This window comes from Delphinus delphis, chromosome 13, assembly GCF_949987515.2.
Source record: "Delphinus delphis chromosome 13, mDelDel1.2, whole genome shotgun sequence".
Taxonomy (NCBI): domain Eukaryota; kingdom Metazoa; phylum Chordata; class Mammalia; order Artiodactyla; family Delphinidae; genus Delphinus; species Delphinus delphis.
In genome coordinates this window covers 77777760-77849848 of record NC_082695.1, presented here as the reverse complement: position 1 = coordinate 77849848, position 72089 = coordinate 77777760, and positions in this window count along the sequence as shown.

Below are 72089 nucleotides of genomic sequence, written 5' to 3'. Positions count from 1 at the left end.
AGTTACATGTCGCCTCAATTCGGTGGTGAGACAGAGAGACACAGCCTAGTGTATCGCATCACGCTCTGTATTAAAATGGCTGGGAAAAATCACTTAATATCTCCAGGCCTCAATTTCTTTTCTGCAAAATTGGTACTTGGTCTAACAAGTTACAACATCCCTTTTAGCCCTACGATTTTATATTATAGTTTTTTTTCAAGTATCCATTTTTGAAAACGACCTATGCTAAATATTTCACTTACAGGAAGTTATTCTTGGCACTGATAGTTGAATGCACCTTTTGAGACATAGTAGCTATTTTAAAATGCTCTCTACTCCTTGCTTCATCATTATTCATAGCCCCTCTGTAGTTGGAGGGTCAAAGATAATGTCTAAAGCTGTTATTTTCCCTTAACCTGAGAGGAAATATGCCATATTCTCATTTAACATGGAGTAAATGGTTATAAAATAAAAGGTCATAATGCCAGTTTCAAGGACAGATCCCCTACTTTCATTTTCCTTTGAAAGTTAGAGCTGTCATATTTGTCACAAATACCCTTTGCTTTATTTTCTTGTGTTATTTTCCTCAAATACGTTCTCTGTCACACCATTTCTTTGAATGTATTGTCATAACAGTTATGAACAGATGAATCAAAATACATAAGATAAATTCCATATATGTTTACATATTAATCACTTTGAAATTACTCAAGAAGGAAGTAAAGATGAAAAAGCAGTGGGAGTTTTTTCTTTCTACAGTGTTTTAACATTAAAAGTATGGGATGCTATATGAAATATGTATCTAATATTAGCCCAGTAGTGCTATGCAAAATAAAATGGTCAACAAAGAATCTAGATAATCTAAAAGCCACTATAATAGAAAATTAAATCAATATTTTAAAGTGTCCCTTAGAATGAAAATAATAATCTGTAAAATCACAATCTACATTATGTTTAGTGTAATATTACATTCATAAGTGTAAATTAACCACACAGAGGGGCCTCAGAAAACATGGCCATAGCTAGACGAGCCCTATCGTCCATGAGCAGCAAAATTCATCTCTGTTTTACTTCATCCAGGTAGAAACATTTTATCATGATCCCAAGAATAGAAAAACTCTTTGATATTCATCTAATTTTGCCTGTTGTTTTCAACTATGAATGAAATTTTGAATATTTATTTGAACAACTGAAAATGCATGGTATTTCTGTTTTTGAAGAGCCCCCAAAAGTTCATTCTAAAACTACACTGAATAATATGTATTATCATTTTATCATATTCATTCAGAGTTACGTTCAAAAATTATTTTTAAACTATTAATTTTCTACAAGGGTCAGGATTAATAATTCATGTAGTTTTTCAACTTTGTGATTTTCATGTGGTTTTACTTGTACTTATATAACTATTATGTTTCTTTTCCATTGTAAAGTTTCTATATTGTGGAATGGAAAAATAGTTAAAAATTAAAATAATACATATGTCAACAACATTTTACTTAAACAAAATGTATTATTTATTCCTTTGGTAAATCATTAAACCATATATATAAAATGAACGAAACAAATAATCTTTAATTCATAGTCTACCTTGTTCTTTAGGATATTTTCTCCCCTACCACTCAGGTGCCATGTTTTTGTTAAGAGTTATCAGTGATGAGATGTCAAGTGACAACACTTGACTTATTGTGGAATCCAGAGGAAAAAAATTGCTTCTTCAATTTTGAGGAGGTTATGGTTAAAAATTGCTGCTAAAAGACAACTGAAGTAACAGTGAGCAACATGTGTTGATTGTATTATTATCTGATTTCTCTAGAATGAACTTATCCCAAGATCATCAACATGGGGATGTCATATATAATTATGGGAATTTTGGCCTCTAAGATATTTAGCTTATAACCTCAAATATGTTACCCAAAATCCATTTGACTCAGCAGTATATTAAAGAAAGAAAATACTCTCATTCATTTCTCAGATACCAAGTGCTACATACCAAGAAAACACAGATGAATAATATAGTGTTTATTCTAAAGGCATACAGTCTGGTGGGAGACTGAGCCTATCAAACACTCTTATTCTGTGTAATAAGCTTGTCCAAGAGTAGAGGGAATTACACAGACCCTTGAGGAATGGGGCAGGCGGGCAGTCAAGAGTGTGTGACACCTAAATATTTTGGTAAAGAAGAGTTAAATGGAGCAGAGCAATGCTTCCACCATAAACAACTAGAAAATTTGGGTAAAATAGAAAGATCATGTCCAAGGTATCAGAGAAGTACTGAAACCAGGATAATTAGAGATGGCAATATTCTAGAGAGAAAAGACCTTCTGAAAACTGAGCTTTCACAGAAGTGTTTTCCCTGAGGGGGTTTGCTGATAGGCTGAAAATGTTAGCTGTGCCCCCAGAGTGGTCTGCTGAGAGGAGAAAAATTAACAGAGCTTTTGGTGGTCCCATGGGACTGGGAAGAGGAAATGGAAACATGATGGCTCCTAAATGTATAGATTCCCTCTCTAAAGTTGCATGGAGGATGAGGAGGCTGAAAAGGCTCAACAGAAAGCCTCTGTAAAGCAGAACAGAGCAAGTCTAGCCTTGTTGAGGAGATAATGGCTTGCTTGGTTCAACATCCAGTAAACCGTCTTGGAGACAACGCCAAGTGCTCACCTGAAAACACCAAGAGGACTGGGGCCAATGGGAGGGCAAACCAGAGGTAAAACTATACATTGCCCAAACTGCAAGCCAGCAGTCCATAAAATCCAAAACCAAGGGAACAAAAGAGATGATTGAAACAGAGCCAGAGACAGTCCTACAGATAGTTAGCAGAAGAAAACATTAAAAGAACTAGGATCAAACTGTTAAAACAAATGAAGAGGTTGAGAAGGTAAAGTCGTGATGAATTATACCAGAATACGGAAATACATAAAAGGAATATAATGAAAATCTACAGCTGAAAAAATAAAAGTTTTAAAATTAAGAAAGACAGATTTAGCAACGGATTAGACACAGCAGAACACAGGATTAGTGGTCTGAATACATGTCATTAGAAGATAAACACACTGAAGAAAAGAAAGTAAAGAGGATGGAAAATACAGAAAAGAGAAATGTCAGACACAGAGGAAATTGTAGCATACCTACAATTTCTGTTCCAGGTGGAAATTTGCAATAGAAAGGGGAAGAAAATGATATTTAAAGAGATAATGGCAGAGAAATTCCAAAAAATAAGAAAGATATTGTGAAAGGGGTCTCCAGAGTTGGTCTCCAAAAGAACTATACATCATTATATTCATGCCCTGTGTTGCCCTCCTTTATTAAATATGGACCAGAACTGTACCTTTCCTTAAGCAAGAGAATGTGACAATAGGGTCACTGTGCCAGCATCAGGTTTGAGCCTTAAAATGGTGTCTTCTTCTTTTGAGTTCTTAGGATCCCTGACCCACCACATAGGAATTCCAGCTACCCTGCTGGAAAGAGGCCCTGAAGGCCAGGACACCATAGGCAAATGATGGTTTTACAGAGAAGCGCCAAGTCACCTCATATATGAGGGAAGAAATCATTTTGGACAGTCCAACTGGACTGGAGTATTCTAGCATCCAAATGACTCCATACCCAGCCACCATCTGAAGATAATGACATAATAAGAAAATCTGGGCAAGACTCACTAAAGAAATCCCCAGCTGTAATCAATCAACCCACACAGACATGAGCTAATGTGGTCATTAATTTAAGCCACTACATTTTAGAGTGGTTTGGGAAGTAGCAACAGACAGAACAAATATCAACCTATAGATCAAGAAGCTGATTGAGCCCAAAACAGCACAAAGAAAGTCACATTTGGGACTGTCTTAGTAAAACTGCTTAAAAACAAAGGAAAGGAGTTAAAATCGTCATCCAGAGAGGGGGCTCAAATTAGTTACGAGAAGCAACACAGTATCAAAAAATAATAATAAAAACAAAACCTAGAAGCCAGAAGTCAATACGTTATCATTTTTAAAGTGCTGAAGAAAATAATCTCTAACCTAAATTTATATACAGTTGACTCTTGAACAATGCGGGGGTTAGGCGTCCCGACCCCCTACACACACAAAAATCCACACATAATTTTACAGTCAGCTCTCCACACCTGTGGTTCCACATCTATGGATTCAACTGACTGTGGTTCATGTAGTACTGTAGCATGTATTTCTTGAAAAAAATCCAGGTATAAGTGAACCCATACCATTCAAACTCATGTTGTTCAAGGGTCAACTGTACTCAACGAACATATACTTCAAAAATAAAAGTAAAATAAAAAGTTTACAGAGAAATTCAAAGAGAATTTCTAGCCAGCATACCTGAATTACAAGAAAGTGAATATTGTGTGTTTAAAACAACAATAATGCTCTTCTATGAAGACCCAAATATATGGAGAGCAAAAGTGGCTGAAACAGCATGAATGGAGGAAAGGGAGCAAATGGAGTTAAATGTTCTACAGTTCTTCCTTTACTGGGAAAATTATAAAAGGGATATTATTGTTCAAGGGTAGTTAATCAAGTATTCATAAAGTATTTATATTTTAATCTGCATGAAAAACACTAAGGACTCGTAAAATAATGTGTAATTAATACTAGAGAGAAAATATAGACTATAAAATGTCTAATATGAAAGGAATAGGAAAGGAGAGAAGTAAACATGAACTAGAGGGTCAACGAGAAAATAAATAATAGTAATATAAACCTGAATATATCAGGAATTACTTTAAATATAACTAGGCTAAAAATAATCATAAGACTAGCATTGTCAAACTGAATTAAACAACAGCAAAAACAAAATCTATATATGGCTCACAAGAAGCACAGTAAAGTTAAAAACAAAAGCATGAAATAAGATCTGTCATGAAAACAATAACCAAAAGAAAGCTGTTATTGTTGTATTTTTATCAGCCAACTTAGGTGCTAATGAAGAAATATTACTCTGTTTCCTCATAATTTATCTTAAAAATACATAAAGCAAAATTGAGAACTGAATGAAAGACAAATCCATAAATATAGTGGGATTTTAACATTCCCCTCAAAGAGCTGAGAGAAATAGCAGCCACACACATACAAACACACACAAGAAGAACACAGAAGCAATAAACAGCACAGTTAACACACATGAACTAATTGACATATATAGAACACTGCACACAACAAAGCCAGAATATATTTTAAGTGCACCTGTAACATTAAAAAATTTGACCATTTATTTGCTAAGCTATAGAGGAAGTCTCAATAAATCTCAAAACATTGATATAGTTCAGAGTACTTTTCCTAGATCCATAATAAAAGATATCTAGGAAATTCCCAATTATTTGGAAAGTACACTGCATACTACTGAATAACTCATGGATAAAAGAAGAAATCACCACAGAAATCAGAATTATAGTGTGGTTATGACATATCAAAGTTCATGAAATTCTAAATTGTTCAGAGAGAAATACAAAGCATGTAATACATATAAACACATATCTGTATATATGAAGACCTGAAAATGCCTGATAAATTTGGAGGCTTTTATAATGATTCATGATTGAATCTTTATCTCAAGAAGCTGGATTTTAAAAAAGCATATCAAGTTAACAGAAATTAGAAAAGAGGAATAAATAAAAAGAAGAACAGCTATTAGTGAAATAGAAAACACAAACACAACAGAGAACATTGACCTAGGCCAAACTTGATTGTTTGAAAATATTAATAAAATTGATAACCCCCTAGCAAGACTAATCACTAAAAGAAGAAAGAAAACACACATTACTAATAACAAGAAAAACATCATTACTTAGATACCCTAGTGTGATAAGGCAATAAATAAACAAATAAACCAAATAAATAATCAGATACCAGACAACAATGAGAATAAACTGTACGCCAAGATAATAAATTTCACAGGTACACTTTAGAGTAAAAGAAAGCAGACACAGAATGAATACTGTATGATTCATTTATATCAAGTATGAAAGCAGGCAAAACTAATTTATGCTGTCAGAAGGGAATGAATAGTCTTTAACCTCTGTGGTTTAATTAGCAGGAGGCATCTTTGGTTAGTGTAGTGGGGAGAGAGTTCCTGGGCACTTGTATTTTTTGTGATTTGATCTGAATACTAGGTACATGAATGTGCTCACTCTGTAAAAATTAATTGAGATGTACCCATAATTTTTGCACTTTTTTTGTATGCATGCTAAACTTTAAATATCTACACTAAAAACAATGAAAAGTGTTGAGAAGGCATATATCCTGTAGGTAGATATTAGATACCTAAAAGCATGTCAATGCAAGAAATTTCAGAGTTCTTAAGTATTTAACTTCTTTTTCTCTAGCTAAGGTACATAGGGTATTTCTTTGCAAGATTTCATACTGTGTTTGAGAGAATAACCAATTTTTTTCTTCTGAGAGATGAACTTTTCTCTTTTCCCATTTCAGGATGTTTATTGACTCAGAATCTGTATGTCTACCCGTAGGGATCAAGGATGGGGGGAGCATTACCTGCAGCTCTTTGGGTCGTTGGTTTCTCAAAAATGATTCATGATTGCAATTACGCTAGGAACCTAAAGAAAGATTGAAGAATTTCTCTCAATGATTAATATAAATAAATAAATAGATACATACTATATAAATAAACCAACAGATGAACAGACCAATAAATAACTAAGCCTTCTTTAAGGATGAATGGGAGGAGAAGTGAGAGCGATGTGGTAGTTTCCTGTTAGGGCCAGACATGAAGGGTCCACAGTGGAAAGAGTGATGATATTCTCATTACATAAATAAAACTTTTATCACTTGGTTGGATGTCCTATTTCTGAGAACCACCACAGGATTTCAGTGATGGAATTTTCAACTTGGTTTAATATCACATCAATAAAATTGTTCTCATTATCTCATGGATTATCTAGGATACAAGAATAGAAGCAAATTTAATATTGACAGGTCTTTGGATCAAGTGATGGCTAAGTGATCTCACAGTATATTACATATAGGTAGCAATGGAGAAAGGCAATGGCAAAATGGTGGCATACAAATAGGATGGTTGTCCAGATTTAGATGAATCATTATCTCACCTTGGTCACTGCTGGCAGAATCACCTTGTATTGTACATGGTAACTGAATTATAGCCCCACCCCCAAATACATCTATCAGATCACATTAATACTGCAAACCTTATTTTGATTGGTTTGGTATTTTTATTTTGCTTATACTTAATGTACCTGTGGACTGGTTTTAAAGTTGCATAAGCACTATAAGCATAGAGACTTCATTACAATTTTATGTTTGTAAATGTATTAATTTAAAATTTTAATATAAACTATACTTTATTAAAAATAAAATCTTCTTTAAACCTTTCAGTGGGAAACCATATTTTAAAATGTACTCATATGATCTGTTCAGTTTAATCTCGGTAATTTTCATGGCAATATCTCATATTTGGAAGTAAATACCCTGTTTCAGCATATTAAGAAAACTAATGTAGAATAATCTTTTAGTTCTATGAAGGGTAAGTGTCAAGACACTTAGTAAATTTACCACTAGATTACAAAAAATTAATTACATGACAAGAGCTTGTCTTATAATACTACAATTTAAGAAGCACATTGTAACTATTAATAAAAATAAAGTCCCAAACTTATTAAGAGAGAAAAAAATTGTTTTAACCTAATTGTACAATTACTAGCAGGTGACCCAAATTTCTGTGACTATTAGGGACACAGTATATCTTTATTAAATCTACTTAAATAAGCAATAAAGTTGCATAACATTTTCACCTGTAAAATAGAAATTATGTTTGAGATCAGTCAGGATACATATACCAATCCAATATCCTATAGATATATCTCATACAAGGCTTTGAAGAGTTTTTTAAAAAATAAATCTCTTGGCTTCAGTTTTACATTGTGTTTTTAAAATTTATTTATTTATTATTTTTGGCTGCATTGGGTCTTCACTGCTGTGCGTGGGCTTTCTCTAGTTGCAGTGACCGGGGGCTACTCTTCGTCGCGGTGTGCGGGCTTCTCATTGCGGTGGCTTCTCTTGCTGCAGAGCACGGGCTCTAGGCATGCAGGCTCAGTAGTTGTGGCTCACGGGCTTAGTTGCTCCGTGGCATGTGGGATCTTCCAGGACCAGGGCTTGAATCCATGTCCCCTGCATTGGCAGGCGGATTCTTAACCACTGCACTACCAGGGAAGCCTGGCTTTGAAGATTTAATCTTGGAAAAATATACTGCATGCTTTACTCTATGTTTGTGTGTGTGTGTGTGTGTGTGTGTGTGTGTTTTAATTGTTGAGAGTAAGCCAAAAATTCACATAAATGAATGTGAATAATGCACAGCAATTAGTAGTTAAAGGGCAGCCAGTGGATGAGTTTGTGTGCACTGGAACTAGAAAGCCCTATGGGCCATATTTCATTGCGCCAAAGTAGATTTAAATTGTGAGAAGCAAATGTTCAAGGACAGTCCTAAAATTTGCCGTTCTACACTTAGCATCTAATTTGTGTAAGCTTAATAAGATAAAAGTGCATGCTTCAGAAGGATACATCAATAAATTAAGCAAATCTGTGTTAACAATTAATTTCTAGTCCATAAGCATTTTGTGATAACCTGTTATATATCAGGGATACAGAGTTGATTAGGTCATATAGCCCCTTCTCTCAAGAAGGTAAGTTCTAGTAGGGAGACACACACAGTCACTAACAATTTTTATTGAGTAAGCTAAAACTAAAATTTCTTCTTAAATATTAAGCACAAGTACTAAGTTGGTCAATTTAAGATCACTTGGGAAATACAATTCATGCTTTTCCAATGTCCCTATTTTGGTCTGTTTGGTAACTTCAGTAAGCAACAAAATGAAGAATTCAGAATATATTACAAATTATTACTATTTTGAGGGTCACCATTTATCATGTGAATGATAATATAAAAATGATATTTATTAAAATAACTTTGACTTGTCTTCATGATTTATTGAAGAGCAAATATCTTTTGTTTGATTACTGAATATTTTTCTCAAGATGTATCTATTATGGCTGTCTAAAACAATACATCAATCATACGTATTGATCTTACATTAATAGATAAATTAATCCCTACCAGGAAAAGAGAAGGAATAATTAACAGCTCCTGGAGAGCATAGCTGAATCTTAGGATGTTAGTACTATATGTAGTCTGAAAAACACATTCAATTATTATCTTTATTTTTGGAAAACACAAAGTTATTCATTTTTATAATATATACTACACAGAATTATTCAATCAAGTCGTTACGCCTAATCGAGAGATATGGAATATAGATTGAATACCTTCTATTCTCTAGGATGGTGTAAAAATATTATAGGTTTCTAAAAAAAGTGCATTGGGACAAAAAAAGGAAGAAAAGTGTGTTTAATTTTAGTATTGTGGAACTCAAGCAAGTAACACCCGTTTCCACCTCCAGGGGAGGAGTCCCACCTCATGGAGGATAGCAAAGAATATAACAATGCCTGTCACCAGGAACAGTTGATCCAAGATGTCAACCCACTGCATGGTTTGGGATGACCAAGAAAGGCAAGACTTACACAAGCTTTGGATGAAAAAATGCTTTACTCACACAGAGAAGAGACAGAGCAGGGTCACCTTCAATAGTGAGGGTCAGTCCCCCAAGGCCAGTGGATCTCCCCCAGCAATGTTCTCAGGGTGATGGTCTGCCTGCACCCCTCTTATGCTGCAGGCAAAGGACCTAGTTCCTGCCATGCACAGAACAGATGTAGTACTGGGATTGGCCAGGTGCCATATGAAGCAAGCACTGAAGACAAATATGAGAGCACAGCTTGGGTCCAGAACAGAGAAAGCCATTTCTACACTAGGCGGAAAGCCCAGCTCAGACTACAAGGGCTCTTTATCTCTAGGTAGGGAAGTGTTCCAGGCCGAAAGCCCATTCTTTGGCAGCCACCTAGGGTGTCAAAAGACTGCCTTTCCCAATAAGGATAGACCATTGTTCTCAAAAGTAATAAGATAAAATTTTCTCAGGGCCCTGTTCAGTCACGCTACATCAGAGCTAGCTTTCTGAGGGCAAACCACTTTAAAGATGGCATTGATTTCCAAAGATTTCTTCTCTTAGATTTTACATATGCTATTATGTTGAATTGTTTCTTGTACATTCATAATTTTTATTTATTCCCTAATAAGTTTCCCTAATTCACGTCCTAATGCAGTTCGGAGTATGTGCCTTGAAATACTCCTAAAATTTTCCTCTTTTAAAAAAATCACTGTTAGCCCCACTAAACATTATACAAAAAATGAAGATGTTACGATGATGAGAGACATCTTCCTTTCATTTAATATCAAAGAGAATGAAAACAAAGTTACCACATGTGGGCATTTTACAACATAGATGTGGAATACTGTCAACACACTTGCCTTTCTTGCAGAGAAGGAAACTCTCCATAGCACTCCCAACTCTAGATATGATTACATCGCAGTGATATTTACATTCAAATGGAGATAAGATCATAAAGGGTTTAGGTAGCGCTATTTGCTCATCAGGACGATAGGCCCATCAGGACTCATCCTTTAAAGTATTCCATTTCTTTAGAACAGAATCTAATTGTTTCTTGAATGATCCTTGTGTTTTGCCTCAGCAATTGTGCCTGATAGGCCATTCCATATGTTTATTATGTTCTAAGTAGGGGAAAAAAATCTTGCAAACATCTGTTACGGGTTCTCACCTACATCCCTTGCAGTTGTTACATTTCTGGAAGTGGGCATTCAATTGACATCATATATTAATAAAATAGTACGTGGTTTAACCAATGCAATGTCCATAGTTTTATTTGTTCAATTTTCATGATATTAAATCCTAAGCTATTAGAAATTAGAATGACCTTGATTTTGTCTTCTACTAAAAAAATAACTGTCCTTCATCAACATAAAGGAAAAATGGAAAAAAAATAATGCTGCTACTTGATGCATTAACCAGCCTTTGTTACAGACTGCACAATCCTAGGGGTGTACAAAATAGAGCTATAACAAAATAAGGCAAGTAAAATGCTTTTAAAATGGAAGAACTTGGGCTTCCCTGGTGGCGCAGTGGTTGAGAATCTGCCTGCCAATGCAGGCGACATGGGTTCAAGCCCTGGTCTGGGAAGATCCCACATGCCGTGGAGCAACTAGGCCCGTGAGCCACAACTACTGAGCCTGCGCATCTGGAGCTTGTGCTCCGCAACGAGAGAGGCCGCGACAGTGAGAGGCCCGCGCACCGCGATGAAGAGTGGCCCCCCGCTTGCCGCAACTAGAGAAAGCCCTCGCACAGAAACGAAGACCCAACACAGCCAAAAATAAATAAATAAATAAATAAGCTTTCATTAAAAAAAAAATTGAAGAACTCAAATTACCCCTCATTTATTTCTTTCTATGCTTTTATTAATAGTAATAATGCATTCATCTTGGCTTTATCCTCCTGACTTTTATCATTCTTTGTTTTGAATGTCTAAATATGATTTACATTTCTATGTGTTATTAGTATATTTTCATAAGCCACTTCAAACTTATATAGAAAGAGGCAAAGTATAAATAAAAATAATATTAACAATAAGGAAAATGTTATAATATTTTTAGCACATTTGCTTACATAAACTCGTATGACTATTAACGACAGCCGTGGAAATGAGTATTACTATTTTGCTTTTCACATCACACTGAAAAGAAGAGTAAAATTCAGAAAAATAAAATGGTTTATCCCTAATGGCAACATTGGATAGAATTTAAATCTTTGGGTTACAGGATTATTTCAGTGCATTGGTTTTCCATATAAATGTTGTCCAATTTTGCATATTTTATTATGTTAATAATTGACTTATAACTAGCTTCAAATCTGGCTGATAGTAGGGCTATCAAATTTTTAAATAAATTTAGTGTGTGTATGTGTTCAATCACTCCAAGACATCAAGAATATAGAATTTATAAGAACTTTAAGGAAATACATGTGACATAACACCAAAAAAAGAAGACATTCAGAGAGAAAGGGAATGAATTTTGAAGTTCAGCCCATATCTTATCTAAGTGGCCTCCTCCATTGGCTGAAAACATCAGGGATCTACAGGTGATTAAAAACAGGTTGATGACAACTGATCAGGAAACTTTAGGAAATGTTCTTGCATTGTGGTGAGGAAGGTAAATGCCAATTCTAGGTTTCACTGATTCTCACAGTAGATCATGCATATAAGTCTAAGTCTGACTTAGCAATTTAGGCCTTAGGTTCTCTAGATCCATGAACAATTCTCATGACCCTAACTATCATGCAGTACCTAGAGACCATGCTTTGTAGGAATACCAATGGTAAGTTAGTGACTGTACTTCTTGAAAATCAGACATGATAATCCCACCATGTGAGCAAACGCTGATACCATGTGATGCAAGAAGCTAAAAGCAAGAGAGAAAAGTTGGAACCCAAGGATTATAGTGATTCAATTCTCATTCCATGTCAGGAAACTTACGTTAAATCTTGCATTCTTCATGTTCTTATTTTTTACATCATTCTCCTTGTCAAAGATGATCCATAGTTTCCTAAAATCACAGAAATTAGTAATTTGGTTTGATGAAAACTGGCAGTATTTATATACATAGTCTCTTACAGATTTGGTGATGGCAATAAAAGGATTAATTGTTCCTTAAGTTCTTCAAAGTGGACAATGCTATATTTTGGAAGGAGAGAGTTATGTTACTGGATCAAGGTAAAGCACATCACAATATTTTTTTTTGTCAAAGGTCTACTACACATAGTGATACGTGAAATCGCCTTAATTTTTGGACTTAGACATAATAATGATTAATGGCATCATATCACGTAGCTACAGTTATATGCTGTATGCAGTGGAATTTTCTAATTCCTGCTGTCATCTCTGTATTATCACTGTCTCATCAAAATACACACCCCCAATTCCTACATCACCTACTTTGCTTAGAATTGCCACCATCATGCCTGGTAAACAAATTTGAGATTTTTTATTCATTTTACATTTGTTTTCTCCAATATTGTATGACGGGGTACTTGGGGTGATAGGAGTAACTCAAGTTTTGAAGACAAACATCTACATGTCACTCCTATTTCTGCTTTGTATGTGTTGCATGATGTAGGCCTATTTAACTTTTTGAGAGTTTGTTTTCTCAACTGTACAATGGGAAGTAAATGAATCTCATAAATATATCCTAAACTCTGGTATGACTTGACAGAATGTAGAATTCTAGCAAAATCTGGAATAGAAAAGGCACTCAATTAATTTTAACCCTGCTTCTATATTCTTGATTCATTATACATTGTTCCACTCATATACACTTTTATTCACCCTCTGTTTATCATTTCCACTGCCACTAACCATGTGAACACACCCTACTTCAACTAGTGTCAATACAATGGCAAAGTAATGGGCTACCCTGCCACCTCCTCCTGCCTACCCTCCCCAACCATGTTGTATCTTGTTTCTACAACTTTCTTTTTTTTATAAAAAAGTTGATTTTTTATAAAATCAACATTTTTTATAGTTGATTTACATTATATTAGTTTCAGGTGTACAGAACAGTGATTCAGTATTTTTACAGTTTATACTCCATTTAAAGTTCTTATAAAATAATAGTTATAATTCCCTGTTCTGTACCATATATCCTTGTTGCTTATCTATTTTATACCTTTTAATCCCATACCCCCATCTTGTCGCTCCCCCTTCCCTGTCTCCATTGGTATCCACTAGTTTGTTTTCCATATCTGTGAGCCTGTTTCTGCTATATACATTCGATGGTTTTATTTTTTAGATTCCACATATAAGTGATAACATACAGTATTTGTCTTTCTCCATCTGACCTATTTTACTAAGCATACTCTCTAGGTCCATTCACAGTTGCAAATGGCAGAATTTCATTCTTTTTTATGGGAGGGTAATACCACTTCTTCTTTCATCCATTAATGTGTTGATGGACACTTGGGTTGCTTCCACATCTTAACTATTGTTAATAATGCGGCTATGAACATTGGGGTTCATGTATCTTTTTGGATTAGTGATTTTGTTTTGTTTTGTTTTAGATATATACCCAGGAGTGGAATTGCTGGATCATATGGTAGTTCTATTTTTAGTTTCTTTCTTAAAGTATAGAACTCATCATGTTGCATCTTAACGAAATACGTTAGATATCCCTCTAGGTTGCATCTAAAAAGTAAAAGCTACTAAACTTGGCATTTAAAAGCCTCACTATCTGGCCCAATGGCATTTTCAACTTTAACTTACTACCTTTAACATCCTCTTATGCATCCTGTGTCCCCTGGCTAGGCCAATCTTTTTGCTGTATTCCTTAAACATTTCCTTCTAGCATGTCAGGAGTTATTTTTAATGTAACTGTAATGACATAAAATTTATTATCAATTATTTACTTTTAAAAAATAGGTAACATTATTTTATAGACATTGTCTAATTTAATCTTCACAAAAAATCTGCAACTTTAGCATCATATCATGGTAAAGGGAATGGGCATTGGAATTCTACTGCCTCAGTTGGAAACAGAGCTCTGCCACTTCCTAGTTGTGTGACTTTAACCAATTTACTTAATCTTCCATTTTACAGAAGTTGGACATTTAATCTCAGAGATACGTTTAAAAAACATAAAATTTTCCAGAATCTGAATTCACTGTCCCTTTTATCAAGGGAGGCAGAATTTTCTTTCATTCGCTCATCACAAAGATTTAAGTATTTAATTGTCAACGTTAGTGATAAAAATATCAAATTAAATAAATATATAAATAAATATTAATATTTTTGTTTTTTCACTTTAAGGAGCACACACACACACAGACAACAGTCTATAGGCACACACAGAGAAATCTGTTGAATTTCTGGAGTATAAGAGAGATTCATCAAAGGCAGTGGCAAAATGTTTGACCTTGATATTCTTTAATAATGGGAGAGGGACCAGTCAATCCAGAGAAGATAAATGAAAAGTAATGTTACAAAACACCCCTAGAAGTTTACAAAGGCAGAAGATGTTTCACTATATGTGACCTTGTGTTGTTGATTGAGTAACTTTTAAAATCTTTTCAGGATAAACCTCACACTCCTCGTCAATGGCCTACAGAGTGAAAACAGTCTTAAAATACACACTTTTTGATGTTTTCATAATTATGCCTAAATTCTTCTTGTAAGGAACAAGAACTGTAACCGAGGATGTTTCTCCTCATAACGAAGTGTTTTCCTTCTTAAGGTTCTTTCCGTCTCCCTACCTTTTCATGTTTCTGTTAGAAAAGGGAAGGCCTCCTTCATGCTACGTCTCTGGTATGGAATGCTAATGAGATTTGGGGTTGAAACTTAGCTAACTGAACTACCAAGCATCACAGCTTTAGTGGGTTTGAAACTTTGGGGAATAAATGTGCGTAATCTCTTCAGTGACATTCACCCTACACCCTCACTTCTCTAAGCAAACTGACTCTTTAAAATAAAGATTATTATTATTACTATATAAAAATCATAGAAGCTTGGGGGTAAAAACTTTGCAAAGCAGAGAAAAGTAAAGCAAAATATATCTGCTCATGGCCACACGATTCCGAAATTCCTTCGTTTGTCAGCTACGCATTCATTCCTTTTGGAAAGACGGACAAATAGTCTCTCCTGTGCCAAGTCCTGTGCAGAGAATGGACAACCCAGTCTGCCAGGTCACCAGGGTGTAGGTGTCATTACAATGTAAGACGTAAATAGTGAAATGCACCTCATTAACACCTAAGTACCGCCTACATTGGAGGATGTGACACCACCAAACATACCACAGTGGATGGCATTTGCTCTCGGTTTCTTTTCGGAGTTGTTCATTTTGGAAAACCTCATGATCTGTAATGTGTGTCACAAACGTGAGTGATTTCAGTTACTTTGTATTTTCACACCTTTTCTTGAAAAATTGAACTAGTCCTTTAAACTTTATTTTGAAACCCAATCCCTATTCCACATTAAGCATAAAGTTTTTAAGGTCAAGATATTAAAAGATTGGTGACAAATTCAGTGAATCCAGAATGTTTACTGCATTTATGTTATTAAGAGATTGGAAGTAAAGTAAGCTATATATTTGTAACTGAAACACTTGCTCAACCACAACTGCAGGAGAAAAATGAGATCTTGTGAAATAATACTTTCACAGATAGCAAAACTCGTTAAAGTTGGCTACACAGGCTTCTGTGGTTTTCTGTTCAATAGCAATGCAGGCTACTCAACAGAAATATTATTAGCGTAATTAGAATTAGCAGTGGTTAATGTGAGTCCAAAGCTTAGGTTCGAGTTCTGACGACGGGACCTTGAACAACTTCTGAACCTCCAGTTTCTTCTGTGAAAAATGAATTTAGTAATATTTCTCACAGAGCTGATGTATAAATGAATGCCTGGCGCTCAGTAAGCACCACACGTCAGCTGTCCTTCATCTTTCCTCGCCCTATATTTCTTTTCAAGCTGCAAGTCAAGTGGAATTCTTAAAGAAAACCTGTTTGGTTTTGTTGCTGTTTCTTTGTGATAATGCTTCATTCTTGGTCTTTGGAAACAGAAATTAAGGTTAATTTAATCAGGAAAATCTTGTAAAGAAGACTGTTACACAAATGAGAGTAGAGTGGGAGAAAGCAAACAGAATGAAAATTTAAGCCACCTTCTGGGTCTTTTAAAAGAAATACTGACCCTAGACAGATTGAATATATGGGGCCATTAAGAGTTCCATATGTTTAACATGGAATTTTAAATACTTACTCTTAAATCTAGTTACTTGGCAGCCTGGAGGACAAGCTGCATGTTTTCATATTATTTTCCTGTTTGAGATCAAGGTGTTAAATTTAGTGACTGCACTTATTTAAAGCATTTTTTAAGCTTACACTTCAGCTTAATATAACTATTAAGCCTAATATTAATAATATGACTGATATTTACTGAGCTTTTATAACTACTAGACAATGCCATAAATGCTTTGCATGTATTATCTCATTCAATGCTCCAAAACGCTACTCGTTTGACATGATTTGTATTTCCCTTTTATAGAAGTAGAAATGGAGGCATGGCTTCTTAGGGAACTTGTCCAGTAACCCCCTGCTAGTAAACAGTAGAGATACATTCCAAATCTAGGGTTCCTGTTAGAAGAATCAGCTGATTCAAAGAACAGCAAGAAGTAAATGCTTAAGAAGATCATGAGAAGCCTTTCCCAGATCTCAGCCAGAAGTCAGTGATTTAGGAGGAGGCCGCAGAACCCCTAAGTACACAACAGGCCTTCAGTGTCCAAAGCCAGTCTCTCACTTTTAATGCATCTTGCCTTTCATGTTTCGTTGGATCATTTTGGGTAGCTATCAAGCAGGAGTGAAAAGGCATGCTCAATGATGCATTCTTAAATTAGATTTGCTCTTATTGCTTTATTTACCCTGTCATGATAAATCATAACATTTCCATCCTCTGGTTAACTGCGTATTAAAATGACATGCGATGGCAACACTTTAGTAGGCAGAAAATTAAAAGAATGATTTTTCCCATGAGAAACATTTAACTTTCAACTCTATTTCCTTCTGAATGTATATGAGTGGGCTTTTAAAAATCCCATCCTTTAACCATGATATCAATAGTCATTGTCAGGTAAAGAACTCCATGAAAGTTATGACAGTCCAGTCAAAAAAAAATACCAATCGGGGCTTCCCTGGTGGTGCAGTGGTTGAGAGTCCGCCTGCCGATGCAGGGGACATGGGTTCGTGCCCCGGTCCGGGAAGATCCCACATGCCGCGGAGCGGCTGGGCCCGTGAGCCATAGCCGCTGAGCCTGCGCGTCCGGAGCTTGTGCTCCGCAACGGGAGAGGCCACAACAGTGAGAGGCCCAAGTACAGCAAAAAAAAAAAAAAAAAAAAAATACCAATCAACTTAGAGGAAACGCTGTTTACTGATGAACTTACTTCAACATGACAGGACTTCAAATATATAAAGAGTTATTTTCATTTCATAAACCCATGTCTTTCTACCTTCCCTAACATGCCATCGTTACAGACATTCCTCTGTCTGTTAATGATGCCCAGTTGTATACACTATCTCTTCCATTCATAATTTCCATCTCACTGGGTCATACAGATATTTGGGGGAACTTATATATCACCTTTTGCTAAAATTTTCAAGTTATTTTGTCTTCTAAATTTTTCAAAGAATTTATGTATATTGGTACCTTATGCAACAAGTAATTCTCTGGAAACTTTTCTTGTCATTCCTTTTTTTTTTTCAAAAAACTGTTTTTATTTCCATTTTTCCCAAAATGGTAAACTAGATGTTAAGTAAAATTCCACCTGTGTAATATATTAACAATGAGAGCTTAAGAGGCATGGCTAAACATTTGGAAATTATAAAAAAAAAAAAAGAGGTAAAGAAATGACAACAGAAAAGTTTGTAAGGGTAAACAACAATGGAATCAGCATCTGCCTGGGTTTATTTGTCAATATCTAGGATTCTAGAAGTTGGGTCTCAGTGAACCAAGAAGAAAGTATTAAATGTATGAAATAATGGTAAATAACGTAAATGTTAAACATAGCATGAATGCAAATGATGACGATAACATCTAGGTTTTGTGAGTAAAGGATCCAAGGCAGAAAGAACTAAAATCCAGGATTAAAAGGGAACAGCTCTGTGTTATTGGGGCGGGGAAGGAGAGAGAAGGGGGTTTGGAGTAGAATAATTCTCAGGTTCTTGTATTGTCTGCGAAAAAGGAAAAGATATCATTTATGCTTTAAGCTAAATATGAGTATTAAAATTCCAAAGGCAACTACAAAATAATAAAAAAATAGTATGTGTAACTCTCATGTTAGTTAAGGAAAAATAATGAAATATTGAGTGGGAACTCAATCCAAATAAACAGCCAAAAATGAGGAAAGAAAGAAGTAGCGAAAAAATAGGAAAACGGAAACAAATATTATAGTAGAAATCAAATCACGTATAACAATTCTTTTAATACAGTTTAAATGAATTGACATTTTCAATTCACATAACAACTAAAATAATTTGGGAAATTTAAATTTAAAAGATAAAAGAAATGTTTCTAGATTAAAATAGAAGATATTTCTACAATAAGGTTTAAAAGGATGTTTTAAAGAAGATGAAGTAAAAAGGGAAATAATTTAACAATCTTAAATTAAAAACTTATATTAACAAATACCATAAAAGAAAAAAAATAAAAACATAATCCATAAACAAAGAAAAATACTATCATCCCATTTTACCAACAAATTATTTACATCCAGAATATATATATATTTAAAAAAAAAAAACTTCCTAAAATCAGAAAAAAAGGGCAAACAAACCAGCTGAAAAATGAATAAAAGGTATAAATATAATTTCATAGAATTGGAAACAAATAATCATTATATGTGAGTACACTCTCAACTATCTTGTTAAACAAGAAATGCAAAATAAAATGTACACTCACCGTACGAACAAAATATTAAAATCTGATAATAGCAAGTGTTTCCAAGAATAGGTACTTGTGGGATCACTATCCACATTTGATAGGAGGATAAAATGATACAGCCACATTAAAAATTAATTAGGCATCGTCTAGTAAAGTTGACCATGCACATATACTACAAGAAAACAGTTAAATATAGGCATATATATATATACACACACATACAAATATATACACACATATATAAAACATGTATACATGCAAAAGGTCACACACGTAAACACATGCTACAGAATACGCACATGCTCATCAGATGACATGTAAAATAATGTACCTTTGGAAGAGCTGTCAATAACTAAAAACACACATGCACATGCACCCACACACAGCAAAAAACCCTGAACCCTGTTTCAGTACAGTAGATCCATATATTTTGGGTTATTCATACAATGAAATATTATTTACTAGTAAGATTTATGGAATAATACTCTGCATCACCTTATAACATTATTTAGTGAGCACAACTATTTTAAATCTCACACTGTGTCATTTCAGAGAAATAGGATATATCTTATTCTTCCACTGAATTATTCATAAATTACAAACATAAGAGGTGATTACATATATACCCACATACAGTAAGCACTGTATATTAGAATAACTTTTTGAATCAACGGTAAGAAATTTGGTTGTCTGTGGAACCTGCCAGTTAAAGTTGAATGACATTTCAAGCAGAACTTGGAAGAAGAAAGGAAACATTTTTCTCTGTACATTGAATCAAGGGGTGGAGTCTCACATTGCAGGGACCAAGGAGCAACGGGAGACGGTGGGTAATTTTTACTTAGAATCAGATACAGTTTTCCATTTTATACCATGAACAACATTTTAACTGTTAAATAAACTAGTATGAAGTAAAACCAATATACCGGATATAGATAGTCATGAAATTTATGATTTCCACAGAAAATAACAGAAAATTATTTGATTATTTTTCACAAACAAATTTTGGTGCTAGGTGAATTGTTTCCATTATTACAGTAAATAAATTTGATGACTTAGAAGTGATCATTTAAGCAAGTTTTAAGTAATGCTAGGCAAGAACATTTGCTTTATTATTGGTGAGGCGGAGGAAGTGGCTGTACAATTTTAATTTGTATTCAAAACATATGCTCTTTTACTGGTTATACTGTATTTTTCTCCTCCAAATGCTGTCTGGAGATTTTACTAGCATTTTATCTACTTTAGCCTGTCCACAGCTAGTGTCACTTGAAATATCTCATAATTTAAACTTTTGCTTTTTCATTCAATCAAGAGCAAATACTGCTTTTGATTTTGTGTAATACACTATTAAGAATGAAACAGGGCTTCCCTGGTGGCGCAGTGGTTGACAGTCTGCCTGCCGATGCAGGGGACACGGGTTCGTGCCCCGGTCCAGGAACGTCCCACATGCTGCAGAGCGGCTAGGCCCATAAGCCATGGCCACTGAGCCTGCGCGTCCGGAGCCTGTGCTCCGCAATGGGAGAGGCCACAACAGTGAGAGGCCCGCGTACCGCAAAAAAAAAAAAAAAAGAATGAAACAAAGTATAGCATCATATAGGGTCATTTTGGATTGTACTGAATTCTAATATTACCTTTCCAGCTTTATTTTTAATTACACTGTACTTCTTGGAGTAGAATAATTCACACTACAAGTCATTTTGAATAAACATTTTGATAGCAATGTTTGACTAGCAAGTAAACATGCTGGATTCTTGAATTTCTTTTGTAACAATATCAGAGTGAAATCTCTTTCCTGTAGGGGAGGTAAAAGCAACTCCCAATGTTTAGATGCAAAAATTGCCTTCAAAGGTTGGCAGTGAGGAGAGAGGGTGTCACTAAGTGGCTCACTGGCTCCTGGCCACGCGGTGGATGGCAGCAGGTCACTCAGCTTCTTGTAGCCTGAGCTCTGATATACATTACAGGGTGAGGATCCGAGTGCAACTATTGATCAGAGATGATTTTCTCTCATAGAGAGACAGGCTTTCGCTACCTTTTGGTCTTGTTAATGAAACTAGTCAGTAAGAAAAATGTGCATTTAGTTTCAGGGTTACAGCAGAAAAGGAAAATAGTCTTCAAATGGCATCATTAGATTCTGGAAGGATGTGCTCAGAGCTACCATTTGAAATTAATTAATGGACCAGCTGTGGGGTTTAATTTTTCCCCACCTAACACAGAGTTCTATAATCAGTTTCAAACTGAAGCACTGACTTCAGCTGGTAATTTTCTAATTTGAGGATAAACATTACAGAGAAAAACATGCTTAGGCTAAGCTTAGGGTTGTGGGATAAACGTAGTCTAGATTGAACACTGTCTTATTCTCTAAGATCAGAACCAAATCTTGCCTTTTTCAATATAACCACCCTGTGATAGTGAGAAAAATCTGGTCCAGAAAGTGAACTTGGGGGGCTTCCCTGGTGGCGCAGTGTTTGAGAGTCCGCCTGCCGATGCAGGGGACGCGGGTTCGTGCCCCGGCCCGGGAAGATCCCACATGCCGTGGAGCGGCTGGGCCCGTGAGCCATGGCCGCTGAGCCTGTGCGTCTGGAGCCTGTGCTCCGCAACGGGAGAGGCCACAACAGTGAGAGGCCCAAGTACCGCAAAAAAAAAAAAAAAAACCCAAAAAACAAAAACAGAAAGTGAATTTGGAAATGAACTTCCATAATAAACTATGGAAGATCATGCACACAGAATGTTCCCCAGCGCCCTTCACAAAGTCCAAAGTCCCATGTTTCACATGCCTTCCAACTAGGGCAGATTTTTGAAGCTAGACCTGGTTCTCTGACTAACTGACTTCAAAACTCATGAGGAGGAGAGCTTGGAATGGAGTCCCAGGGAACTGCAAACCAAAAGCAACTCTTCCCGTTCAATCAGTTCAATCCACTCTGTAGAACTCTGGCCAAATAAAATGCTGGATCTTTCCTTGGAGACAGAAAGCAAGGAAGAGCATGAAGCTCTATTAGGAGACAAACATATGGTCATTTCTATGGGAAAATCTTATCTAAATGCAGAAAACGAGACACAAAACAATTTTTTTGTCTTGTTTTTTTGTGTTTACCACTTCACCTTCCACAAAGTACACACACAAAATGTTAATTAGGTGAACATACAAGTTAACATTTATGTTCGTTCTAGGAAAACAACTGGAGGGTACGTGGGAAATTACCTGTCCCACACTGTTAACTCTAAAGTAACTCACTGGACACCTTTCCTTCGGTTTAGTCCTCGCACTACACATTTCACAGTGTCCTATCATCAGTAAAGATTTCCTATATTAAGGTGCCAAAATAGATACAGTTGAAACAAGTTGAGATGGTTAGAAATTACCTAATGACCTTTCTCTGCTTATATTTATTTTCTTGTTTGAGTCCTCAGAGCGTGCTTGAATTATTTGTCTTTAACATCTTCAGAATTTTGTTAAGACTGCTCTATTTGGAACAGAGGTAGCACTTATTTCTATTCTATCTATGCTGCTAACCTAATCATTTCAGAAAACACAATTTTCCTATTAACCTCTTTGCATAAGGTCTTATGAAGAAATGACAACAGGGAGATACCAAAGAATTAATTGTAAGTTTTGTGGAAATAAAAGAAATTTGAAGTTACATATATATTCAAGCAAGCAAGGGTATTCAACACCTCCATTCTTACCCTAAAAATCCCCGACCTGACCCTGCACTGGAGTCGTTCCTACCGCTCCGTAAAAGCAAGTAAAGTGAATCAGTTCCCAAACAGAATGCTGGTCTCCAGTGCAAACACTGCCCAGGAACACTTGCAAAGTTATTGCTCCTCTATTTTTATAAAATGCCACCAATGTATTGATTATTATCAATGATGATCTTGTAATTATGATTTGTCCACTAGAAAAAAAAACAACATTAAGAGTCAGAGGCAATTACTGTTTTTAAAAAAATTATATGTCAATTCTAAACAGTAAGTTAAAAGAACACAGCTTTCAGTTGTGAATATAAATATTTCACCTACTACTTTACTTGTATCTGAGACCAATCATTGGATCTTTAAATTTTTATTGTTGAAGTTGAGGCAAGTGAAAAAAAATTAAGTGATACAAAGTGAAGTGCAAAAAGCCTCAGATTATAACAAAAATAGTGTGAACTGAGTTTGTTACAATCAAAGCTACACATTTTATTGACTTTGAACGTTTCCCCACATTTTCTTGTGCATATTTATTTTTTTCTATTTCTGTCTTGTTTCTGTCTATTCCTTTTACTTTATGTTTCTGCTCTTCTCTTCACTTTTGATTTTGGCCCTGGCTCTCCTAATATGCATGCAATAAGGAAGAATTTTTTGAACACTTTTATACAAGACTGCTGGAATTGCAGATGCTCTGGAAAATATAAAAGAAGTCAACATTCTTGATTTCAGAAACATTATATTACAGTTTGGGGGATAAGATTAGCAAATCCAGTGCAGAAAATCAAACTAGTGTTTTCCCAAAGGACTTGGATTAGTTAACTATTGCAGAGTAATAAATTACTTCACATTTAGCAGTTTAAACATTTATTATCTCACAGGTTCAGAGGTCAGAAATTAAGGAGCAGCTTAACTGGGTACTTTCTACTCAGGGTCTCATAAGATTGTGTTTAAAATGTCGCCCAAAACTGCAGCCATCTGGAGACTTGATGAGGATGGAGGATCTAAGATCGCTCACCCATATGGCTGTTGGCTGGAGACATTATTTCCTCACTGGTTATTGTCAGGGAGCCTTGTTTGCCTTTCCATGTGCGGCTCTGAGAGCTGCATTTGCCCAAAATGACTGATCCAAGAGAGAAACAAGAGAACAAGCCAGAAACCGTACAGCATTTTTATGATCTAGTCTTTGAGGTTGTACACCATCACTTCTGCTTTATTCTATTGACCAGAAGTCCTTAAGCCCAGCGCCCTGCTGAAGGAAGAAATATCCAAGAACCTGTGGACATGTCTTACACCACCACATGGGAGCCTCAGCACAATGTCTAACATGTGTGTGTTTTTGTCTCCTTCTCTCTGTTCTCTTTGTTCCACTTAAAATTTTTTTCTCTCTGTCTTGGTTGTACATCATTTGGCCAGTCCCATAAAGGCCATGTGAGGCATGACAAGGATGAATTTTGTCTGAGCCCTGTGATTCTGGGAAACAACAATGGTTAAAGAACACCCCACACACACCCCACACACACCCTTTGTCCCAGGAAATGGCTTACTACAAAGAACCACCCTTGCCCACATAACTTAGACTCACAGATGTCCTCATGCTTTTCTATGACAAAGCCAGACACAGACCCTCCAAATTCCCATTTTTTTGCCTCATAAATGATTCACTGAACTAGTTGGTCCTCACTGATCAATTGGAACAAATGCTTGCTAAGTAACTTTGTTTAAGCTTCTCTCCTTTACTCAGGTCCCTGAACCTTACGCACCCTTAGCCTGAGCTGGCGTACAGCCCCTCCTTAAGAGTCCACTCCAGGAATAGGCTGGCACAGGGTAAAACAACCTCTGATCTACAGACAGCACATCTGCCTTTTCAACTTGCTCACCCCTTTTCCTCACTATACCCAAAACTTTGAATTTGGGGGGATTCCAGGCATTTGTCTTATGGATGTCTCTTATTCTATGTTTATTTATGGCTTCCACATTGTATTTAACTTGTGTCTAAATGTTCTGTATCTGCTGTAAATTGGAAATTAAATCTAAATCTCTGATTAGATCTTAAACATTTTTGCAAGAATATGTCATAAGCTATAGTGTATCCTTATATATAACAGCAGAAACACACAATGACTGTTTTTTATATTATCTTTTTAGGACTGTTTGGATATTGAGTCTATAATATGTTTCAGAAACTGTTCTAGGTATGGAGAAAAGCAATGAATAAGGAAGCAAAACTGTCAAGCAGGTGAGAGGATATAGAAAATAGACAAACAAGATAACTTTAAATATTAATAAAGGATTAAAAATAGGATACTATGATGATAAATATGGTAGTTTTACAGCAAGTATTTTTCTGTGAAGATTATAATTTTAATTAAGAATATAAACAATATATAAGCAATATAATGACATTTTCTAGTTTCCTAATGATAAAAGAAACAAACATTTAAGATAAAATTTCTTGAATTTTTCAAGTATCATATTAGGAAAGGATGTAAAAATAATGAGTAGCTATTGCCTCACTATTTATATTGATTTTTTCAGTCAGGCTGTCTCATAATTACATGATTTATATAAAAAGTATATTTGCTTTGAAATGTAGGTACTAAAGCTTATGAGAAATTATTTATATGACATAGTTATTCCCTCCTTCTGTTCCTCTTAGTTTTAATTTTATTTCCCCTTTAAGTACAACTAATAGTTTATTTTAATTTGGAGAATAACTGCTCTAGCTCGTGAATTACTTGCACCTCTGCATTTTTGAAAGATGCACTTTTAGACGGTTTCCATGTAGAGGAAGTTGGCCTGAGGGGTTTTTTTGTGTGTGTGTTTTTTTATTGTGAGTAGCTTTCTGATTAAGTGTGAATAACGAGGCAGGACAGCCGGGGATTAAATGAGAAATCCAGGGTCTCACTCAGGGTCTCACTTTCCCCAAGTCTGGATGTGTAGCTGGGTCTCAGAAAAGGAAGAAAGTAAGTATGGATGAGAATCATAAATGAAAAGAGCTTTTTTCTCTCCTTCTCAAGCGTTATGGTCTCTCCTCCCTGTGCATCTGCTTTACTGTATCCTCTCATATCCTCTCATATCCAGACATATTGTCCTCAGTGGGTCAGGGTCAGGTAAAACAAATTTAGCATATTATGAGAGTTTGCCACATTGGCTGCCCCAAGGCCCAGCCTCTTATGTCCTGCTCCAGCTTACTAAGACACATGCACTCCTTGCAAATTTGACAACTTGTAGAGCTTTCCTTGTGTTTATTCAAAACGGAGGGGGATAGCAGAGTCTGAAGAAGACTTGAGAAACTAGAATATTATACATACGAATGGTATTGGAGAGGAAAGTTTCCATAATGAAGTGGCACTCATATGGCACAGAATCATTTTGGAAATGATGAGGGGAGAAAGAGGACTGATTTTTGCTATGGATGTGGTGGTCAGTGGCCCTTTGGGGAGAGAATGCGGAAGTGTGGTTATCAGGAAGTCCCTAGTTTTTTGATGCAGTAAAATCTTTCCTTTGTCAGGCCCCCAAAGGCACCTGTATTAAAATGTTATATTGCCTTTCTATGCTTTTTGGATTGGATTTGTAATTTTTAAAATTTTAGAGTGACACCATGCTGAATCTAGTCTCAATTTGGCCTGTTTTATCCAGGTAATATTTGCTTCCCTCTGCAAATGACTATGTTTTTTCCCAGTTTAACCATCCAAAACTTAACAACAAAAGTCATTCTTTTTTTGTAGTCCAGATTCCTAAGAGAGAATACTGTTTGGCTCAATTTTGTCAGTTGACTTTTCTTAGCATCTTTGCCTGTTGTTGGTATTGTGGGAAGTAGATTTAGGGGACAGAGAAAAGAGGTAGAAAGATTTATTAATATAATATTACTAAAGGGGCTTACTTGAGTGGGCGGGAGCCCAGTTCTTGAAGAAGATCCTCTGTGATACCCTACAGCTCATGATTTTCTAAACTGTGTCATGCTGTTTGCTTAGGTAGTATTCTCCATCATTTACTCAAAATTCTTTATTATTTGCAAAATAAATGCTATAAATCATTGTATATTAACCTTATGAGTGTTTTTACAGATAATACTTGATAACCTTACTGTTCTATTTGCTTCTACTTGCTTCTCATTCAATTGCACCACACTTCCCAAATATTAAAGTATCATTTTCATTTTCTGTTGGTCAGTACTCAGTTCAAAACCCTGAATGATTCTCTGCCCATTATAGTAAAATTATCTGGATTTATCTCTGAAGTCTCCACCTAATTGCACCAGACTAAACCCTCATTCCAGCCTGGATTCATCATCTGCCCCAGACACATAGTGTTTTATATTTTACATTTTTCAGCTAAACTCAGTTTTCAAAGATTTCCACACACCAAAAAATAGAACTAAAGGCTTTTTATTTTTGTTTGTTTGTTTGTTTTTTAACTAGAAGGGACCTCTGAGTAATCTAAACCAGCCTCTTTCATTTTTTTCTATAAAGAAATATTATACCAGAGTGTTTAATTGACTAAGATTCCAGTTAGTCAGAAAGTGGGGATGAAAATGGAAGTGTTCCATTTGCCAGACAGCCACATCGCAAAAACACTGCATCAACAACTCCAGTCTCCTCTTTTTATTCTCAGCTCATAGTAAGCAGCTCATGTATTTATTACCCTTGGGAAAAAGGATAAGGTAAAATTAACTCAAAACAACTCTACAGATTGTCGATTTTGTATTTCGATGTTTAGATGACAGATATCAATAAAAGCAGGCCAAGTTTCAAATCTCATCTGCCCTCTCGGCAGGGAAAAACATCTCATTGAAAACTCAAGATTTTGATATAGAAGAGCAAAGTTAGAAAAGAATGAGATGAAACAGTTTATAGAATAAGAAACAAAATATCCAGACCAGCAAAGAAGCCAAGGAAATGGTACAAATCATAAAAGTATCAAAAAAGGACAATAATTGAACAAATTAACTTATTTTAACCAAATCTTTAAAAGCTCCAAAAATGACAATAAACTTGGACAAAAGAGACACAATAATTGGGACTTCTATCAAGTCCCTTCTATCCTTACTAGACATAATAATTGTCTGAACAATTATTACATAAATACCCTGCTCATTAAAGGCAGTGTAAAAAGTTCCAAGGAATGAACAGGGTAGCCTATATCGAGTAGACGGACAAATTAAGCTGAACATTCTGATTATGTAAAAGAAAAAGGCTTTTGGCTGTGTTATTAAAATTATAGGACATGCAGCAGAAGGGAGAATACTAGCTACTAGTTATAAGTGTCCATTAGGTGCTATGTAAAGGCAAGTAACTGTTTTCATTCACTGTATCAAGAGTGGATAATGGGGCTTCCCTGGTGGCACAGTGGTTGAGAGTTCGCCTGCCGATGCAGGGGACACGGGTTCGTGCCCCGGTCCGGGAAGGTCCCACATGCCGTGGAGCAGCTGGGCCCGTGAGCCATGGCCGCTGAGCCTGCGCGTCCAGAGCCTGTGCTCCGTAACGGGAGAGGCCACAACAGTGAGAGGCCCGTGTACCGAAAAAAAAAACAACAAAAAAACCCAAAAACAAACAAACAAAAAAAAGAGTGGATAATGCATGTGAAAGAGTATGAAGAAATTCGACCAAAGAGGAAGTCTGGGTAAGGTTATAAATTATGTGTTTATCAAGTTATGACATCTTAATTATTAATTAGACTCTGGCAAGGTAGTTTCTTTGAGCCTCAGTGCTTCCATTTATAAAATAGGAAATATCTGACATAATTTTCAGAGTTTTAAGGATAAGCTTAGGGATAGTGTGTATAAAAATTGGCTCATGTTATATGGCACAAGTAATTAATATTATTTTACAAAAGAATATAGAAGCATTAAAACTCACTGATTCTAGCAGTAAATTTCATATTTTTAAGAACACCATTTTTGTTTACTACAGTAGAGAAAATGTATTTCTTGGCAATTCTCTCTCCTGTGCCAAACAAAACAACCACAAAACAACACCGAGTTATCAGGAAGGAAAATATTAGATCATCACGATCTCAACCAAAATTCTATGGAGAATAGTCAAATATTACAATGCAATTTTGGCCAAATTCAAAGAAATCCTTGAAAGGCAAGATAATCCTCTTCAAATCTGTTAGAAAGGTAAGAATTAAATAGCAGAACTCTAACTGACTAAACTAATGGCTGCTTACTTAGAATGGGGGAGTCCGGAGTCCAGATTCAGCCATGAGAGTTCAAGTGAAATTCATTACACACCGAAGAGTGGCAAGTAAGATAAAATTAAAGGATAAGTTCAGTAGTTATAGACTTTTTACAGGAAGCACCTTCAGAAATTCCTAGAGAAAAAGACAGCAAGAAAACTTCACATAGGCTATCCAAGGTTAGGTTAAACAATAAAGTAATAATAATAATAACTTACTGCAAGAAAAATCCACTAGACATAGGATTTCTCTGTAAGCTTTCTGCACTCTGTGGATAGAAGGAACACATGGTTTATAGGAGGTGACGTGTCCCCAGGGAAGAGATCAGAGTTTTCTGGATATGATGTCAAAAGCTCAGGCAACAAAACCAGAAATAAATGAGTGGGACTGCATCAAACTAAAATTCTTCTGCACAACAAAGGAAACAGTCAACAAAATGAAATGGCAAGCTACAGAACGGGAGAAAATATTGCAAAGCACATATTATCCCCTAATAAGGGGATAATATCCAAAATATATAAGGAAGTTATACAACTCAATAGCAAAATACAAAACCAAAGAACTCAATTTAAAAATGGGCAAAAGACCTGAATAAATAGTTTTCCAAGGAAGACATAAAAAGTGGCCAACAGGTATGTAAAAAGGTGCTCAACATCATGAATCATCAGGGAAAGGCAAATCAAAACCACAATGAGATATCTCCTTAAACCCAGTAGGATGGCTGTTATCAAAAGGGGAAGAGATAAGTGTTGATGAGGGCATGGAGAAAAGGGAACCCTTGTGCACTGTTAATGGAAATGTAAATTGGAACAGTCATTTTGGAAAACAGTACAGAGTTTCCCCTAAAAAATTAAAAATAGAACATTAAAAATAGAACTACCATATGATCCAGCAATCCCACTCCTACGTATAAATTCAAAGGAAATGAAATCAGATCTCAAAGAGATATCTGCTTCCTCAAGTTTATTACAGCATTATTCACAACAGTCAAGATATGGAAATGACCCAAGTGTCCATAGACAGATGAATGGATAAAGAAAATATGGTATAAAATGCAATGGAATATTAGCCATGAGAAAGAAGGAAACCCTCCAATGCGACAACATGAGTGAAACTGGAGGACATGATGCCAAGTGAAGTAAACCAGAGTGAGAAAGACGAATACTGTATGCTCTCACTTATATGTGGAACCTAAAAAGAGTTGAACTCACAGAAACAGAGACTACAATGGTGGTTTCCAGGGGCCTGGAACTGGAGGAAGTGGGGAGATGGTCAAAGAATATAAACTTTCAGTTATAAGATAAATAAGCGCTGAGGATCTAATGTACAGCATGGCGATCATAGTTAACAATACCGTATTGTATACTGGAAATTTGCTGGGAGTATATCTTAAGTATTCTCACCACACACACACACACACACACACACACACACATGCACAGTATGGTAACTATGTGAGATGACGCATGTGCTAATTTACTTGACTGTGTTAATTATTTCACGATGCGTGAGTACCTCAAATCATTATGCTGTGCAACTTAAATATTTATAAATTTTATTTATCAGTGATACTTCAAGAAAGCTGAAAAAACATGCTATTAAGAAATTTAGCAGCCACACAATGCTTGACAAACATACATCTCCCTTTCTACACCCACAGGCCCAAGAATAGCAGCGATTCTAGTATTTGGGTATCATCAGTATGCTTCTGAATGGGTCACATAGTTTTTCATTACTCCTATATTTGCCTTTTAATTATAAATTACTATTAGTATATTTGATATTAATGAAATGTATGTGGGTCAGTTGTGAGACTTTTAGTTAAACCTATACAGTGTGTATTTGTATCAATTATACTTATGGGCTCATTAATTCCAAATTAAACTTTGACACATAAATTCAATGAATTTCATACATGAGTAATTTATATTTCATTAAGAGATAGATGCAACAAGTGTATCATGAGAGTTTTTTAACTGAAATATGAAAAATGGAAAAGAAGGTTAATGGTTTTATAGCTCATCTAAGAAGGCCCATTGATCAAAATAAAAAAAATTCAGAGCTGTTTATAGACTGTATAGCTTATATCCTACGAGGAACTGATGAAATTGGGATAGATTGTATAATCAATTCTTCTCCATTGGACGTTTTTTTTTGGATTTAGTTTACCATTAAAAAATACACCAACATGTTAGCATAAAACACATGATATAAAACAGGCACCTTTTAAAGTCAAGCCACAAAAAAAGGCTTGAATTTACAGGCCATTTACTCACACATAAAGATTCCCTTAATGGAAACCTGCAAAACATAGGGTGGTGGTGATTTATCCTATATTTTACAATGGTGGTGCATGGCGTGGGCCCCTGCTGACTTCATTTTCTGTTAAGCCCCTCTATCGACATATTTATGCTTGTTTGCTACATATATCTTTTCTTCTGCTCTTCCCACCTCAATTTTATTTTTTCCACAACAGAATGGACTTGAATAAAACTGCACACGTTTTCAGAGTGTAGCAAGCCATTAGAAAATACTACGAAGCAGAGTCGAGGAGGAATTTCCTATAATTACATTATCACTGAAGCGGGGGAAAGACTTAAATGGAGCACTGCCCAGTCTCATTTCGTGTTTATAGTAACTCCTAACCCACCTGCCAATGAAGTGGAAGGCAGGGAAAATGAGTACTAAAATAATATATTTCACAAAGATTGTTATTTAGAAGTACCTGTATCTCAAGCCGATTTACCCTACTATGGAAGTAATTCCTGTTGGAGGTATAAATGTCCACATACGTTCTGTAGTGTGCAGCAGATGAATTCAAATCAGGTGTTACCAGAACAATGGAGTGTTTTTAAACTCAGGGAGAAATGTAAGATTGTTTTCCTCCTGGTTTTTCATAGTAAAATTGCATGAGGTAATAGAAAGCAGCATTTTACTTTTTAATTACATTTTTTTTCTCGTTTAGATTTTTTAATAGGTAGAATTCACGCACAATAAAAGGCTCAAATCCCGGGTGCACAAATCGACAAGCTTTGACAAATGTCCACGTGGCCATCGCTCAGTTTTGATTCCCTTTATATCACGTTCGGACATCTGGTATTTTGGGTTTGTTTCTATTGCCTGCCTGTCCCCTTCCAACCCCCCACAGAATGTAAGATCCTCCAGCGCTGGTATTCAATCCCCATCGTCCCCTGGGAAAGTGACAAATCCAGAGTATTACATGATGAATTAATACAGTGGGTCCTTCCACTGTAAGTTCTGGACTAGAATACATTTCACCGTGTTTCTGAAGGGGAGGGACAGATCAGGGCAGAACTAGAAACCTGAACAAGAAGAGTTCACTGAGCCCCCTGGGGGAACGTGCTGAGTCACGTTTGCCTACTCCTGTGTCCCGCCCCGCCCTCCCACTGCAGGGGCCCAGTGCTTGGGTCCTTTATGAGGCAGGCTTATGGGGACAGGGGACCTTGAGGGTCAGTGATCAGTGTAGGTGGAGAGTCTCAGAGGAAGGAGCTCCTGGGAGCCGCCCCCCCCACCCCCTCACCCCGTACCCCAGGACGCCATGGCGAACGTCGTGGTGAAGACGATCTGGCAGTCCAAAGAGATCCATGAGGTCGGGGATGAAGCCGGGGACCCGCCTCCCCCCAGCTGGTCCCCGAGGCTCCTGGGAGGGGTGGGGGTGCCCAGCCCAGTCAAGGGGATCGCGAAGAAAAAGAAGGCCCTGTCGTTCCACGGGTGAGCTTATCGCACCCTGTCGGGGACGGTCCTAGTGCCCAGCGCTGCCTGCAGCGGAGCAAGGGTCCCACGTAGATGCTGGGGGAAGGGGGGTAGGAGAGGAGGGGGCAGAGGAGAGGCAGGCAGGAGGGCGGTGACAAAGGGGGAATCAAGGGTGTGGGAGGTAGAGAGGAAGAAGGTAGTGAGAATGGAGTGGGGGGGAGCAAAGAGTCAGGAGGGGGGCTGGCTTGGATTCCTCCTCCCAGAGAGTGCGGTGTTGAAGCACTGTGTTCAGGATGGGGGAGGGGACTGCTTTACTAAGGTGTCTACCTCCTCCAACTATACATGGATCTCTAACACGCTGCTTCCTTTGAGACCTATTGCTTCCATAATGGGATCCATTGCTTTCCTAAGCAGCCTTTGTAATTTTCAGCAAGGTCCTTTAACTCACTTAATGTGAAATATTCGTTCATGCGTAATGTGTCTCAGCCGGGCCATGTTTGTGTTTTCCTTGAGTCGCAGAATGTTGATTGTGGGGTTAAAACTGCCTGCCTCGAGCGACTCCGTTTCTCACTGGATTGTAGTAATTACTGTGTGTTTCCTTTAGTTGGTGGTCTCGGCAGCGCCCTCCACGACAAGGTTAGCCAGCAGAAGGCAGCTGAACACGGGAAGATAAGTACCTCATCACACAAGGCAATTTTGACAGTGTGATATTTTTCCTCCCGTGATTATGATAAGGTTCCATAAAGGATACAACTGTTAAATGCCCTTGGAATTAAAATCCAGAATCCATAATTTAGGAATAATTTCAATAAAGTAGTAGTATTTTTCTGTGCATCCTGGTATTAAGATTGTCCTCACCACATGTCTTTAAAATATTAGATAATCCCACTTTTATGGATTTCTGGTAAATCTCACATTATTGTTAGTCCAATTCAGACTCACATCATATCTTCCTGGTTTGGTACTTTTTATCCAAAGAGAAGGAAGAATAATCTTTGGCTACAATTCAAAATGACAGCTTAATTACTTAAAAATTTTTTTTCTCCTAACTTGGGACATCAAAACTGATCTTGTTGCTTGTGTACCATGAAAGAGAGCATTTATTTTATTTTACTTTGTATTTATATACGATTCAAATTAGTTCCTTCCTTTCTCTTTCTCTTGTATCTGTCGAGGCTGGAAGGCTATTTTTTTCAACTCTCTAGCATTATGGTGACCTTAGACTCTTAGCTGTGCAATTGTACTAGAAAACTAACCTTTAAATAATTTTTAGATTGGTGACAAGTGCATAATAGGCATACAGACATTTGAATTTTAGCATAATCTTCCTTTGAAGTTTTATTTTAAAACTGTACCTGTATTTTATCATCACACATAATTTAATGAAGTATGGCGTGGAATATATAAAATAGTTTTCCACGGGAGAAAATTAACTTATTTTTAAGATGTATGCATCTGGTGCATCTATACGGAAGATATATCCCACACTTTATATTACTAACTGTGTACACTCACATGGCCTGCTATTATTGCGATTTTAGAAACAAACATTTGAGCTGGGAGGTTTGAGTAAATGCCAACAGTACGTATGTTCCATAACTAGTTTCCAAGCCCTAAAAATCAACCTATTAAATACGTTATGAAGGGACTGTGATTTCGAAATATAACTTGATTATAGGTGGTCATTCATCCCACAGAAATGACATTTCATTAAAAAGGGACCTGAGAAGTGATAGCACACAACCAAAGAGGGAAATCATGTTTTACTTTCTAGGTAAGAAATCAGGGAATGCAAGTTTATTTTGCTCTTTATGAGAGAGAGAGAGAGAATGTGTAATATTCCTTAAGGAAGGATCATAATAAAATCCTATAAAACAGTATACAGGTAGATATTTCATTTCTCGAACTTCAAAGGAATTTCAGATAAGACTTACTTCAATAACATTATGATGTAAAATGACATTGAAGAGATAAAATTTCCACAAATATAATGGGTCACATGGGTCAAGAACTAATAAGGAATGAGCTAAAGTAGAGCAATAAGGAGAAAGGAAGCAAACAAACGAAATTTAACCAAGTAACTGTCCAATGAGAACAAGAAATGAACAAAGACACAGATACCTGGACACAGTGGGAAGAGTCACTTATTTAAAACTTCCAGAAAACATTCCCTGCCTTTTTAAAAATGTCATTTTGCTTTAGTCAGTGACAAGCTCCTTTTGATAAGGACAGATAACTAGGTCTTTGTTCTTGATCTTTGCAGTCTACATGTAAGACTTTTCGCTCTGAACTACTATGGAGTCATAAATAACATTGGCTGAGCCTTGGCCTTGTTCATATTCAGATATCAGCTCTCCAGTATATAAAAATAAAACTTTATTGTCTTCCATGTCTTAAGCCTACAAACTAAAATTTTTAAATTTTGGTAAAAGCAGTTTAACTGTGTGTGTAATTTTGAATAACCGTCTCCACATAAGGCAGAAACAACGTTGTGACCTAACACGGCTTTGCTTTTGTTGAAATTTCTGTCCTGAGAAGTACACTGCTTTCTGTGGAAGAATTTCGTCATCGTTAACATAAAAATCTTGTAAAATGGATCAGAATGAAAAAAAATATTACAATTCAGGCAAAATGGGCTGCAACACAAACATGGAGGTGATGTGACTTTTTTAAGGGTAATTTCCATTAATCTATCCTTTAACTGAAATTTATGATGTAAAAGTGTTAGAATACTTTCATAGATATGGAATCAAAATTTAAAAATTTATATAAGCAAAATGAGTGATATTTATTGTTTACTTACCTACATGGCAATACATATTGACAGAAATATTTCTGAGTGATTATCACTTAAATCATTGAATTGTCAAGAGAATGCAACAATTTTATCTCTGCTACAGCCAAATGGAATAAACCTCATGTGAGGGCCTATTATGTTCTAGGACTTCTTAAACATTGTCATTTATTTCCTAAAATTATCCTAAAAGACAGATATTTCTTTCTTACTTAAACACAAGAATACATGGTCCAGAAAGGTTAAATAACATGCACTATATCCCAACTACTGAGAATGGAAACTTCAGGATTTGGACCAGGTCTATCGGAACAAATAGCTTGTGTTATGTCCACCCTAAAACATTTTGAGGATGAGTATAATTGAGCAATGCATAGAAAATAAAAGCCTCTGAAACAGACTGAATGAAAGAAGCCAGACATAAAATGGTCACATATTGTATGACTGCATTTACATGAAATATCCAGAATGGATAAATCCACAGGGACAGAACTTAGGTTGGTGGCTGCTAGGGTTTGCGGGGGGGAATAGGGCAATGAGGAGAAACTTCTTAATGGGTTTAGAAATGTTTTGGAACTAGATAGAGATAGTGGTTGCACAACATTGTGGATGCACTAAATGCTCCGTAACATCATATTAAAAGGGTTAATTTTATGTTAGGTGAATTTCACCTCAATAAATTATTTTTAAAAAGAAAATATAACTGTGATGACAAAGGACATTAGATGTCTTTTCTGCCATTAGGACAGTCAGTTCAGTCAAATAGAGATGACATTCACCTCCCTTCATAAATCCATATTCCCAAAGTTAATACCCAACATTAACTCTTCATAAAAGAGCAAATACTAATGGAGGATAAACACAGCCCCTAGACTATGTTCCTGAGGACAGAAGCTCCATATGTGAGCCACTGTGATTTATATTTGTGTCTTCCTAAGTACCTAGCACAATACCTGGCAAAATACACCAGCAAAGTTTGGAGAATTCACTTTTGATACCCAGAATCAGTATAAATAACTAGTTACGATTTTTTTTTTTTTTTTTTTTTTTGCGGTACGCGGGCCTCTCACTGTTATGGCCTCTCCCGTTGCGGAGCACAGGCTCCGGACGTGCAGGCCCAGCGGCCATGGCTCACGGGTCCAGCCACCCCGCAGCATGTGGGATCTTCCCGGACCGGGGCACGAACCCGCGTCCCCTGCATCGGCAGGCGGACTCTCAACTACTGCGCCACCAGGGAAGCCCAGTTACGAATTTTTTACAAAGACACCACATACGTATTTCAGTTTTGCCAAATATTTTAGCAATCATGGTTCAACAGCACATTTCCAAGCTTAACTAAATATATGTTCTCCATTCTTCAAAGACAGAAGAAGAAAGAGGGCCAATTGGATTAAAATTTTTTAAAAATATAGCTCTTTGAGGAAAGTTGAATACTTCGGCGCCATCCATCATGTAATTGGCCACTTTATGGCTACGCATGGGTTACTTACACTATAGTTCATCTCAGTCAATGGTGCCTTTTTATTTTAAATAGCTCAATAAGCAAAATCAAACTATTTTGTTACATATAATCAGCTACACTTTGCTGCTTGATTAAAAATGAGATTTCAGCTTTCACTGGACAACACTCTAATGAAGGAAAAGAGAATGTTGTTGCCCGTTAGAAAATGCAGATAACAAATAGTTTCTTGCAGATGCCAAGGCCTTGGTGAAATATGAGCAGTCAGGAAAAATTCCAAATGGAGAAGAGCATTCCTCTGCTATTTATGGGATCCAGCAGAACACAATTAGGCATGGCTAATTGTGGCCACAAGCAATTAAAGAATTATAATTTCTCTGACCTCATGTCAGACAGCTTCTATTGTTTAAGCCATTTTGTAACTACTGACAAAAGAACTCTAAGTATAAACCAAGCATAAGACATAAACCAATCAGTGACTGCATCCCTAAAACCTGAAGATCCCTCAGATTTTAACCTGGATCAAAGATGACCTATTTTATGAAATTAAATAAATGAAAACAGGGTGATCCATTCAAGGCAGAATAAACAAATGGAAAAGTAAAATGCCCACTCTCCATATATACCCAGATGTGTTCAGAAGTCACTTTCCATCAAATACAATTTATTTACACACGGTGTGCTTCCTGGCTTCCGAAGTCAGTAAGGAATTATAAAAGAAATAGTCATAGGGAATATATGTATAGGTATAGCTGATTCCCTCTGTTATACAGCAGAAACTAACACACCATTGTAAAGCAATTATACTCCAATAAAGATGTTAAAAAAAAAACAGTCATGACAAATATGCTGAAGATCTCCCTGTGCCGTGACATATCTTGGCTCCTTTCTCTGTTCTCAGTTCTCTCTTCTGCCTGGTTTCCTTCGCTTTCAGCCATCAGCTGGCCAATCTGTTTTGAACTTTTGGGATTGTCTGATTTTTCAGCAGGGTGGTTTTTAAACAGAACTTTCAAATCATAGCTACATACCAACTTTAAAGGTCAATGTAAAAATAATTTAAAGTATGAAGTTTTAAAAAAGGGCAAAAAAAATTCCCCAATTCTGTTCAGTCATCTCTGCAATAGTGCAAAAACACCTAATAAATAGCAAAACCTGGGAAAGGTCAAAATGGAAATTATTAATAAATACTAAATAACCCAGAGCCAGTGCCCTATTTCAAATGATGAAATACCAGTTTAAAACCACCATGCGAAGCAAAAAAATTCTTTATATTTAATTGAAAATGTTCATAAGAGGGAAAAGTAAAACAAATTTTCCAAGTCCCAGCTTTGCAAAGCTTGATTACTAGATAGCTGTCAGGAATACCATTTCTACTTAGGATCCCATAATGCTTACAGGGTTTTTATCTTTCATAGATGGCTGTATATATATCATTAAAATAAATGAACTAACTCATCAGGTGACCTAGAATTTTTACAAAATTCCGCTAATAAATGAGAAATGGAAGAGTAATTTATTTTTTTTTAAAGGCCTGGGAATTCTTGCCTTTAACTGACAAACTGGTGGGCATTGGTTGCTCTCCTACCCAAGGTTATTAACATCATAACACTACATATTCCAGCTGTAGTTTATATGTTTCTTCAAAGTAAGCAAAAATTTAACATTTTGTATTTTATGCAATTCTAAACTTTCAGGTGGTTTTGTGGAACTTAAACATAGTGTCTTTAAATCTAATAACATTAGAAAGTGCTTACTTTGCAACTAAAAGTATCTGCTTTTTATGTGCTTATTTATCATTAGTATTTAGTAAACTAGATACACTAAATTACTGTTTATCATTTCTGTTTGTGTTTGAAAGTAGCTTGATAAGAAAAACTAGAACTTTACTGCGGATTATTGTTGTCACTTAAAAAGACAAATCAAAGATGGATGGCTCATGATTTTATATATATATTCTTAAAGTTGCTTTACCGGAACTATATTCCTATTTTCTGATTTTTCAGACTCCCTTTATTTCTCTATTTCATTCTCCATTCTTCCTAAAATGTTTTTAATTTGTTGGGTGACTCATAAAAATCTCACCAAGATAGTTAAAACTCAGATACCTAGAGAATAAATGAACCTCCCTATATTATAAACAATAAATTAGATAACTGTAAAATCATAAAAAATGTCCTTGGCTTGCAGAGACAATGGTAAGTGGCAGACTATGAAAATGTCTTCATAACTTTTAACTAAAATGTTTTTGGACCCGTTTTATTATTGTTCTCTTCATGCATGACTTTTCTGAAATGAGATCTGGAAGGAATAGTACTTCAGGAAAACCCAAAGTTTTAATGATGGATGTTTTAAATAATAAGGATAAAAAGATTTATTATGATTACATTTAAACATTTTCCACAGTGGGTGCCCTTGGGGGAAATCTGCATTCTTTGTGGTAATTAAAATTCTGCACATGCTATAATGAATAGAACAATGTAGAAATAACTCTTGGCTCTAGAGTTGTATTTAGTGGTACAAAAAGATCTCCTGTGAAAAAATAGAGTGACATCGCTGAACTGCTGATTCACAATTTAGAAAAGTGGTATATAGGGTGATGAATAAATAAAAAATAAAATCAATTGATGTAACAATAAAATAGGACACCCTACTTTCCCCATCCCTAAGAACTATGAGAATAATATAAGCATGTTTACATTATAAAAGTACAATAGCAACATTACTACAAGTTTGGAAAATAGTTGTAAAGAAAAATATCAGAACCTAGAACAGCACCTAGTAGGCATTCAATACCAATTTTTGTTGTTGTTGACCCATGTGAATGATTTGATAATTCAAATCATTTGATAAAAATTTTTCAGTATTGAAATCAGGTCATAGAAAAGTTATAACATATTACAACTATTTATGGAATGAAAAAGGAAATGTAGTTGAGATAAAAGCAATTCTTAGAGACCAAATGCAATTTTGGTACACATAAGTAGAGTTTTTAGAAATCCTAGTAGATTGTAATACCTTTACGGAAAAATATATAAAGAATGACTGAAAGCTCATTTATGTTGAGAATCATTTAAGCATGTATAAATATCCATTCATTTTTGTGGCTATCTTAAGTAAAATTTTAATAAACCAATTATGAATGTGACAATGCTTAGAAAATATGTTAGAAAAAATATCAGAGATTTACCCATCTCTGGGAAGGGCATTATACATAGAAGGGCCCTATACACATGGGAAAACTCAGAATACAGTAAATTTGATAAAGCTGCCTGGAATAGAAGGGGATAATTGTGAAGTGTCTAATGGTGGTATTCATGATGAAGTATAAGAAATTCATCCTGAGATTCTGGGAAATTTAGAAGCTTCCTAGGCTTTTCTTGGCAGTATTCCATGGAGAGAATTAAAGAGACAATAGAGGGAACTGTAGAAGACAGAGGCAGAATAAGACAAAGTAGTATGTGAGGGAAAATAAAAGCATAGTTGAGAAAAAAATGTTAATATATTGTGTTTCAAAGAAGGGTTATTTATTACTTTTTGACCGAATCAGTGATGTAACTACATAATGCAATTTTGCTGCAACTGCTATAATTTAGACAAAATTACTTAATGGAATCTTCATACTGATTGATATATTTTGCATTCAATATCTGATCTCCACTAGGATGTAATGTGATTGTACACAGCTCTATCAAAATAACACTTTTGAGAGTTATTATAAAGACTATTATTAAAAATAATAATATAAAACCGACTTACATGTGGAAAACATTTGAGAAGAAAAATGAAAACTTTCTCTTAATGGCCAAGCAAACCATGCCAGAACCCTCTCTACCTCCCTATGGGTGGTGAGTAGCACTGCAGGTGGCGGTGGCTCTTTGATCTCAAAATTGAAACTGCAGACACCCATTCTCCATCCTCTGCATATAAGAGGCAGTTGTTCTCTGGAACAGTTCTGCTGGAATTGCACTGGTAATATCACTGACTAAATGCATTGGCCTAGAAACCATCTGTCATGTTGATGAAAGTGGGTTAATATTCAAGCTTATATATTTTGATATATTGGCTCTTCAATCCACAGGCTTCATTTCTAGCCCTGTCACTTTAAAAAAATATACGATATACATAACCCATTGAGATAATTACACAGAAATATAAAGCTGGCTTCTCACTACATCCATAGTATGTTTGTACTGAAAACCCTAACCATTATCTGTCCTACCAACATCTGTGAACTATATTTAAATAAAATTAAATTGAATTCAAAATTTCACCCTTTTATTTAGCAACACACTCTGATACAATGGTGTTTTAAATATTTAATATATGGTACCGTGCAGGGAAAAAAATGACTATCCTATTTGCCAACTGAAACAACATCAACCTTTCCTTTTTTCTCTTAAATGCTATATCATTTTGCTCCAGAACAAAATGATTTACAATGACACAGAAATGAAAATTCTGTGTAAATGAAAATTCATTTTGCACTTTTGTCTCATCTATGATAATTCCTTCAGTGCCGTAGTGCCTCAAGTGAGTCACCTGATTTAGTGTTTGTCTCAAACGCCACTCTCCAGAATCTCACATGCAAAAATAAATAAATTTATTTATTATATATTAAAATAAATGTATATTTACTGGTATGTGTTTTTACAAAAGGTGTGTATCTGTGTTGGCTTCTATCTTTCTTTCTCTTTTGTCACTGGATTCTGATCAAGCATACAATTACATTTAAGGTCAAATTTAATTTTTTCTCTATGTTAAATTTCAATAGATTTTCCCATGAATATTTGTTGGATTTACAAAGCAGAGTCTGTTGTTTGTAGATTGAAAACGTTGATATGGTAAGTATCACTTCATTCTGAATCACACAAATTTCGAAGTGATACGGCAGCATGTTTGGGAATATCCTGCCAGAAAAATGAGATATACAATATTTTATATTCTTTGGAATTACCCAAATCTGATAATATAGACATATTTTAATAAAGATTCTTGTATTCATCCAAGATTTTGTCTACTCTTTAAATGTTTTTGTATATTAAGGAAAGATATTTGATTTACAGTTGTGTGTTTCTTGAAATAGATGACTGGATAAATGTGAATTAAATAACTTTTCAAGATGTCTTAAAAATATTAGTGTATTACTCTTGCTATGATTTATTTCAACCAAAATTTCCTTACTAACCACGATGTATGAAGCATTGGATGAGGGCATCTAGGAGATACACGTTAAATAAGAAATGACCCCTTAATGGCTTACACACTAAGAGAGTTTGATAATGTTTCCAACATGAAAAACACCCTTAAGGGAAACACCAAATGCACTGTCATGAGAATTCAAAAGAAGGAGAAATCATTTCTGGACGTGGCTGCATTTTCAATGAATCAAGGAAGAAAACCCAGTAGAGGTGGATTTTGATCTGCTCTTTACACATTGGTAAAGTAGGAGGAGTCCAGGGGACTGTCTCCTGAAGGGAATAGCAGAGAAGGGGTGCATGATTTGGAAACACTGAGAAGAGCAAATGCCTTAAAAGTAATTAATCCATGAATGGTAAATTTAAAGCACCTCTATGAATGCATAGTAAAGAATACACTCACATTTGATCACAAAATATTAATATCTAGGGGAAGAGTCAAAACTTATTGTGGATTATCAAAATTTCCCACATTAAATTAAATATATTTTTAATCATTGCCAGAAAAATTGTTTGACATGAAAAGTAAACCTGTACCAATCATGGATTTTAAATAATAGTTTCAAATGAATGACAGGGAATATATAGAAAAAGCCTGAGATAAAGAACTGACCCCAGGTTCATACCAAGAAAGTATTTGATATCACTTCAGAAAATTCTGTTTATTTTTCTTCGTATTCTTTCACTAAAAATTGGAATATTTTCCAATAATTTTTATTCTCTTTTCTTGAAAATTAGGCCTGTTTATTTGGAACTTATAGCTCTTGAGAAATTAAATGCACAATTTAAATTATATGACACAGCTAAAGATATTGTTAAAGATAAATCAAGAGTTTTGTAGGTAGAGTTATGGTCTTTTTGTTGTTAGCAGAATTGAAATAGTGGGATCTATACAGACATGCAATATGGAGGTTAAGTTTGGATGAGAAAAAGATAATATATTGCCTTCTAGAACACAAAAATGTTAAGTACCCAATATATTATTTTAAATTGTATGGAAAAGTTTAAGAGAAATTATTTTTTAAAAAGACAAAACTAAGTTGTCTGTCCAACTTATCAAAGATACCAACACCTATATCAACATATATTACAACAAAAAAATAAGCAAACAGGCACACACCTAGAATAAATACCTAGAATAAACTATTAAATATAACAGGTATAGTGATTTAGACATAATAATACCAGAGTCTTAGAAGTCAGAAGGACAGAAAAGAAGGGAAATATTGTGCTATTTTGTAGGCCTTTAGTCCTTACAGAAATTAATAACCAATGAGAGCAGTGAGATTTCCTATCCAATGGCTCCTTGCTACCATAACTCTCAAACAGGAATCATCTGCTCTGTCTTGCCTACAAGCCACTTCAAACGGGAAAAGAAAAAGGAGAGAGAGATCTATTACACCAGATGATGACAAATTAAAAAGTACAGCAAATAAAAAAGAGACCATAAAAATCTAGAGACTAGTGATCTGAAACATAGAATCTAGAGGGGCATTTTGTATCAGCTATGTGTCTATCTAGATCTCAGTTGTCATACTTACATAATTCTTAGAATGATACTTAATTCTTAATAGAATAATACAAGTAGACAATATTAAACAAATTCTAAATATGAAAAAAATAGGAGCCAAGAATCAAACCCAGATCTGTTTATATCAAAACCTGATATATCCATCCCGTTACACTACATTTCTATTAGACAAAACCCCAAAATATCCAAAATGTCAAAGTGATTTTTTTCTTACTTTTCATCTAGTTATGTTGGCATGGGGAGCCATGACCACAGATAACTTATAAAAATACATTTACCTATTTTCCTTCTCTAAGTTGGGGCTCTGGTATTTTAGTCTCTGAAATCAGGAAGGATGTCAGTTTTGTTTAGTTTTGTTTGTCGTTTTGACTTTTTCCTGAAGCTGTTATTCTCTGATTTTATAAAAAGTATTTTTGAGCCAGAATTTTAGATAGCTCAGAAGTGTCCAAATAATATTCTCTGAGTGTGCAAAGGGCTTTTGAACAGAAAACGATGATACGTTTTCTCCAGATCAATTGTAGAGAGACTAGAGAAATTCAGCCTGAGATTATTCGGTTAATTACAAGGAGCCTCATGAAGGCTACTCACCACCGAAGTGGGAGAAATCCTTGACTGGAGAATTTTAAAAGTAAAAGATATTTTTCAGTCTTTTACAAACAACATTTTAGGTATGATCTTTTTGATAAATGGCTTATGAAAATAAATCTCTTAAACGTCCTCTAATTTCTGAAGTTCTTATTTTTATATATAGAATATTTCTTATCTAGAAGAGAAGAAGGGACCAACGTATTATCCAGGCCTCTTGCATTAGCACCTCATTAGAGTTTCAACAATTTCCTGCACTGAGTATTTTTACCCATTTTTTTCCAGATGAGAAAATTGAATATTAAGGACTAAGTAATTTTCCAAACTCACACTGAGGTGGTATTGAACTCAGGTATATATTTTTCCTGAAGCCCATTTTTCTGGCAATTTTTGCCATGTTCTTTGTGGTTATTTTCCTTTCCCACAAATACTTCTTTGTGGAAGTATTTTACTGGGTATGTGGATTAGAAAAGGAAGACAGGATTATTCGTTTGTGCCCACAAGTGAGGGCACTGAACAGGATTATTTAGATTAAATCCATAATGGAATTTTCAGTTTTATGTGTGTGTGTGTTTTAATTTAGCACTTTGTCTCACTCAATAACCTATTCTGCTTATACCTAATTGCCTTATGACCGAGAGTTCCCTCTGGTATATAAAAGCACTACTAAAATATGGTATTTCACATGCTTAAGGACAGAACAAAATAATAGTATCTTAAGGTAAGAACTGATGCATTTATAGGCTTTAATTTCATACATTATTCCTTTCTTGTTACTTTTTGGAAGTGAAGGAAGGAAATCAGGGGCTCAGAGGAAGTGAGGACTATGATTCCTGGGTCTCATGATATATGACTTCCAATGAAACATCATAATTCTGTATTAACAAACTATATAAACAATGATAAGAGTATTCAGTTGAACAACTGTCTTAATCTAGTTTTAAGCCAAAACATTTTATTTTTGCAATGGAGGCAAAGTATTTTAAGTTAAAAAAAAGAAGAATTATTTAAAATGATAAAAATTTCACACAAAAAAGTTTTAAAAACATTCTTCAAAGTTAAAATACAAATTAATCTTATAATCAAAACTGGCACTCCAGGAAATCTGCTGTTTTTATTTCAAATGTATGAGCTCATGAGGTTTTGTGACCTGCTTTGCAAAGTATTTTAGAAAATATCTTAGGAATTTCAAGTGTGGTAAGCGAAATTTACACAATTTCCTGACTCAAACTCTGCTTTAAAGAAGAGTATACAATGCTCCTCAGGGTTAAATTAATCTGTTTTTAGCTTTCTCTATTGTTTAAAAATTTGGTGCATTCTATCTGAGCATGTGTTTATGAGCGGGATTTAGCACATCCTGGCTTAGAATCAATTGACTATTGAAACCATGAAAACATGTAAATCTAATCTTTGAAGTAACACTTGAGTTGTCAGTTTTACTTTTTAAAATTGTCTCAATATTCAATAAATATAAATTTCTACCAATTGCACACTTGAATGGTATTTCAATAATTTCAAAATATTTCAATTTATCTGTAAATTGACAATTATTTTTTAATGTTGGGTGAGAGTCTGAGCTCATAAAATTGAAAACAAATGCCAACAATGTTTGCCTGGTTATAATCATAGAACATCCAAAGTAAATCTATATTAGCACAACTCAATGTGGTAATTAAGATAGAAAAAAGCAGTACTAAGCTGCATGTCCTATCAGGTTCCTTGGGGAGCAAAATTAACTGACGTGACTTGAAATATGTCCAAGGAGTTTAGTTAGCCTCCAATTAGCTGCAAACTTCTGCTATTAAAATGTATAACAATTGAAAAAAAAAAAAAAACAAAAAAAAATGTATAACAAATACCAGCCGCCGTGTCCCTGAACCCTTCATTATTTAAGTCCTAATTTCAGATGGCTCCTTCATCAGAGTATACATCGCCAAAGCTAGCTTTGACTTTTAACTACACTGTACAATCAGTGCTGTCAGGTGATAAGTTGGAAGGACAACAGACTCTAGGGCATACGTTTGTGAACCTCAAGGGCCCAGCTCTTAACCAAAAGCAAACAACAGAACAAAGGCAAACATTTTAGGAACAATCTACCATGAAATTCTGGCTGAACTGTCGCCCCTGTTTAATCTTGCCATTTACACCTGTCATGAAATCCATACAGTAAATTCAACAGGCCAGGCAGAGATATGAACACAGGGGATGCTTTAAGAATGGGCAATTGGCATATGTCTTTTCTTGAGTTGAGAAAGCACATGCCCTGTTCTTATATCCCTGTTTATTTTCTATATCAATATTTCCCTTCATAAACATAAATGACACCTTGATAATATTCCAGGTTGAATGACAAAAAAGTAGGCTTGCTAAATATTTAATGAATACTTTTGAGATCATAATTAGTTTATTTTTGGGATACATTTATTTCTATATTAAAAAGTCTACTTGTAAATCAGTTCTCTGGAAATCATGGCATATTTTCCTTTATAGGAGATGTTTTAAAATGTCCAATTCTCAGGACAGGTCAGTAGTCTACTAACCCATGGTATAACTTGAGCTGCCTTTGCAATTCAATTTTACTCATTTGTAACAAATTTAATACATGAACATTTTTCTTTTGATTTCTACTTCACGTCCTAATAATACTCTTCGCCTCAGAATAAGTCTATTTTAGAAAATAGCTGATGCTTTGGCCATAATGGCTTCTCTGACATTGTCAGCAGATGCACTAGAGTGGGTGATGGGATAGATTTCCTATATAGAAGCAACTTTCAAAATCAATATGATTTCATAGGTACAGGAATCTTTAAAAATTTTAAGAGAAAAACTACTAAGAGTAATAACCTCTCACTTGCTCTAAACTAGAGAAGCTGTGTGTGTATTTATCAGAGTGGGAGTATGTGTTTGCGTATGAGAGTACTGGAGTGTGTAAGCACCTGAGTTTGTGCTTGAGTGTGTGTATATGGGAACATATGTGTGTGAGTTCATGAGCAGGTGTGAGTGAAGGTATGTGTGTCACATGTGGAAGAAGAATGCAGTGTCTGTAGGCTGAGGTTAGCGAGTGAATCACATAGATGCAAGTGGAATGGTTATAACCTAAGAGCAATTCACAGCAATTCAACAACATATGAAGGAATTGCTAGCAAAAGCTGGTGAAGGAATATGTTGAACTTGATTGTTCAGATAGTTTTTATTCAAGTTGTATAATTTCCGTACGATCTCTGTATTAAAGGTAAATCAAAAGTTTCTAAATAACCATATGGAAAGAAAGTGATGAATCAGACTGCATTAAAAAGACACACCATTACGAGAGTAAAAAGGAAAGCCACAAGTGGGAGAAGGTATTTGTAATAACATGATTATAGCAAGAATATACACACACACACACACACACACACACACATATATATACACATATACATATTCTCATATAATTAAATTTCTTAAAAATCAGGCATTCTCTTAGGAAGAAAAACACACAAAAATTGAATAGCTACATCTCAAAAGAGAATATCCAAAAGACCAACAAACCTGAAAAGTTTCTCAATCTCATCAGGGGAATGCCATACAAAACCATGGTGTGATATCACTACACACTGGAAGAATGGCTAAAGTAACCCCGGTGGCAGCAGCACTTGCTCTGGGCACCTCGCTTTACAGCACCCCACTCTAGCCCGTCTGGGCCTGCATCCTTCACAGGGAAAGGAGTCTGTAGGCCAAAGGTGTGTACCCATCCAGAGTCTGCCACCCAAGCCCTTTTAGACCATGCGTTAGCTACCTGAGCCCCAGGTTCCCTGTCCAAATAGCCTAGAGCCTGCTTCGAAAATATGCTTGGGGCTTCTCCGTGGAGTTTTCATCCAAAGGAGAGACGATACTACCTATGTGTGTAGCACTAGTCCCAAGGGAGGGTCAGTGCTCCAGAAGTGTGAACAGAACTTCAGTGTGTAGACCGGGTTTCCACGAGCTTAGCTCCCCCTTTGCATGTACACCACTTTTTCTCATTAATTCCTATCAATTTTAAGTTCCATACTTCTGGTATGTTTCTACTCCTGTCTAGCTACACCTAAAATATCCTTTCTGTTTTCATTCTTAAGATTCCTCTTTTTTTCCTGCCTAAGACAATCCAGTGGCTCAGTATTGCTCATGAGATAAAGCAAAAAGAAATCCTTAACATTACAGGAGCCTACATTTCCTCTGCCTTGAAAAACCACCAGCCTCTTAAAGAACTCTAATCTTCACTCTGCTTCCCAGTTCCATTAGCCGTCGTGAAATTCCTCCACCTTGCTCTTCTCTTTGCTACCTCAAGATATTGGTTCATTTTGTACCTCTGCCTAGAAAGTCCCCCTCCAACACACTTACATTTTCACCTGATTAATGTCTACAAATTATTCTTAGCTCAATTCAGATATATTTTCTTCAAAGAAGCCTTATCTACCCCCACCAAATTATGTCAGATCCTTCATTATAAACTTCTCATAACATCCTGCATTACTTTCTTCACATTTACTACAATTTTAATAAAATATTTCATGCTTTGTTGTTCAACATCTGCTTCCCAAGCAAAAATGGAAGTCACTTAGGAATTTCACGCACAAAACTTTTCGTAGATAAGTGCTTAATAATTGTTAATGAATGAATACAAACATTTACCTATGTAAATGCTTAGTAAAACCTGCCATATTTCGACTTTATGTAGGAGGGTTAAATAATGAATGTCTTAAATAATACCCTAAAATCTTCAATCATCTGTTCATGAGTTATTTAAAGATAGTGCTGTTATATATAATATATTAATTAAAAATCTCTAAGATTCTAACTTTAGGAAGGGTTAGGGTATAAACAAAATAAATGAAGATATATTTTCATACACTAAAGTAAGGATTATATTTAAATCAAATATACACAGGCATACATAGGATTATCATTTAAAAAATATACATAGGCATAAATTCACAAGTCATAACTTTTCATATTTGGGTAGCAATTGTAATGTTTAAATACACATGACAGCCATTTAATATGTGTTATTTATTATCCTTTATTGAGAATCTACCAAGTATCAGGCACTTTATATTATCTCTAATTCTCACAAAAACTCCATAAAGCTGATATTATTATCCTTACTTCACTTTTGAGGAAATTAAGATTAGAGTTGTACAAAACTTGCCAAGGTTATGTTTATCCTTAGGCTCTAGAGAACTGGAGTTTGTAACTTTGTCTGACTGATTCAAAAGCCTGCATTCTTCCCATTTAGTAAAAAAAATCACTTTCATTTTTGCCAGAATTATATTTTTCAATCTCCAGATGAGTATTTTAATCAGACCTTAATGTTTCCAAGGAAAACTCACTTCATCAAATCTATTAAATAGGCTAGCATTTAACATACATTGTGACTACTTCACAAAATAGAAGGAAAAAGGCAACAGAAAAACAACAAACCAGTGAACCAACTAGCAAACAATAAATTAACTTGTTAAACAACCATTTGAGAGGAATTTCAAATTAATCCTTTCCTTCTAAAGTGGGAACCTCTAGTAGATCATTCTGCATTTGTTGCATTCTGCACTGGAGAATAGATACAAAATCAGTTATAAACCAGGAAGATATTAACAATGCAATACTAATGTACAAGAGAATAACCAATAACACTAAAAATGACTACAATCTCTTAATTATTGAGGCTTCTTACGTTAATTTACATATTTATTCTTTTCCATGACAAGTGAACTGGAAACTACCGAGGATCTAGTCCAAGATAAAAATCAGTCTTGAATACTGCAGTTCATTTTATGCTAGAATCTCAGTGTGAAATCTATTTCAGTTCTGGTCCTTCATCTATGGAAGAAGGATACACACATGCATGATAATTTGCCAGACTGTTTCTTACATTTTCTTAGGAACATAGCCATATTGAAGAGACAATTAACCACATGATGTTAATTACTGAAGAAATTAACATTACTAAAATGAGAACTATCATATATAGGTATATAGAATTTTGAAATTGCAGGTAATGTGTCATATATATTCTGTGTGAATATATGGAATATATATATATTCCAAACAAATTAATTCAAACTAATGAGCTATATCTCATTAGAGTTAATGTAAGATGTCAAATATGTCAATGATTTGGCATGGGTTAATATCCAAACTGTAAAATCAAAGAAGTTTCCACATTGAAATCAATAAGACTTCCATATAATCCTACTTTTTTTAAACATAAAGTTGTGGCTAATATATAGATGAAATTGGAAAGTGAGCCCTTAAAACATGCCATTAGTTCAGAAAAAGCAAATGTAAGAAAATAAGTTAGGTGTGCATAAAATGAGGAACTGAAAATACAGTGAATACTTTTATATAAGTGGAAGCAAGAAGAAAAAAATGTAACTCAAGTAATGTTTGTTATAGATGACTTATTTCTAGAAAGGAATATATTTTTCAGTTCATGCAATAGATTTTCCCTATGATTCTCAACAACAATACCACCTGAGGAGCTATTTGCTGAACTATGGGGGTATTTCTGCTTTTCTCCATGATTGAGGATATAATCGTGGCAACTAGGTTAAGGAACATCTTAGTATGTTCCTCTTCAATTTTTTGATATCCTTTTCAGCATTATGGTGACATATGTGTGTATAATCATGTGATAATAGAACAGAAATTAATTTTACATATAAATATCCAGACTTCATTATAGAGTTTAATATGAATATATTTTTTTAAATCAAAGGGAGATTATGCATTGTTTTATTAGAAATACCTTTAAGAGATGTTCATAATTTCAGATAATCACATCAGTGATGCAACATAGCTTGTCCCATTGGAGTCATCAATATATACCAGCAGATTCATGGCTGTCACCGTCAAAAGAATTCTACATGTATTTTATACCAATCAGCTCAACACTGGCTATCTATCAGAATCTTCTGGAAAGTCCTTAACAAATTCTAACTCCCAGGCTGCACCACAGATTATTTAAGGCAGACTGTCTGGACATGTGGAGCCAAGGTCCTATACCATTTTCATCCACATTTGTTCTGGTCACAACTATTTACATATTAAGGCATATTATTTTATTAGATATTGCATTCCTTTCTTCATCGTGACATGAAAATGAAGACATCCTACGTTGTTTTGAAGTTATGGGTAAAGGCACGTCACAGAATGTTTGTTATAAAATGGCAGCACAGCCTCTGATAGTGCTGGAAACCTTTGACCTGTGGATCCTCCCCACTCCAGCATGTAAACAATCAAATGCAGCTGAATATCCAAGGTGACCTTTAGCATCTGTGGCAAAGACTTTTCAGCACAACAGTGAGTTCAGCGGCATGTTTCATTTATTTCCCTCCCACACTTGCAGAGTATGAGAAGCTATTCTCAATCTCTGTCTGAAGGAAGGTATCTATCAAGAACTCTTGTTCTCCTTTGTAAATGCCTCAGTCTCCCACTTTGAAGCTAATAAGGTATTGTTGTTTTAGAATTCTAAAATGTCATTAAAATTACATAACAGGGTAAGCAGTAATTTTCTAGAATATCCTGGAGGCTAATTTACATATAAATTAGCATTACATAAAAACATTATGTTTTTCATAAGACATAATGAAGAATATGATTAGAAATAAATGTAGAAAATTAAATTTAGGAAACCTGCTCTTAGCAAAAGTCATTTCCCTTCATTAAATTTCTTTTAGCCAATTCTACAACAGTGCCTCAACTCAAACATTCAGAAAACTCTACTTTGGGAACGACTAGAGTAGGGATAGTTGCTTTTTTTTTTAGTTAACGTGAAAAAAATGAGAGAAGATAGAGATGGCAGGGGGCGAAGAGGGAGAGGGAGGAAGACAAAACAATGTTAAATGTTATAAAATGTAATGTTTTATACCAACTGAATGGAGAGGACTCGGGGTAAATCTCTGACACTGAAATTCTTTCTAAGTCAGAGTTTAACCATTATACCCATCCTGTGAGCCAGAGGACTATTTACCTTTGCTGTGTGATGGCAATTCAAGAGAAGAACATGTATTTACCTCTTTGGAGGGGAATTAAACAACATCTAGAACTATACAAACTATGATACTAAATTTGGAATAAGTGCACAAGATATTCATTTTACTTACACTATCACTATAAATGCACCTCTTTTACAGATAAATGATTTGCACCGATTACAGTATTTCTCCATGATTTAAAGTTATTATTTTGATACCAGTTGCCTGGAAACATCAATAGGCCTAAAAATCTCCTGCTGAATATGGACACATGTTTCAGTGCTGTTAGCCATCTGGGAATGTGGAGTTCTTCATGGGAATTTTATTTCCCAAACTCTGCCAGTGTCTTACTGCTTTTTCACCTAGCCTAAGTACACCAAGCTCCAAGAAATTATTAACTATTTCATGTCCTGCAGGGAACAATTGACCTCAATCATTTTTAAACTGACAAATGACCTTCAATCATTTTAAACTTTAGTAGATTAAAGGAGGACAGAAGAAAATGGATAGCATAAGACAAAAAGTATGCATTCATGAAGACTGGTGGAAAGAACAGATATTTTAATAGAACGTTCTACATATTTTTCTCAGCTTTCTGGCACCAAACAGAAACCTAGGTGCAAAACTGGCATTTATCTGCAAAGGATCACCTTTGTTTTCTTATAACCACTTATGAAAGAAAATTATTGTCATTTTTATCATGTCTCAAAATTTGTAACATCGACCTAGAGGTATGAAAGGATGAATTCATTTTTCATGCATTTAAATGACAAACTAAAAAAAATTCTGTTTAAATCACCTAATAAATTCTATGATATGAAAACAAATATCACTCCCCCCAAAATAATACATTTATGTTCTGGTCCTGTAAGAGGGCTACAGGGGATACCGCCTTTCTGAATATCAGTATAACTCAGTATCATTTTCTTGTCTTTAACGGTATGCCAAAAAACACATTTAAGGGTTGAGCCCCATGTAGCCTCTTTCCTAGTGCACTTATCCTTGCTGGGACTGCCCTAGCTGGCTAGTTGAGTTGTCCATTCTCACACACCCTTTTAGGGACTATCCTGATATATATATATATCCTTAAACATATGCACATATTTACTCATACATATATCCAAACACATACACCTGTACACACCATATCCATGCGCACATTCACACATTCCTTATCTTGGAGGGAGTTATGTGGCATTACAGGGATTTTTATATTTTAAAATATCCCATAACTATGTATATAAAGAAAGCTAAAAATATGTCTTTTCTTTATAGTACTTGGCTATTTTAAAATTAATTACAACACTTTTGGTTTTAGTCCAATACAGCAGATGTGGAAGATAAATTACTTACTCTTTGCTCTGAGGTTAAAAGCATCACAATAAAGCAGAAAAAAAGAGGTCATTTGTGAGTGAGTAAGTGTGTGTATTGGGGAGAAAAAAGCGTGCTTAACTTTAAATGAACAAAATAACAGGAAGGGGGGTGGTGAACAGAACTGGTGTAGGGTTATCTCTGCATGAGCTCGAGGGCCTCTGTTTCCTTCCTTTCCACCATCTTCAATACCCAGCCTCAAAAGTTTCTTCCTCATTAAAATGTCCTTCATAAAATCCAGGTAACTTTAATTACTCATTCTTTTTCTAGGTATGCTAAGAATTTGCTTACATAGTGTATGTTAGTTGATGGAGTTCAGGACCCACTACCTCAAAATATGGCAACTTAGCTTACTGAGTATTTTAAGCTGAAGAAGTCTGAGAAAATGGCAGAAGCAAGAAGGTTACTCTGACGTTCATAAAGCCTTTATGTGGCAGGTGCTCTCTATACCCTGCCAAAAGGAGCATCCTTATCTCTGAAGGCAAAGGGACACTGAGAAGGCTCTAAACAAGCAAGCCTTGCTATGTTTCCCCGTTTGCTACAATTACCTCGTGCTCTTTGACCTGCCGTATTTCTCCACTTGTCATCAAATCTAGCATAAACATACTAAGGTTCGACCATTTTTTTGAGTCTTCATTTCCTTATGACAGTGCCTGTGTCACATAAAATTTACATGGATTAAATAAATATATATGCTTTTCTCCTGTTCATCTGTCTTTGTCAGTTTAATTTTCAGACCTAACCAGGGACCCTAAAGACTGCTGAAGAAAATTGTTCCCTTCCTAAATAGCGCACAAATATATATTAATGTTTTATGGTTTTTATCTCTTATCCTGGACTTTCTCTGATGTCCTCAATGAGGTCAACTTTATGATATGCAACAGGAAGATAAATCAGAATGCATCAAAATGCAGCTGAGGCATCAAAATACGAAAAATGATAGATAGTAAAGAAAATTGTGAGATAGAAACCTAAAGCTTGCACATCACCATAGTGTGGCTACAAATGAGTTTGTCGGGACTACAACTGAAAACAAGACTGTAAAAGAATCAGTAGAAACTATTTTGAGGAGGATTTCCTTTAAGAGAGCTGCTACTGTGTTGTAAGTTACAGGTATACTCCTCTGTCCATTTGTTTTGTCTTAGAAGAGTTGTGGGGGTTTTTTGGGGAGAGGTGGGCAAAGTGCATGGTATTTTAACTTCCATCTAAGAAATAAAAAGACTAGCTTCTAATCTCATCCTATTTACTACTTACTTAGAATAACAGTTATATGCATCCACATGTAAAGTAACATATGTTCAGAAATAAGTAAAATACATCAAGAAATCAACATGCCTGGTTTGATACAAAGCGCCTGTAAAGACTGAAAAACTAATGATAGTGACCGTCATTTAAAAATCTCTAACACCTTCCAGGTGGTTTTCATATTTCATGTCAGTCTTCATGTTAGATATTTATAAATAATAACACCTGCCATGAAATAAAGTATAAATTGAAAGGAAGTGAAGATAATAGTAGAATCTTGAAATCATTGGGTTCTCATTCCCTAGATTTCACCCCCTTGCTTATGTCAGCTATATTGATAGAATATGAAAATTCTCTGACCATATACATTTGCTCCTTTCTGCCCTTTGCCAAGTACCTTTTACCATTCCTCTGAGGAACAGCTATGTTTCAGGAATAATTTATTCACACTATTTCAGAGTCAAATGAATACCTTTCTTTGCTATATTCATTGAACTTTTGCACTTTCTATTGTCTTTTGAAGGGGTGACATCATCCTGGTGCACTTATATTGATTCGTAATTATGGAATTTAGTTTGCTTTCTTTAGAGTAGCTGTAGTTTATGAATTAAGGATGAAAAGGAAGCAGAAGCATTGTTCATAATTTCTCAGTTAGGGTTAAAAAGAAATAATGTATATTCTAAAATATTTTATATTCTAAATATTTTATATTTTAAATTCTAATATATATTTTATATTCTAAATAAATGTTTTATTTATAAAACAATAACATCTTTAAAAAGATAAACTATAACAGTGTCAACATATATTGATATTTCTTTAAATGGGTGTCACTATAAAGGCTGACGTCTTCTTGGGAGGTGAAGATAGAGAAAGCTGAATATATTTACAGAGAAGCGAGAAAACTTCAGCTGTGCTGTTGCCATGGAATAAGTTGGCACTAATTAAATGACTATTCATTGGTAATGAATGCCAAACAGCATTAAACAGTTAGTAGAATATTTATCACATACTTAAGGACTAATTGTACCATATTAACAATCAATGGCACTATAAGAAACTAGATATATGATAATGCATAATTGGTGTTAATTGAAAGCTCTTCTAGGAATGTGATTTTCTATTTCCTAATGGGACAGTAGCACAATATACACATAATTACTGAGTTTTTCTTTCCTGAACATCATGATATGTATTTGGGTACAACTGATCTATCTAATTATAATTCTATTACCATCAAAAAGTGAATGGTACAAATTGTGTTCTTTCCATTCTTGCCTCTCTCTGGTAAAAGGAAACCTCATTTCATGACTAAAATTGCTTTCTATTTACAATAACATGATTATTCAATTCATATGAAACTTTATGAGACACCCAGCTTGAAGAAGGCTCTCTCCTCCCATGTATCTCTCAATTTTCTCTTTGGACAGAGTTGGAGTATGTGGTAAATACAACAGCAGAACAGGACCCATATTCAGTGAAAATTAGGACACTTCTCCCTCTCTGGAACCTGGTCCAAACACTTCCCCATTCTACATAGATAGATGAAATGCCTGTTACACCTGCTGCCTTAATACCATGAAAGGATTTTTTGATATGAAGGTAGAGGAAAGGAAGTAGATGATGTTTTGACACTAGGAGCTCTTAAGGTAGACTGACATATTGATCACAAATACGCATCCTCTCTGCCCTTTACAGTGTAACTTTGCAGTTTTTCTCACTGGTGGGGGAGTTCACTTTTCAGTCCCCTGACTTTGGGCTTGGTCAAAGGGATGTTGGCAGAAGTGATATAATGTAACCAAGACTGAAAATGTGCTCAACAGTAGGGCTTTCCCTCTCCTGTTTGTATCACTGCCACGTATGTAAAAATAAAGATGGCCACATGTTCTTTGATATTCTTCCAATCTGAAGAGGTCTGTATCCTCTCTCCTCAATCTTGAGAGTGTTCACTTAAATTTAAATATACTTACCTAGCAGTTCATACAACTCAATAACAAAAAGCAACAACCCAATCAAAAAATGGACAGAAGACCTAAACAGGCATTTCTCCAAAGAAGACATACAGATGGGCTACAGGCACATGAAAAGATTCTCAATGCTGCTAATTACTAGAGAAATGCAAATCAAAACTACAACGAGGTGTCACCTTATACCGGTCAGAATGGCCATCATTAAAAAGCCTGCAAATAACAAATGCTCGAGAGTGTGTGGAGAAAAGGGAACCCTCCTACGTTGTTGATGGGAAAGTAAAGTAGTGCACCCACTATGGAAAACAGTACGGATGTTCCTTAAAAAACTAAAAATAGTTTTGACATATGATCCAGCAATCCCACCCCTGAGCATATATCCAGATCAAACTCTAATTAAAAGAGATATACGCACCACAATGTTCATAGCAGCATTATTTACAATAGCCAAGACATGGAAGAAACGAAATGTCCATTGACAGATGAATGGATAAAGAAAAGGAAGATGTGGTATATATATATATACACACATATACACACACACATATATACACACATATACACACACACAGTGGGATATACACACACACACTACTCAGCCATAATAAAGAATGAAGTAATGCCATTTGCAGCAACACAGATAGACCTAGAGACTATCATACTAAGTGAAGTAAGTCAGGAAGAGAAAGACAAAAATCACATGATATTACTTACATGTGGAAGCTAAAATATGACACAAATGAACTTATTTACAAAACAGAAACAGATTCACAGACATAGAAAACAAATTTATGGTTACCAAAGGGGAAAGGGGGTGGGGGAGGGATAAATTAGGAGTTTTGGATTAGCAGATACAAACTACTATATATAAAATAGATAAAGAACAAAGGTCCTACTATATAGCACAGGGAACTATATTCAGTATCCTATGAACCATAATGGAAAAGAATATGAAAAAGAATATATATATAACTGAATCATGTTGCTGTACACCAGAAACTAACACAACATTGTAGATCAAGTATACTTCAAAAAAAAAATTGCCTAGCATAGAGTACATGAAGTTAATCTTTACTAGGAGTGTATAACAACTGAAGTGTTTATCCCCCATTAATATCCATTCTCCCCTTCTTCTAAAGTAAGAGAAACCTAGATTTTTAGTTACACATATGTATTCTCTGAAAACAGCTACAATTCCCAGGGCTCCCTTGAATACAAATAGCTGTGGCCAGATGGCTAAGTACTAAAATGTAGGATATGAAAGAAGTGGAATGTGCAAATTCCCAGGAATGTGCTTTTAGGCAAGGGCTGGCCTTTCTGATACCATTTTCTCCTTCCTACTGATTTGGACGTGATCATCAAAGCTGGTAGGTGAAGAATCCATCTAGAACCATGGGTTGATTTGGGGAATGAAAATACAGCAAAGGAGTCTGGGTTGAGACACCATGGAGCAAGAGACAGTTCTAGACTGCCTGCCCTTGAACGGTAGGTCAGAGGAAATACAAACAAGCAGACAAGAAAACCACCACCTTCCAAAACTCTCTCTTCTTTAAACCAATGTTAAAAACTAGTCCTGAGACTAATTTTAACCAATACAGGACTATCTAAATTGAAATATCTAAGCAAATACGTTTTTTTCCTAGGCATTATCTTATTTAGTCCTCACAATAATCTACAAGGAACATAACATTATCATCTACCTTTTATATTAGATAAACTCGAGGCTAAGAGAATATACGTAGCTCACCCTAAATCATACTGTGAAACCCAGATTATCTCATGACAAAGCCTGTGCTTCCAACTTCTATGTCACCGAGCTCACCTAACTGTCATCATGTGCTGAGCTTTGCAATAATTGCTTGGGACACTGGGATTAATTAAAACAAAAACAAAACAAAAAAGCAAACAGGTCATTACCTACGCTCCAGCATTACATATTCCTCCATACATTTAAGAAATGTGGTATTTTAGAATATTATTTACTGGGTTCTTCCTTAGGGACTATGGTTATAAATTTCTTCCTAGGTGCTGAATTCAACGTTAAATTGAGTAATCTTTATGACTATCGACCACTCATCGAAGCAGAGGTTTGCTTTCCAAATCTACTAATACTTGTTACACTATATACAACACTACAACATACGAAATGCTGATTTTGAGGAGTTATAAAAGCTGTGACTCTGTATTACAAGTTTTAAAACATAGCACAATTAATTTCTTCTAAAACCTGATCAGTGATTTTGATAATTTGGTAGATACTTACTTCCCTGTGATAGTGGCATAGTCAGAAATCTTTGAAATGTGTTGATCATCTAATTCAAATTCTTACCATGTTTGATATTTTCTTTGATCATTTTGATGGAATTTCTCACTTGAATGAAAGAAACTGAAGAGATGGAAAGGAAAATGGCTGCGAGAGCTTCAGAAGCACCTGTCCAAAAAGAAAAAAAAAATGACATGACTTTTAAAAATGACTATCACAGAACAAGGAGGTAACTACATTATTGAGATTGTAGGAAATAAGAACACATCACCTCTTTTTCTTATTTGTCATGTTTATGTTTATAAAAGAGTAGTCAAAAGAAAATGATAAATAATAACTAGCATTTTATGGAAGGTTACAATTTAGAAAATATCTTCATGCACATCAACAATAATTACCAAGGATACTTTCATTTTAAAGTTAGGGAAATTCAGGTCCCAAGAGAAGTTAGGTGACTTTCAAAGTCAAATAAAAAGTGACAACAGGGCTTCCCTGGTGGCGCAGTGGTTGGGAGTCCGCCTGCCGATGCAGGGGACGCGGGTTCGTGCCCCGGTCCGGGAGGATCCCGCATGCCGCGGAGCCTGCGCATCCAGAGCCTGTGCTCCGCAACGGGAGAGGCCACAGCAGTGAGAGGCCACAGCAGTGAGAGGCCCGCGTACCGCAAAAAAAAAAAAAAAAAAAAGTGACAACAGAACTTAGATGTAAGCCTGGGCCTTTGACCTCAAAGTCTGGACAACAGGTAGGTGTTTGCACCACCATCGCCAAGTTGTGTCCTAAGTTAAGATCTAGCAAGTCTAGGTTTCTAGTCCACGAGCCCTTTCCCCCAAATAATTAACTCACAAGTGTCTATTATGGTTATGGTGAATATTTCAAAATAATTTTCATGAAATAATTTATGTTGAGAAAATGTGATTTCAGTCTCAAGGACTACATATATCAAAACGTAAAACAGTGGAATTCATACATGTTTACTGAGTGATAAAATGTTTGTCTTCCAAATCTTTAGAATAATTAGATTGTTTATTTTGGTTTGGAAATTATGAGGTTTAACAAATTTCTCAAAGCTTAAGGATGGTCAAGCACTCTTATATATGAAAAACATTATAGAATTACAGATCTTATAGATCCTGCATGGTTTTAATCCTTTATTTTTCAAAATAGTAAATTAACAATATTGATAACTAATCACTGAGTTTTACTATGCACAAGTTATTCTGCATGCATTGTTTCACAAGTCGTAAGAAGCTGATTTACAAATTTTACAGTTGCATTCTTTTTCTATTGTTTAACAAATTGTCACAAACCTAGCGGCTTAATACAACACATACTTGTCATCTCATAGTTTCTGTTGGGTCAGGAGTTGGGATGAGGCTTGGCTGAATCCTCTAGGGTCTCCCCTGGCTGCAATCAAGATGCCATCCAGCTGTGTTTCTTCCTGGGATAGGGGTCCTCTTCCAAGCTCACGTGATTGTTGGCAGAATTCATTCGCTTGCAGCTCTATGACTGAGGTCCTGTTTTCTTGCTGGCTGGCATGCACGGACGACTCAGCTTCTAAAGCTGCCCTTCTCCCTCAGTTCTTCACCACGTGACTCACTCACAGGTCCTCTCACAACATGGCACCTAAGGTCTTCAAGGCCAGCAAGAGAATCTGTCTGGTCTGCTGAGATGGAGTCTCACATGATGTAACATAATGTGGGAGTGACACCCCACCACCTTTGCAATATTCTATTGAGTAGAAGCAAATCACAGATTCCACCCACACTCAAGGGGAAGGTATTGTACTCAGGTATGACTCACTAGGGTGCACCTTAGTGTGTATCTGCCGCCATACATGAGAAAGAAAAGTAAAAAATGGTGAACTTGGATTCCCTTCCAGATTTTCAGCCCTCAAGTTCTATGTTCTACCTATTAAACCATACTTTTGATTTAATCTCCTGTTCTCTTTCCCAGGGCAGTTTTTGAATGGGTCCATAAAATAAAATGAGCAGACAACTTCACATTTGCATTCTTGTAAATAGCTTGACCTTTATTCGATTCAAATTATTGCTCCCTGGAGACTTCCCAGTCTTGATTAGAATTTGGCTTCTAACACCAGACAGGAGTGCCCTGTACATAGATGGGGGTGGTGCTGGGGGAGCAGATGTGAGAATAAGAGCTTGGGACATCTCACCTGCTTTCGTTTATCTTCTCCCCCAGGTCTGCTAAAGACTGTTCACAACAGAATGGCTGGAAAAAATTTACTGTTAGGTACCCTCATTATAATCCTGGGAATGTCTATGTGCAAACCTAGCACTGTATCTACCTTAAGTAATAGCTTTATTTTAAATGAGTGTCACAAGATATAGAGAGAAAAAAATTAGCAATGAAGGTTGTAAGTTGGAACTAAATTCCACCGGGAGCAGCCTGTTATTGAGGAAGTTATGTACAGATATCCTGGACAAGCCATCTTCAAAGCTACGAGGAAATGCCAAAAATCCTGCCAATGTCTATTTTTCTTCTCTCCAGGGCACAGGTTAGATAACCTATTACATAGTTCCTATTTCTAATGAACTTAACAACAGAAACACAAGATGATCATAAAAAGATACTAAACTTTTCAGTGAAACTTTTCCTTGAGAGTTCCAGGTAAGGACATTGTTTAATTTCAATATTTTTCTGATTAGATGATACCTTGTACGCAGGCCTCTCACTGTTGTGGCCTCTCCCATTGCGGAGCACAGGCTCCGGATGCGCAGGCTCAGCGGCCACGGCTCACGGGCCCAGCCGCTCCGCGGCATGTGGGATCTTCCCAGAGCGGGGCACGAACCCATGTCCCCTGCATCGACAGGCAGACTCTCAACCACTGCGCCACCAGGGAAGCCCTAGATGATATCTTTCTTAATGAACATATCTATTGCTATTGTATTGATTTTCTATTGCTACTGTAACACATTACCATAACTTAGTGGCTTAAAACATTAGACATTTATTCTCTTACAGTCCTAGAGGCCAGGTGACTGAAAAGAGTCTTTGGGGGCTAAAATCGCAGTGGTGACAGGGCTGGCTCCTTCTGGAGGCTCCAGGGGAATATCTATTCTCTCTCAGCTTCTGGCGGCTGCCCATTCCTTGGCTCAAAGCCACATCAAATTTTACTTCCATGGTCAAACTGACTCCTCTTCTGTAGTCGATTTCCTTCTGCTTGACTCTTATAAGGACTCTTATGATCATATATGGACCCACACGGATAATCAAGAAGAATCTGTCCATCTCAACACTGTTAACTTAATTGCATCTCCAAATTTCCTTTTTCCAAATAAGGTAGCATTCACAGGTTCCAGGGATTAGGATGTGGATTTTTTAGGGGGGTGGGGAGTGGGAGATGTTATTAAAGCCTACTGTAGTTATGTACCCAGGAACCTACAGGGTTCAAGATTCATGTATATCAGAATAAAATTTAAATAAACTCCGTACTTCCCTATTGGATGGATTTTCAGTCAGGTGAAGAGAATTTGACATCCCGGTGAAAGCCAAATATTTGTAATTATACAAGCACTTGTTTTTACTTTTTAAATTCATTTTTAGATTTTTGGGATGTCATCCCTAAAAACAGGAACTCAAATATACAACCTCCTTGATCACAATAATCCATATGAAGAATTGTAACTGTGTTGGTTTTTGCCTCCATCTATGAAAAAATGTTATTATTTATATATTAATTTTTTTACTTAATTTTAATGATTGGACATTATGTAGTTGGTGCTTATTTCAGGATCCATGATTTTGTTCTAATATTTTTATTGCATTTCCAAGCCTTACTGGTTTTTTATAATTTCATCTTATGTTTATTTTTCTTCTTTAGAAGGTTGTATCAGCTTATTTATATATATATTCCTTACTGAATATATAGAAAAACAGCACAGAGCACAGTCACTATTACTGGCACGTTTGTTCATAGAGTTTCAACTCTGTCTCTGCAACTCAGAAGGGGACGTTTATTTACAACAGATATTTCTGAAAGACATCAAATGAGTTTTTCACCACTTGTTCTGGACCTATCACTATAGGAAAATATAAAAATGTATTACCACCATAGTTTATTCTTTCAGCCTAGTGCATGTGACATGTTTATAGAGCAATGAGCTCTTGTTTGGAAGCATTAGTACAGAACTGTTTCTGTGGAAAAGAGGGAGACAGATAATGCGAATTGGGAACTTCACTGATACAGGAGTCAAAACACGGGTTCACATCCCGATTTCAACATTAATTAGTTTTGTGACCTTGTAAATCATTTAGTTTTTCTAGATCTCATTTCTCTGATCTACAAATTAAATGGGCGTAAATAAACTATCTTCAACATTTTCGTGATATTGAAGTATGTGACTTTGGCCACTGCTAGTTACTGTCGCAATTGCTTTTTACTGTACCTTTGTTATATACCACAAAGCTATAAATTGTTTAGTGACACTGGGTGATTGCTTAAAGATGTGGTAAACCATTGAGAGTTGGGAAGTATAAAGCCATCCAAAATCAAACCACTCCTTCTTTCCTTGCTTTTGCTTAGAATCAACTAAAAGTGAACAAGGAAATAAAAGTAGCCTTGCTTTGGGTTTCCCTGGTGGCGCAGTGGTTTAGAGTCCGCCTGCCGATGCAGGGGACATGGGTTCGTGCCCCGCTCCGAGAGGATCCCACATGCCGCGGAGCGGCTGGGCCCATGAGCCATGGCCGCTGAGCCTGTGCGTCCGGAGCCTGTGCTCCGCAATGGGAGAGGCCACAACAGTAAGAGGCCCGTGTACCGCAAAAGAAAACAAAAAAAACAAAAAAAACTAGCCTTGCTTTGATTTGTTATGGGCTGAGGTAGGTTCTTATTTTTCCCAAGCCAAATCCTTGCTCCTAATTCTATATTTGTTACAAGAAGAAACACTGGAGCAACTGGATTCATTTTTTATTTTAAATCACTGTGGGCCCCAAATTTCAGATGAACCACAGTATTTAAATTCAGCCTTCACTGACGGTACCACAGAAATGTTTTCAAAATGCCAACCGAGCCTGGAAACACATTGCATCTGTAATTAAGCAGCTGAGTGCTGAGATTCTTTTATCTCCTCTTCTTGTATAAGTATTCTTTAAGAATACTGTCACTATCCACTGTAATGGACACTTTGAAGTAGAATGGAGGAGACACACCGCTGAAAACACTAGATACACATTCTGCTTGGAATCTAGACGTGCAACAAGGAGAAAGATTCCTTATATATAAAACCCTTGATCCCACCCTCCGCCGAGGATCTCTGACAGGGAGAACGCAATGGGATTAATTGCCGCAAAAAAACAGAGGCAGGTTTCTGACCTCCCCGTTCAGAGGCTGAGGTGACAGCTTCCTTTTGCCTCCTCCTTAAGTAAGCAGTGATTAAACTCTCAAGGTGCCAGGCTTAGACATTATTATATCAAGACTTCCGTTCTGGGTGGCAGTGTCTTTTTGCCTTTCCTCTTGCTCCTTGTTCTTTTCTCTTTTTTTCACTCTCCAGAGAAAGTGATCAAGAGGCAGCTTTCCCTTGAACTACACTCTCTGTAGTTCCCTGATCTTTAGTAGGGTTTCAGACCTGTACTTGCAGTTCCTTATGCTCTGCTTTGACTTTGCAGACTCCGAGGATAAGCTGCTTCAGTTAGCGCTGAATACAAAGGTGAAGCCCACATTACAATCTGACTTAAAAGACAAAAGACACAGCTTTGGTAAGGAAGTTCCACTGTACACGGGAGAGTGCTTTATGATGATGATTATAACAAAACTGATTACTTAAAGATAACTATAAATTTCATAAAGTTGTTTCACAGATATTATCAACCCTGGTCCCCCCAAAGCCTCAGGAAGGTAGACACAGTAGTTTTTATCCTTATTTTACACAGGTGAAAACCAAACCTAAGGAGATTAAGTGAATTCCCCAGGGCATCACTGTTAGGAAGCATCAGAATTGAGATGAAAATCCAGAAGATCTTGTTCCAATTATTTATCCATTACACTCATCGCTTTATCTTCTGTATGCTGTCTCAACTAGCATGTGTTTCCAGGTTGCTACTAGTTTTAATTTCATCTACAAAGGAAGAGAGTTCAGGCAGACCTCAGAGATACTGCAGGTTCAGTTACAGACCACAGCAATAGAGCAAATATTGCAATAAAATGAGTCACATGATTTTTTTTGGTTTCACAGTGCATTTAAAATTTATATTTATACTCTACTGTAGTCTATTAAGTGAGCAAGAGTTATATCTAAAAAAACCAATATGCATACCTTAATTAAAAATTAATTGCTAAAAATTACTAACCATCATCTGAGCCTTCAGCAGTTCGTAGTCTTTTTTTTGGTGGAGGGTCTTGCCTCAATGTTGATGGATGTTTACTGCTCAGGTTATCGGATGCTGAAGGTTGGGATGGCCATGGCAATTTCTTAAAATAAGACAACAGTGAAGTTTGCAGCATTGACTGACTCTTCCTTTCACAAATGAATTATCTGTAACATGCAAAGTGTTTGACTGTTTAATAGCATTTTATCCACAGTAGAACTTCTTTCAAAATTGGAGTCAATCCTCTCAAACCCTGCCACTGCTTTATTAATTAAGTTGATGTAGTATTCTAAATCCTTTGTTGTCATTTCAACAATCTTCACAGCATCTTCAGCAGGAGTAGTTTCCATTTCAAGAAGCCACTTTCTTTCCTCATCCATAAGAAGCAACTCCTCAACCATTAAAGTTTTATCATGAGATCACAGCAATTCAGTCACATTTTCAGGCTCCACTTCTAATTCTAGTTCTCTTGCTACCTCCACCACATCTGCAGTTCCTTCCTCCACTGAAGACTCGAACCCTTCAAAGTCATCCACGAGGGTTGGAATCAACTTCTTTCAAACTCCTGTTAATGTTGATGTTTTGACCTCTTCCCGTGAGTCATGAACATACTTAATGGCATCTAGAATAATTCCCACAGGGTTTTCAATTGACTTTGCCCAGATCCATCAGAGGAATCACTATCTATGGAAGCTATAGCCTTTCAAAATGTATTTCTTAAATAATGACTTGAAAGTGGAAATTACTCGTTGGCTGCAGAGTGTATCAACATGTTGTGTTAGCAGGTATGCAAACAATGTTGATCTTGCTGTACATCTATTAAAGCTCTTGGGTGACCAGGTGCATTGTCAATAGGCAGTAATATTGTAAAGGGAATCTTTTTTTTCTGAGCAGTAGGCCTCAACAGTGGGCTTCAAATATCCAGTAAACCATGTTGTAAACATCTGGGCTTTGTTGTTCCATTTACAGAGCACAGGCAGAGTAGATTTAGCATGCTTCTTAAGGACCCTAGGATTTTCAGAATGGTAAATGAGCATTGGCTTAAAGTCACCAGCTGCATTAGTCCCTAATGAGACAGTCAGTCCTATCTTTAAATATTTGAAGCCAGGCATTGACTTCTCTCTAGCTATGGAAGTCCCAGATGGCAACTTCCAAACTAAGGCTGTTCTGTCTGCACTGAAAATCTGTTGTTTACTGTAGCCATTTTTATTACTTTAGCCAGATCTTCTGGAGAACTTGCTGCAGCTCCTACATCAGCACTTGCACCTGTGGAGATGACTTCTTTCCTTAAACCTCATGAACTAACCTCTGCTAGCTCGACTTTTCTTCTGCAGCTTCCTCATCTCTGTTGGCTTTCATAGATTGAAAAACAGTTTGGAACTTCCTCTGGATTAGGCTTTGGCTTAAGGGAATCTTGGCTGCTTTTATCTTCTATCCACACCACTAAAACGTTCTCTGTATCAGCAATCGGGCTGTTTCACTTTCTTATTATTCATGTGTTTACTGGAGTAGCACTTATAATTTCCTTCAAGAACTTTTCCTTTGTGTTCACAACTTGGCAAACTGGCACAAAAGGCCTAGTTTTTTAGCCTGCCTCAGCTTTTGACATGCCTTCCTCACTAAACTTAATCATTTCTGGCCTTTGACTTAAAGTGAAAGATGTGTGACCCTTCCTTTCACTTGAACACTAAGAGGTCTTTGTAAGGCTATTAATTGGCCTAATTTCAATGTTGTTGTGATTCATGAAAGAGATGAGGAACACCCAGCTGGTGGAGGAGTCAGAACACACAACATTTATGGATTAAGTTTGCCGTCTTATATGGGCATGGCTTGTGGTATCCCCAAAACAACTATACGAGTAATGTCAAAGATCACTGATCACAGATCACCATAACAAATATAATAATCCTGAAAAGTGTGAAAAGTGAGAATTACCAAATGTGACACATACACGAAGTAGCAAATGACGTTGGAAAAATGATGCCAATAGACTTGCTGGATACAGCGTTGCCACAAACCTGCAATTTGTAAAAAATACAATTTCTATGAAGTTCAATAAAGCGAAGCACAATGAAACTAGGTGTTGTTTCAGCAGTGTTGTTTCTTTCATTCTACTTGAGACACTTATTTAGTGTACTTTGCTACCAATCTACAAGATTTGACAACTGTTGATTGGGCATTTTGGTCACTAAGTATATGGCTGTTTATCTACGAGATGCAGCAGATAAATTCAGAACAGGTGCTCGTGGGACTCCACAGACATGTGGTTCTATTAGGTAAGGACACAAAAAGACAGTACTAGTTGGAAGACTTCCTGGGTCTTTTCTAATGCCAATCAGGTAATAGGATTCAACTATATTCCACATTTGTTTCTTTATTTCTCACTAAATTAACTTTGTTTTTTTTCATAGTGTGTGCTTCACATTACTTTGGTTAGACCATAATTGGAAATTAACAACCTCTCTTGATCTTTCTACATAATGACTTCTCAATTTAAATACCTACTGTCAACTGATGAGTTCTTTCTGCAATTTTGGTCAAAAATTCTCAAAAAAGAATCTGGCACAGGTTCTAGATTCATTCATTCATTCATTCATTTCTCTGAACACAGAGAAAGGTTGCTGTGCTCCAGGTACTGTTTCACGTGTTAGGGTTAGAGCAGTAAACACAACAGACATATTCTCTGTGGTCACAGTCTTGTATTTTTGTATTTTAGTAGTGTAATTTGCTTTCTAACTCAAGCCTAATGAGAAGGTGCAGACAAAGAAGAAGAAGAAGAGGAAGGCGAAAGAGGGGAAGAAGAAGGGGAGGAGGAGGGGGAGGGGGGAGAAGGAGAAAAGGAGAAGAAAGACGAAAGAAGGAGGAGGAAAAAAGAAAACACTAGAGTGTTGAGCTATAGAAGCTAAGGGAAGGGTCTGTGTCTTTTTTTAGCTTCCAACACTTTTCAAGCTGCTAGGTTTGGAACTGGCAAAACATATGGAAGAAAATATGTAGGGATCAAGGGTGGTATTCTATTAGAATGAGTTATGTATAATGGAAGTGAATGGATCAATTTTTGAAGGTTCTGTGTTTTTATTGATTGGAACTGTGTACAGCTGTAATCTTTCCATCATATATATGATATGCATCAACCAAATAATATACATATAATATAAATGGAAATGAATGACCCACTATTGATCAGGCATACTCTGGTAGTTGCAGAGTATTATTTTATTCTTTCCTTGATAATTTTAAGTTTGGCAGAACTTCAGTCCTTTATTTAAGCTGGTGCATATCTAACTATCCCACTGAAATTAATTCAGTAAATGGAAAAAAATATTTATACAAACTTGAAGGAACATGCTAGGTTTATTAGAAGAGTGACAAGAACAGAATTCATAATTACATTTTAAAATGTTAATCTGGCTGGATTTTGTGGGTTAGATTGATAAGGGGCAATGCTTACGCCAGGAATGCGCTAAGGACGCTGGCAAAGAAATGCAAGCAATTAATAACTGTTGCCTAGATAGTTTGCTGGCAAGAAAACTGAAGGAACAAAAGCAAAATAGGTGCTTATTTAGGAAGCAGATTCTACAGGGCTGGGACCACATGGAGAGGGAGAATTCAGCATAACTCGCAAATTTTGCTCTGGATCTCCTTTCGGCTGGGTCACAGTGTTTTCAGACTTGCACTGCAATCTGAGATGCTTCCGATTCATGCCTCTTTCCTTCCTTCTCTCCCTATACAGGTGTCAGAGCTACATCATCAGTACATGATGGCAGTGATTCTCATGCAAGTGCTCACAGATCACATTTGGAAAAGATGAACTGTTCTACAATAAAGGTCTGTACATGGGTTGAAGGTCTCCTATATACCCCATTGTTTTTTTCTACCTCTGCCATTCTGGCTTGTCTTTTAGCATATACATAACAGATTTACCTAAGTGAATTGCATCTGTCATCCTGTTTATCTGAAGGATAACAAGACCCAACAGGGAACACTTCGTCACTCCCATTCCAACACCGATTAAGCAATTCTGGACTGAATCAGGTTTATTTTCCAGATATAGACTTGTAAATTTAGGGTGAATCCTAATAGCATAAATGTGTCCAACCTCAAATATGAGTTTTAAAAATATTGTAGAAATATTGGAGGAATGTTATATTTGACAAGTAAGACATATGTTTCTCATATATAGTTGCTGGAAAGATGCACATGTTGGTATATAAATAAATATGAATATATACATATAGTTATATAACTTCACACACACTATATTGCTAAGGAATAAACTATTTTACATAGAGAACTTTATAAATAACTAAAGTTTACCCCAAGTAACATTTTATTATTTTAAGTCTTTATTCATAACCTTAGGTAAATACAAGACTCACATTGCTTCAGCTTTTCACCTGCAAAATGAGGATTTATAGTCTCAGATAATCTCTCACCTCCTTCCCTGGTTTAATTTTCTATGGTTTTATGATGTCTTTTAAAAAATGGATTATAAACTTTATGTAAACAGAAGACATCAAAGACGGTTTCATATTTTTGGTTTGTTGTAGATTCAGGGTCAACAGTAGGAAAACTCACCATATTGCTTCAATTTTTTATAACTTTTCTGTCATATTTTTTTGATACCTGACTGTCAAATTGACATTTCTGATCTATCCCTGGGCTGCGCTTTTCCAGGTGTCATCATTCTCAAGCTGTTTGTGCTCAACTGTTTCTTACTTGCTGTGGATTGTGAAAAATATAGCCCAAACTGCAAACAATGTGTTAAATTATCTATAGTCAATAAGATTCTGAGTGAAGACAGAAAACAATAGCATAGCTCTATAGGTGGGCCTAACAAGAGCTATTTTAGGTGATTGACATCTTTTCTCACATTTGACTCTGTTACAGAGAAATGAAGTTTCTGGAAAACAAGCCACTGGATAAGTGGCATAGCACTGGACACTGACCTTTTCAGAGAATGTATAGCATGTAAATTAGTGCCTTGGCATTTTATGCATGTTGCAGCATCTGATAGAAAAGATGGACAGAACTTAAATTAGCCTGGTTTTACACTTCATACAAATAATGTACTAGATTCTTATTTTTCAGTTAAGTGTGCTTATTAATAGTACTATTTCTTCCATTTAGGAAGTATTTCTGCCTTCAAAGTGACTACACTAAAATCTAGAACTATGTGAAACAGAGAAATATTTTACCTTTTACAAAGTATAAAGTAGAGGCAAAATGAAGAAAGTGATTTGCCCCAAATCACAGAAAGGATGATGGATCCAAAATCACAAACTGAGGACTTTTGATTCTCAGCTACTGCTACCTACGTTGATTAACATTAGTTTCCTATTGTCAACCTGAGTTTGTGAACTTTAGAATATATGAATTTCCACCATTTAACCTCATTTATATAGATTACAAATAGCATTTGAAAAACATACTCAAAAAAGTCTAGTTTGCATAATTTGAGAACATTAAACAGATATTTTTTTCTTAATGGTGTGTTAAAAGATGCTAATCATATTGGACACAGCTAGTTAACAAGACAAGTGGTAGAAACTAACTTTTATGTAGTATTTTAGCCCTAATGTCTATCAATCACTAATCAATACTTAAACTTAATTCTACTGTGCATCCATTATGCACAGTAATTACATGAATTTTCAAAGCTAAATAAAATGGGAATCCATTTTCATGAAGCCTAGTCATGTATCCATGTAAATCCATTTGTAAGCAAAAAGCTTTCATTAACAGATTTAGATTGCTATGTTACCGCTTCAGCTGCCAATACAATAAAACAAAAAGTACAGAGCTACTCGCAATATCTAATTATGTTATGGAAAATTAAAACATCAGGAAATCGTTGTCACCTAAAACAAACAGTTATTTACTTTGTTTGAGAATGGCAGTGCGTGCATAAATATGAAATAGATGTGGAGGCTTTTCAGTAAGTAAAGGCATGCGCGTGTTAGCATGCACAAAATTCTTTATCCCTTTAAGCTGTGGATGAGGCATATAAAACATGTTAAATGAGTGTTTTCCTATTAATGAACTGTTACAGAGTTTTTTAAAAAACTCTCATGGGCAATTCATAATCAGTGAACGGTTATAACCTTTCCTTTTTCTTGGCTTCTTACATATATCACTAAGTATGCAAAGTGCTGCATAAAAGAAAATCAATAAATGCAATGCTTAGATGATGAATGTTTACCATTTACCCTTTCATTGCTACTGTGTGATAATAAAAACTGCACCTAAAAAAGAAAACAGGATACAAACATTGAATAGCTACCTGCCCCCAACTAAATATTTTCCCTGTAGTAAAATCAGAACACTTTCATTGTTAGCATTTTACCTCATTGCACATAAATTGAAGATTTTATATAACTCATCTATCCCATTCAAAAGGAAAATCCAGA